Source organism: Tenrec ecaudatus, chromosome 5 (assembly GCF_050624435.1).
Source record: "Tenrec ecaudatus isolate mTenEca1 chromosome 5, mTenEca1.hap1, whole genome shotgun sequence".
NCBI lineage: Eukaryota > Metazoa > Chordata > Mammalia > Afrosoricida > Tenrecidae > Tenrec > Tenrec ecaudatus.
The window spans coordinates 13556402-13628490 of NC_134534.1; the positions used below are offsets into that span (position 1 = coordinate 13556402).

A 72089-nucleotide genomic window follows, 5' to 3' on the forward strand; every position below is an offset into this window, starting at 1 on the left:
CCAGGTTAGCTTGCTGAAGACATGTGGCCCAGTCAGCAACCGGATATGTGAGTGAAACGTGGGCTGTTCAGTCCAGATAGGGAATGCCAGGTCATACTTTTTCAGCACCAGGTTGCCATCCATGAAGAAGCTAGCAAGGGCCACAACTGTCTGGTGTGCAAGGGGCCAAGGATAAGGCAAGTTCACACACACTCGTAAGCACACAGCAGCAAAGAGTGAAGTCAACGTTTACTTAAGCCCCGTGTTACTTCAAAAGAGAGGAAGCAGATTCCTGTGAGAGGCAAGAAGGCCATGTGAGGGAACAGACAAAATCGCTTCGCCGTCATCCCCCTTCAGCCAGGTGGAAAAGGCGGATCTTGTTTAGGAAAAGGCTCCTAGTTTTTAAAGAGCACTTCAGAAGGAGAGGAGAATTCCCCGTTTTCTAGTTAGTTGCTAAATTCTTGCTGGAGTCTCTTACATATTTCTTTCTCATTTAGCTCAGGTGACAATTGTGAGTCAGAATGCCTGGAGTCTTATCTTAGGCTGTCAATCTCGGTGAACAAAGACATACAGATCATCTGGCCGCAGCTGAGTGGCAGGAAGGACACCAGGTGAGATTAGCAGATGCAACACCAGGTACAGTCCAGCCCAGGTGCAGTTCTGACCCTTAAAGTCAGAGTGAAAGAGCGTGGCTTCAGTTCACTAGGTGAAGTGGGTTGTTACTCTGTAGTAGGTAACTTGCTGGTCCCTAAGACCACATGAAGACAGGGACGAAGGGGAAGCCAAACAAACAATAATAACAAAACTGGTGCGATGTAGTCAGAATTTCTTTTAGAATAATTAATACCAAATTAATCTCAAGTTGGAGACTAAAGATGTCCTAAATGTCCAACTCTTCTAAGATGCCACTCCGCTTGCTCCATTTCACACCCCACCGCACCCCCCTTGAGCATAAACCCTCCGATCCTGGCTTCTGCAACTCACTGCAGTGTCCCACAGCATCTCACTAAACTTTAAAGAAATGTCTCAAGGTGTGGAGGGTGCTGTTCATTCCAAAATCTGAGGGTCAGGTGCAGGTGTTATTGGTAGGTGGCATTGAGTCAGTTCTGGCCCATAGCGACCCTAGACCGTATACTCAATACAAAAAGAACACTGCCAGGCCCTGTACCATCCCCACGGTTGTCCCTGTGTTTGAGCCCCTTGTTTCAGTCCCTGTGTCAATCCATGTCCTTGAGGGCCTTCCTCTTCCCGGCTGCCCCTCCACTTCCAAGCATGATGTCCTTCTCCAGGAACTGGTCTCTCCTGACAACATGTCTAAACTATGTAAGAGGAATTCTCACCATCCTTATCTCTAAGGAGCGCTCTGGCTGTACTTCTGCCAAGACAGTTTGTTTGTCCTTTGGTCAGTGCATGGCACATTCATTATTCTGCCCTAGCACCAGCACCAGAATTCAAACACTTCGAATTCTTCCAAATTCTATGGCCAACGTACACATGCAGATGAGGTGATGGACAACACCATGGCTTGGGTCAGGTGTACCTTCGTCCTCAAAGTAACCCCTCTGCTGTTCAACACTCTAAAGAGGTCTTGCACAGTAAATAATAGGTCTTTTGATCTCTTGGCTGCTGCTTCTATGAGCATTGATTGTGGATCCAAGCAACGTGCAATCCTTGACAACGGCAATCTTTTCTCCTTATATCATGACCTACTGGTCCAATGGGGATGATTTTGGTCTTCTTTACATTGAGTTGTAATATCATGACCTTAGTAGAGAGTGCGAATCAAGCCACGCCATTTGCTTCCTTGAGGGCATTTTTAAGACCCTATTTTAATACGAAGCATGGACCAAGCTAGACCCTTCTTTCCTTGGGAGCATCTTTTAGTAGAGGGTGTGGCTTAAGACACCAATCCTTTGTTTTCCTTGGATATGTAAGGTTCCACCATGCAGTTCTAACACACGGCATCTCATCTGAATAGACAGACCTCTAATTCCTGCCTGAGCTACAAAGTCACGTGCTGTGACTTTTGGACATTTTTGGCTTCAGGTTCTGAATGCTGCCTTTGGCTCACCTCTTCCTGACTCTCAGATTTTGGACTGAGCATCATCCACCCACCACGTGAGATATTTCTTTAAAGTTTCATGAGTTTCTGTGGGACTTTGCAGTGAACTGGAGAACCCAGGGATACAAAGGATTACACTCAAGGGAGGAGTTGGGGTGGGGGTGGGGGCGGGGCAGGAAATGGAGCAGAGTGGCATCCTAGAAGAGTTGGGTGTTGAACTGCTAACCTTGCAGTTAGCAACCCAATGCATAACCACTATGCCACAAGGGCTCCTCGGCTTTTTATACAGCAAGAGCTAATTCATACAACTCCCATGAGAACAGCCAGTTCTTTCTCATGCCTGTTTCAGAGCTGAAATTCTGAGCATTAGGTTTGTGGAAGGTTATACAGTTTACCATGGGAGCCTTAAATCCATGTTGCGTCTTCTCATAGACCAAGCCTTTATTCGGTTATTTCTGACCAGTGACCGACAATGTAAAAATGTTGCCCTCAGTTTCAATGTATTTGCTGTGACCCTCTTGGCCAGCCCGGGGAGGGGCAGCCTCGCCCTCAGGAACTTGCCTAGGCATGCCCTTTATACAAATATGAGTATTAGTTATACCTGGACCAATGTGATCAGAGGGCCCCGAACCAATCTTGTACTTTCCTTAATGTGCAACAATGTGTGCATCCCAATTGTGGCCCCTTTCCAGTTTCTATTGTTGTACCTGTAACTGGGATTGATTAGCCCCAATCATTATTTTATGATGAGTTTCCTTCGCTTTCCATACTTCACAGTTTAGCCATGTATCTGTGAATCCTTTGAACAATCTGTGTGGCTTCATGCTCATTGCTTTCCTCATCCAGATGACTCATTATTGCCTCTGTCTTGTTTAAGGCTTAATAAAGTGTGCTTGTCGAGATGGGTTAATTAGGGTGCGAGGTAGTACCGATGAAGAACACAGCTTTCCCCCAGATCCTGGATGCTTCCTCCCCCCAACTACCATGATCCGAATTCTACCTTGCAGGGCTGGATAGGACAGAGGCTGTACACTGGTACATATGAGGGCTGGAGGTACAGGGAATCCAGGGTGGATGATACCTTCAGGACCAAGGGTGTGAGGGACCATGCTGGGAGAGTGGAGGGTGAGTGGGTTGGAAAGGGGGAACTGATTACAAGGATCCACATGTGACCTCTTCCCTGGGAGAGGGACAGCAGAGAAGGTGGGAAGGGAGACTCCGGATAGGGCAAGATATGACAAAATAACGAGGTATAAATTACCAAGGGCACATGAGGGAGGGGGGAAAGGGGAGGGAGGGGAAAAAAAAAAGAGGACCTGATGCAAGGGGCTTAAGTGGAGAGCAAATGCCTTGAGAATGATTGGGGCAGGGAATGTATGGATGTGATTTATACAATTGATGTATGTATATGTATGGATGGTGATAAGAGTTGTATGAGTCCCTAATAAAATGTAAAAAAAGAAAAGAGGAGAAAAAAATAATTAGGGCAAAGACTGTACAGATGTGCTTTATACAATTGAAGTATGTATATGTATGAACTGTGATAAGAATTGTATGAGCCCCTAATAAATTGTTAAAATTAAAAAATAATAATAAAAAATAAAGTGTGCTTATCTTCATTTTGTTTACTGTTTAATAAGGATATCTATAAAATATATTTGAATCGGGGTTTCTTTTTCCCCTAAGATCTGCCCAAGCTACTTTTCTGTGGCAGAGTAATTAAGTGTATTCCTAAAATCCAAATAGGATAGCCTCAGACTAATTCTTCCTCTCTTAACTACAAAACCCTGATGGTGTATAGGGAGGCAATGGGCCTAGCTAAATACTCACTCTAAGTATTTCTCTAACACCGTTGAAGCTACATAGAAGAATACAGAAAGCTGGTGAGATGTACGACATCTCTTCCCCTTCTCACTCCCTTCTTGAGTGGAACAGATACGTGAGGCCTAGAGACACAGAAGTCATCTTTCAACTAAAAGTAGGAGGGAAAAAGAATCGTACAAACACCAATCTTGATACTGTTGAGATCCAAGTGACCTTCTAAAGCTAGGAATACGGTTATACAAGAAAAACACAATCTCTTTAAGCCTCTTCCTTAAAATGGGCTGAGTCACAGGCATCCAAATAAACCTGAAGAGAAAGTTCTTGAATGACCACAGTTTGCTCTCACTTGTGGCCAGACTCTTGGCTGTTCGTTTAGGAGTTGTGTGGTTGTGTCTGCACTCTACACGTTAGGGTGTGTGCTTCCCTCTTCTCTCCAGCCCACCTGTAGACACAACCGCGTTTCCTCTTTTACCATAAAGTATATGAGCTAGATGGGTGTTTTTCAAAAGTACTTACCAAAAACTTCCAAGAAAGGAGAAGGGAGGGATAGGAAGTCATTGGCTAGAGGGTAGACAAGTGTCAATTGGGGTGAAGGGGAAGGCAATACACAATAGGAGGGAGTTAGGCCAACCGTGATGGAGGCAGGGCAAGACAGGGGGAGGTCTGCGAGCATGAAAAGCATCAGAGGAAAGCAGGGTTATATGCAGGGTCCTGCACTAGTGGTGATCCATGAGTAGATGCTTGGATAGACTTTCAGAGTGAACCTGTGTGGGAGGGAGAGTGGGAGTAGACCGTGAGTATATCTAGGTTCAAGAGGGGGTATTTGTTCATTTGTATTCGCTGTTGCTGCAAAGATATCCATGAATGTGATAGAGCATACAAAGGCAAAGTTATGAAAACTTCTTAGGCATACCTGAACACCTTGACTGAGTCACTCAGCCTGGAACAGAATCATTAGCCCAAGTGGTAGATATATAATCATTTGTCAATCTGAGAGGATTAAGAGTGAAGGGGTGGAATCTAGCCTGTCAATCAGGTCTTGGCCAATGAGACCTCTGTGTGGGCATGGCGTTCTCCTGAGGATTCTGGGAACTCATGTATTCCTCCTTAGAGGGGGAGGACTCTCGGCTCACTCCCTGAGAGTCACTCAACTGACAAGGCGCAGTGCTACACTGATAGAGCCCATGCCCTGGACGCTGGAGGAGCCACATGGAGACTCTTGCCAGAACTGAGGTGCTTCTACCACCACTGGAGCCACAGGACTTTGCATCCACTGGCTGTGATCTTCCTGCATTTGGCGTCATTGCATGTGTTTCATGAGTCCGAAAGGTATTTTATAGATTGGCATCGGACATATGCCTAATATCAGACTTATGGATTTGATCTGGACTAGGCTGAGATGTTTTCTCAATATTCAATTGCTCTTGTATATAAAGCTCTTTCTTATATACATGAGTGTCTATGAATTTGTTTCTCTAGTCTACCCAGACTAACACAGCCCATATGTCTGATATCAATCAATAATGTTATCTTCAGACTTATGAAACACAGGGTATAATGCTGAATGCAGGAAGATCACAGGCCAGTGAGTTGGAAGTCTTGTGGATCCAGTGGTGTTATAAGCATATCAGCACTGGCAGGGATCTCCACATGGTTCCTCCAGCTCAGGGCACTAGCGTAATTCCATGTGTCTTGTCAGTCGCAATGTCTCCCAGGGAGTCGGCATGTGTCCCACCTCAAGTGAGCTATTTATCTCTTAAGCACCTCCAAATGAGGTCATCAAGCTTACACCTGATTGACAGGCTAAACTCCACCACTTCACTCTTAGTCCTCTCAAATTGACAACCTATTATGTAACTACCACAATGCATTTGCCCAGTTCATAAGGCATTTGACCCTAAAATCTCCAAATATGTCTAGGAACCCCCACTTCCATCTCTTTTCTGTAAGACATTGATTCTTAAAGAATAACCCTCAGATAATCAGGATCAGCCAAATCGGGAAAACCATTACAGATGCAAGTTATTGGGCTGCCCCAAATCTATTGAATTAGAAATGAGAACGCAGCTGTGCACAGACATGGTAACAAGCTCTCCAGAGGATGCCAGGCTGGAAAACCACTGTCCAAGATCATCATTTGCCAGTTTCTGGTGGGCAGAGACAAGTAAGCCTTTGCTTGTCCATGTGAGGTAATAAAGACAAGGCTTTATAGTTAAAGGAAGCCTGGTTCATATTATGACTTTGCTGTATGGGAGAAAGGTGGCACGAAACTTTGTGCTTCTGTAAAGATTTAGACTTGGAAAACCACAAGGGAAGTTCTATCCTATAGGGTTGCTTTGAGTCCAAACCAACTGGAAAGCAGTGAGTTCTATATTAGTCATAATTGCTCCTTGGGGTCTTCCCTGCCTGCCAGTAACATGAGAGAATATCTGATAGGACTTTGAAAGAGATGGAAAAAATTTTCAAAGCATCTGCAAAGTGGCTGGCCCCATGCAGGTGTTAAATATGGTTGCCTGGTTCTCCTCCTAACGTTTCAGTTCTGTTCTGTGGCCGCAGGTCACAGCCATGAACGTCTGGACTATGCGGTCATCAGATGTTCACAAATAAAACAGAAGGTCCCTAAATCCAACTCAAATTTTGTAAGTATCAATATTTTAGATACTTCTTCCACTTTGGCCAGGTGTGAGGGGGAAGAGCCCAGTTTGTGTCGTAACTGAGCTACTGCAGTTGTCAACACTTGTTGATTCCCAGTGGTTGTGGTGGTGTTTCCAGATTTAGATATCCCAGGGGTTGGTGCCCTGGTGATATAGTGCTTATGATCTGGGTTGTTAACTGCAAAGTCAGCAATTGGAAACCACCAGCTGCTCCTAGGGAGAAAAATGAGGCTTTCAACTCCCTTAAGGGGTGTGTCAGTCTGGGTTGACAAGAGAAACAAATCTGCAGGCACTCATATCCGTATAAGAAAGAGTTTATATTCAAGAGCTATTGAATATTAAGAAAACATCCAACCCAGTCCAGAGCAAGTCCATAAGTCTGATATTAGCCCAAATGTCTGATACCAATCTATAAATTCATCTTTACTCACAGAAACACACGCAACAACACCGAATGCAGGAAGAGCACAGGTCAGTGGGTGGAAAGTCTTGTGGATCCAGTGGTGGTGGAAGCATCTCAGTGCTGGCATGGATCTCCATGTGGCTCCTCCAGCTCCAGACCTCTGACTCTGTCAGTGTAGCTCCATGTGAACAGTCAACAGGAATGTCTCCTGGGGAGTGAGTGTGTGTGTCCCACCTTCAGTGAGCTATTTATCTCCTTAGTGCCTCCAAATGAGGTCATGAAACTGCGACCTAGTTGCCGGGCTAAACTCCACCCCTTCACTCTTAATAGTCTCAAGCTGACAACAGATTAGGTAACTACCACAAAGTGTTACAGCCTGGAAAACTCACAGAGGCAGTTCTACCCTGTCCTGTAGCATCACTATGAGTCAGAGCAGACTCGATGGCAGTGAGTTGAGGGTTGGCATCACCCAGTGCAGTAATTTGGCATTTCATGCCCTGGCCTCATGGACTCCTAGTGCCACAGTATTACAGAATCTTAAGTCATGACTGTAATCCATTTGAATCACAGAATAATATATAATAACTACAGTTATTTGATGAATAATAAAAGATCTATTTAGAAAATTTTGAAAGGTAATATTTCTTAGATTCTATGAATATTAACAACAAACTTGTTTTATAAAAAAATCTTTCTACATTGAATTACAACATAATTTAATAACAGCATTACAGTAATTCAGTGGAAATCTTTTTAAATCTTTCTTCTTTTTTCTCATTTAATAATGACTTCATTCTCAAAAAAAAAGTTATTGATGGAAGTACACAAATTCTAATGACCACAACATCGTAGCTGCCATTGAGTTGACACAAGTGCAAAACCAAAAAACCAAACTCACCATCATCGAGTCGATGCCAAATCACAGTGATCCTATAGGACAAGGTAGAACCACCCCTGTGAGTTTCTGAGATGGTTAACTTTTTCTGGGAGTAGGAAGCCCTGTCTTTCTCCTGCAGAGTGGCTGGTGGTTTTAAGTGGCTGGTGGCTTAGGACTGTAGACCTTGTGGATCGGAGCCCAACATGCAACCACTATGGCCAAGAGGGCTCCATGCACAAATGCAAGGTGACGTCAAATCCAATCGCCACGGAGAGCAAATCACTTATCATGTGGGGCTGGCTTCTCGTCAGGCTTCCAGTTGAATTGCCTCCGGAAGACCCTTCTGTGGATGTCTGAAGTCCATGTCCCCTTGTGCCCTTTTGAGAACTCACGGTTGACTCTGCTTAAATCTGAAAGCCCAGTCTTTCTGGCTAGGTACTTCTCACTCTCACCAGTAAATAGACTTTTAGGATCTCAACCCAGTTCTAGCCCCTGCCCCGCCTCACCATCCATGTCACTGAGAGGGAAACCTTTGTGACTTGGGCACAGGTTGAGGGAAACCTCAGAGGAGCATGGGTCACAATGTGTCCTGGGATTGGGACTTCAGTAAGTACCTTGGGAAAAGGGGGATTGTGTTTCCAATGGTCTTGGGTTTGAATCCTGGATCCTCAACACAGCAGTTGTGTTCTAGCTAACGTTATTTTGAAAGCCACGCTGTCAGTGCCGATAGAGTGGGGATAAGAACACTTGCATCGTAGAATATTTACAATTATTAAGACCACCTAGTAATATATATTCTAGGGCAATTTTCCAGATTTTATGTTGCTTTTCTATATCTCTCTAAGAGACTCCCACCTGGGGTTCTAGTTTTCTATCTTATCTCTGCAGACCACACACAGCACACCTTGTTCTTGTTAGATGCCATCAAGTTACTTCTGACCCCAAAAGACCCCTGGTGTCCCTTTGCACAATAGAATGAAATGCTGCACGGTCCTGTGCCACTTCTTAATTGCTCATCTGCCTAAGCTCATTGTCACAGGCCCCATGTCGATCCATCGCATGGAGGGTCTCCCTCTGTCTGCCCCTCCACTTCATCAAGCATAACGTCCAAGGATTACACATGTCAAAAGTCTGCAAGGCAAAGTCTTTCCTTCCTTGCCTCTAAGGAGCACTCTGGCTGTACTTCTTCCGAAAGGGACTGGTTTGTCCTCTTGGCAGTCCATGGCACTTTCCATATTCTTCTCCAGCACCACAATCTAAATGCATCCATCCTTATTCGGTCTTCTTTATTCAATGGCCAACTTTGACAGGCATGTGAGACCATGGAAAACGCCATGGTTTGGGTCAGGCACACCTTAGTCTTCAAATACCTTTGCTTTTCAAAATTCTAAAGAGGACTTGTGTAGCAGAGTTACCCAATGCAAAGCTTGCATATTTACCCACAATCCAGACAAAGAATGTCAGGACGTTGACCTTGTCCCCAGAGGCTAAAGGTGTGGTGGAGGAGGCAGGCACAAAGGACCTCCAATAGCCCAGTGACCTCTTTCTTCCAGGGAGGTGTGGGATGGACTGTGGGTAAACTGTTGATAATATAAAGGGAACAGCCAAGTCTAGGACAAGTGGGACTGTGGGGCCAAGTTCAAGTGTTACCTGGGATGAGAATGTACCATCCTTTGCATATTTCCTTGATTGGAATCAGAGACCACTTCAGCTTCCCTCCAGGATTTTCCAACGATTGCTACAACACTATAGATTGAAACAGAATAGATGTTTTTAAATCATGGCGCTACCCAAGAATACTCAAAGTGCCACAGACTTCCAAAAGAACAAACAAATGTTGTCTTGGAAGAAGTACAGTCAGAATGTTCCTTAGAAGCAAGGATGGAGAGACATCATCTCAGGTACTTTGGACATGTTCCCAGGGGAGCCCATTTCCTAGAAGGACGCCGTGCTTGACAAAGCAGAGGGGCAGCAAAAGAAGAAGATTCACCTCAAGATGGATTGACACTGGGGCTGCAACAATGAGCTCCACCCTGAGATCAATGGTGATGATGACCCAGCAGTGGGTGGGGTTTTGTTCTGTTGCACACAGAGTCGATATGAGTTGGAGCCAACTGGGCAACACAGGAAAGCAACAACATAGCTGGTCCTTTAACCATTTCTGTTTCTGAGCTTCCAGATGCTTGGAACATAACCCCAGCCCCACACCCCCAACTCAGGCTTGTCTCTCCACCTTGAATACTCGGACCCCAGAGTGGCCCAGAGGCAAGTTCTCCCTGATGATGATTTGTCAAGCAAGTGCCTGGGCAGCAGGGCAGGGAATCTTTCCTGGCTTGTGCAGATAGGTGCTTACATCGCAGCATGCTATTTCTTTACTCTTAGCTCAGCACATGAGAACAAATGATGCAGCCCTTGTGATAAAGCCAGCAGCCTTGTGCCTGTTAGGCAGCTACATGTACATCTCTGCCACACTGGCCCTTGACAGTCAGTTCACTATTGTTTGCTTCCCGAATCACCAGTCTTCCTAGCGGACACACCAGCTTTCATTATCAGAGACAACGGGAGAAGTGGAGAGTGACAAGATTTGCTGCTGCCAGCGGAGGAGTGCCACCACCCTGAGTGTGTGTTTCTTTTCTCCCAGCTGCTCAGTGGCAGCTCCGTCTGCCAGAAGCATCCCAAGAACCACGCTGAGATCTTTCCTCAGCACCTGAGATACCAGAGTTGACCATCTCTGAGGGCTTGCTTCTTGTAGACTTGCCCCTTTCAGGGTGGTTAATGAGATTCCGTGATCCTGTGTTGAGCCAGGAGCTTGTTTGTAAAAGTGGGTTTGCAGTGGTGCTGGGCAGGGAAGCATTTTGTTCTGTTACACTTAAGGCCGCCAAGAGTCGTCGTCAACTCAATGGCAGCTAACAAGATCAACAAGCCTCCGTGCCAAATGGGAGGAAAGATACCCGCCATAAAATCAACAGAGATGCTAAGCATCCCAGTAAACAACCTCGTCCTGGGTGCCTGGACCTCTGTGAATACAAGGGCAGCCAAGGTGAAATATGAAACACGCCATGAATGGTCAAACATGCTCTGACACCCTGACACTGTGCACACGGTGCACAAGAGTATAGTCCTCTCCTGTTGGCCCACTGAGTGGTTTCACTCCCAATACTGGGATAGCCCGGAGGTGTGAGGATGGGGACAGTAGGGATCTGAGTGCAGAGAAGTGGCGTGACTTGCCCAAGACCACCCAGGTATTGGCCCAGAGCTAGAGCACCACAAGTAGACCGACTTTAGAGCCCATGTCACGTCTCAGGCATCGCTATGCTGGGGCATCAGCTGAAAACCTCCATAGAATGCAGATTTTGGTTTGGCAGGTTGGAGGTGAGGCCTGAGACCTTACATTTCCAAGAGCCCCAAGGCATGGCCAATGTAGCCCCTGACCGACCATGTTTGGAGAAGCACACCTCAGTCTAAGCCCCGTGCTGCTCACTGTGTCTTCCTAACATCCGCTGTTGCCTGTCCACAGTGAAATAGCTACAGAAACTGGGAGCGGGCCTTAAGGCATTTTGGCAAAGTGGCAGGTTTATTTTATATCTGTTGAATCAAAAGCCAGTTTAAAGATAGGGCGTGTATGTCTTTGCTTCATTCTTCAAATAATGTATATTTACGGTGGTTTGGAGCGGGTTCAAGAAACAAAAAGTTGTAAAGTATAAACACAACAAATAAACCAAAGGAGAGCTGGTCCTTCCCCCAAGGTAATTTGAAAATCTCTCCCCTACACCACTGCAAGGAGCCTTGGTGGTGCAGTGGTGAACAGCCAGCTGTGAACCAAAACCCTGGGGGCTTGAACCCAAGAAAGGGCTCCTCGATCCTGGCCTTCAGTTCTGGGAAAGGTGACACCCTCATAAACTCCATGGGAAAGCTCGATTCTGTCCCAGGGGGTCCCTAGGAGTCCTCAGATGACTTTACGGCACCTAAAACAGCAACGCAGAAGGTCTTCAGTGGTACTTCCTCCAACGTGGGCAGTCAATTCCTTCTTCTGAGTCTGTTCTCAGTCTGGAAGCTGTGTTCAAGCCTGTTCACTTTGGGTGACCCCGCCGGCATTTGAAACACCGGGACCTAGCTGCCAGCATCACATGGAGAAAAGACTGAAGTCATCATAGATTTTGTCTTGCTTAGATCCGCAATCAATGCTCATGGAAGCAGCAGTCAAGAGCTCAAAGGAAGTATTGCCTGGGGCAAATTTGCTGGGCAAGACCTCTTTGAAGTGTTGAAAAGCAGGAAGGTGACTTTGAGGACTAAGGCGTACCTGGCCCAATCCATAGGATTTTCAATTGCCTCAGATGCATGTGAAAGGTGAACATTAAATAAAGAATGGATGGATTTTAATTGTGGTGCTGGCAAAGAATATTGAAAGCACCATGGACTGTCAAAAGGACAAACAAATTTGTCTTGGAAGGAGCACAGTTAGAGTGCTCCTTAAAGGCAAGGAGAACAAGACTTCGTCTCGTGTACTTGGACATGTTATCAAGAGAGACCAGACCCTAGAGGACATCATGCTTGGTAAAGTAGAGGGGCAGCAAAAGAGAGGAAGGCCCTCCACACAACCAGCTGGCACAGTGACTCGAACAATGACCTCAAGCATAAGGATGATGGAGAGGATGGAGCTCGATCCATGCTTCATTCTGTTCTCTATCAGGCCACTATGGGCCCGAACCAGCTCAAATGCACCTATCAACAAAAACAGCAACACACCGTCACAGAACCCTGGCTCCTAACACTTAAGAGTCAATTTGAAGGTTGTATGTTTGTCCTTCACATCTCAACTCCCTTTCCTACAGGTTCCATTTATCTAGGAATGTAGAGTGTTCCTGATCCGTGAGACAAAGACCATTCACAAAACACCTTGAAGTTCATTCAGACCTGGCTATAAATTCTGCTTCATCACTTCCTAACCAAAGAACTTGGGCCAAGTCATCAACGTCTCTGAGGTTCCATTTCCTCATCTGTAGAATAGAGATAAATCCACCCACTGTGTGATAAGAAGGATGAAATGACGCAATGGATGTAAAGTCCGTAGCACAACCCACTGGGACCACCACCAGCATTCAGTAAAGAATGGGTACAAAATGCAAGAAAAGAGCCCATGGCTAACATTCATTGACTCCACGGTCCATGTAGAGACCGAGCTCCTGGCGCTGTACTAAGTAAGCACCGGGCAGCAGGCAAAATGCTGCCCTTCTATAAAAAAAAAAAAAAAAAGAGCCTTAAATTAGCATCCTTCTCAACTCAAGACCAGTCAGAACCCAATCGCTGACAAAACCTGCAGCTTCAGTTAGGTTGCAGCCCTAACTAATACTTACAGGAATGCCCCCAGGCACTGCAAGGTGCCTGATCACCGAGCAAGAAAGCAATTATTTTCATTCTGTTCCAGAAATGTAGGCCGGTGAGTGAACTAACGCAGTTTAGAATGATTTTGCAATACCAAGGGCTGCAACAAGGTAGGTTTTATTTGGCCTTTAGTGAAACAGAAATCTGGTTAACCGTAACTCTCTAAGGCTGACTCCGTGGTACTTAGGACAATGGGAAGAAAAGAGGTTTGACTAGCAATGTGAAATGTTGATCCACTGCCTGTCAACTTGAGCAGTAATTTGTAAATCCCCTAAGACCCCTGTTGCCTTCAAACACTTCAGCAAACAAAAACCAGAAGCCAAACTCCCAGCCCTCATAGCATCACAGATCTGTAAGAGAGGGTAGAAGTGCCCTATGGATTTCTGAGACTGTAACTCTTCATGAGAGTAGAAACCCTCATCTGTCTTCTGGGGTATAGCTGGTGGTTTCAAACTGCTGACCTTTTGGTGAGCAACCCAACTCATAACCACTACTCCATCAGGGAAATGTGCCTGGTAGGAAGGGGACCATTTTTGACCTCAAAAGATGGCCGCCTCCTTTAGACTCAGGTCATCATTGATGGGGATAAAGTGATTGAATACATGACTTTAAAATCCAATGTAATCATCTTAACTGGCAGGTTTTCCAATCTTTAATGTGACTTGGTCCCGCCCATTGTCATAAATCCATTTGTTAAACTACTCTGGCTCCCCCGATTGTTCTGTTTTGTTTTTCCCTCCTTGGGCTCTTCTGTCACCCACTTCTCCCCAAAATCAGCTATTAAAAGTCCTATGGAGCCTGGGGTAGTTACATAATCTGGTGTTAGTTTGAGTATTGAGAGTGTAGGGGTGGAGTCTGGCCTGTCAATCAGGATATAGCTAATGAGGCCTCTTTGTGGGCATGACCTTCTCCAGAGGATTCTGGAAACTCAAGTATTTCCTCTTCGGAGGCAGGAGACACTTGCTACCTCCCTGGGAGACATCCCTGTTGAAAAGACACATGGAGAGAGGTTGATGACAGTTGGTGCCAAAGAGCTGAAGGAACCACGTGGAGACACCTGCCAATGCTGACTAGCTTACAACGCCACTGGATCCACAAGACTTCCCACCCACTGGCCTGTGATCTTCCTACCTTTGGCATCATTGCATGTGTTTCATGAGTCAGACGAGAACTTTATAGATTAGTATCGGACATATGGGCTAATATTGGACTTATGGACTTGATCTGGACTGGCCTGGGATGTTTTCTCAATACTCAATTGCTCTTTTATAAAAACCTCTTTCATATGTGTGTTTATGAATGTATTTCTCTAGTCTACCTGGCTTAACACAGAGCCTTTCTGTTCTGAAACATCCAGGGCCGCCATGAGTCAGAATTGGTACAACCCACCCTGGTTTGGGTTGGCTTTGGCTTTGGCTATTCTTCTGTACAGGTGCTTGGGTGGTACAAACTAGGTGGTACACATGGTTACGTGCTAGATTGATTACTAGAGGAAAGCATGGGGGTTCTAAGCCACTCAGAAATACCTGGGAAGGCAGGTGGGATGACCTGCCTCTGAACGTTCACAGCCTTGATAACCTGACAGGGCATACTTCTACTCTGCAGACATGGGACTAAACACGGTAATGGTCTCAAGGATGACACGGGACTGAGCAGTGTTGCACTCTGTTGTGCATATAGGTTCATTCTGAGCTCGGACTGACTCGATGGCACCCAACAACAGGTATTTGAGATTTGTTGAATAACTCTCCATGCCTTTGCTGTTGTTAATAGCTTTATGATTCGAGAGTCTCTTTTTATCCCCTCCAACTTCCAAGGCCACTAAGTTCTTGTTCTAAAAAACAAAAAAGTAATATACTTGAGGCGAGAGGATACAGGATGTAATGGAGAAAGGTAGAATAGTGCTGTCCAACAGAAATAAAGAGTGACCTAAAAATGCAAACCACAGAGGAGGAGGCTTCAAAGAGATCATGGAAAATGGAAGTAAAAGATAATCTAATTGAGCTATAAGCTTTTGAAGTCCCATCATATGAAACTTTAAATTTTATAATGGCCACATTTTAAAAAGAAGGCAAAGGTGATATTAACTTTAGATTGTATATCACTTAACACAATAGATCAAAAGTATTGTCGTTTCAGCAGGTTGTTAATCAGTCCCATGAAGTAGGCTCTCACAGCTACCTTATAAAATAGGAAAAAGGCATTCCCAGTCGTGTGCCACCCTCACAATTGCTTCCTTTCTGCGGTCCCGGTGCCAATCGACCGCACTGAGGGTCTCCCTCTTCTGGGATGGTGTCCTTTTCCAGGGACTGATTCATAATTACAAGGAGCGTTGTGGCTGTATTTTCTCCAAGACCGTTGGATTGCTTTCCCAGTGGTCCGTGGTATGGGCAGCACTATACCGCAAATGCGTCACTTCTTCTCCAGTCTGACTTATCTTCTGTGTGCATGTGAAGTGGCTGGAAAGATCCTGGCTCAGGTCAGGTGCCCCTTAGTCCTCACAGTGTTACAGTTTCTCTTTAACACGTCAAGAGGTCTTCTGCAGAAGCTTTGCCCAATGTCTGATTTCTTGACTGCTGCTCCCATGAGCATTGCCTGTGGACCCAAGTAAAATGAACCTCTTGACAACTTCAGTCATTACTTATTGGTCCATTTGTGAGGATTTCTTTCCTTTATATTGAGGCATCATCTATGAAGGCTGCGGTGGTCTTTGATGCGCATCAGGAAGCGATTCCAGTTCTCTTGGGTTTCAGCAAGCAAAGTTGTGTCCTCTTGTATATCATATTATTCATGATGTGATAGTTAGGCTTTATGTCAAAGGGTGGGCCAGATTTCTCCCTGTGGTCAGCTCCATGGTGGGACCTTCTGTGAAGCAGCCAAACTGTTTGGGGGAAAACTGGGTAGAACACCACCTTCTTAACCTAGTCACAGTCTTGATACAATTAAGAGGTTTTATTCAGGATATAGCTTACTCTGAGTACAGACTGACAGTATGCGGAAGCTAGCTTACATCTGCTGGATCTGGAGCCAGCATTTGCTTCATTGACCTCCTGTTAAATAGCCCGTCCATCCCAGGAGTCATCAATGATATGCCGACCTTGGATACATCTGCTGGAACTCAGATTCACTCAGCTTGGCGTCCACCAGCATGTGGTCTTCCTGTTTTATCGTTGTGCTTCCTGTCTGTCAACCCCTGCAGCTACAGCAGTCAGGAGAAGCCTTCAGCTAACATTCATCCTACAGACTTGAACTGGACTGGATTTCTCCCGCTTCTACAACTCTGTGGGTCATTTATATATATATATATATACATACACATATATATGTGTATATATATGCATATATATACATATACATACACTGGTTTTGCTCCTCTAGAGAACCCAGCCTAATGCAGTCTTCCTCCAACCCTCATGCCGAGGTCTGCTTCATAGAGTCTAGCTTCTCAGATTATTTTCTCAGCATACAGTGTGCTGTATAAATAATATAATAAAATAGTATGATGAAAGGATGTCATCCCAACACATATCGTTTCTTGTCCCCCTTGTTCCGCTTGAATGACTATGCATAGGTTCCTCAGGCGCACAATAGAGTGTTCCAGAATCCCTGGCAATGTTATGCTTCGTGTGTTACGATCCACACAATGGGATGCCTTTTGCATAATCAATAAAATGCAAATAAACATCTTTCTAGTTTTCTTTGCTTTTAGCCAAGATCCATCTGACATCAGCAATAATATCCCTCATGCACATCCTCTTAGGAACCTGAATTTCTTCAAGTTCCCTGTGATGTACCTCTGCAGCTGTTAAATCATCTTTAATGACATTTTACTTGCATGTGTTAGTCATGCTGTTGTTCAATAATTTTTTCGTTCTATTGGGTCACTTTTCTTTGGAATGGGTACAAATATGAACTTCCTGCAGGTGCTGGCCAGACAACACATGTTTTGGCATAGACAAGTGAGTGCTTCTAATGATTCATCAGTTATTTTGAAACATTTCAATTAGTAATCTCTCAGTTCTTAGAGTTGTATTATTATTACTATCATTACTAATATTTTTGCTAATGCCTGCAAGGCGGTTGGGCTTATTCCTTCAGTACCATATGCTCTAGCCTTCAAGAACCTCTTGACATGGCTGAATGACAACCACTTCTTTATGGTACAGCGATCCTGTGTTTCCTTCTTCTTCTCCGGATGCTTCCTGCATCATTTACAATGTCGCCCATAGGCTCCTTCTATCTTATAACTCAAGACTTGAATGTCTTTCTTCAGTTTTTTTCAGCTTGAGATACGCTGAATATGTTTTTCCCTTTTGATTCTCTAATTCCAGGTCTTTGCACATTTCATTATGATGCTTTATGTTTTTCTTCTTGAACTACCTGGTGAAATTTTCTGTTATTTTACTTCATTTCTTCCTTGTGCTTTAGCGACTTACATCTCAGAGCAAGTTTCAGAGTCCCTTCTGACATCCACTTTGGCTTTTGCCTTCTTGCCTTTTTCATCTTTCTTGCCTTTTTCATGTATGATGTTCTTAATGTCACCCACAACTCCTCTGATCACTGGTCATTAGTGTTTGATGAGTTAAATGTGCCCTTTAGATGGTCTCTACATTCAAGTGGAATATACTTAAGGTCGGGTGGACCATGACTCAAAATAAGAAGAGCTGCAAGCATCAATTAATAATCAGAATGTGAGATGTATGCTATATGAAATCCAGGAAAATTGACAGTCATCAAAAATGAAATGGAATGCATAAAGATAAATATACTAGGCACTAGTAAGCAGAAATGGACTGGTATTGACCCTTTTGAATCAAATAATCATATGGTTTACTATGCTAGGAGTGACCAGGGGAATGCTATTTCATTCATCCTCAAAAAGATCATTTCACGATCTATCTTGAAATACAATAATGTTTGTGATAGGATAATATCTACATACCTACAAGGAAAAACAGTTCATCTTACTGCTATTTAAACTTATGCACCAACCAGTAAAGTCAGTGATTTAACTGAAGAATTCTACCCACTTCTAAAATTTGGAATGTATCAAATATGCAATCAGAATGCATTGATAATTATTGGGGATTGAAATATGAAAGTTGGGAATGAAGAGGAAGGATCAGTGTTTAGAAACTCTGTCCTTGATGAGAGAAAGGAAGCTGGAATTGCATGATAGAATTTTGCAAGGCCAACTTCTTCATTGCAAATACCCTTCTTCAACAACATAAACAGTGACTGTACGTGCGGTCAGCGCTGGGTGGCATAGGGAATCATGCATTTGACAGCTAACTGCAAGGTCACGCATTTAAACCCACCCACCCATCTGCAGGAGAAAGATGGGGCTTTCTGTTCCCGTGAGGATTAGCAGCCTTGGCTACCCACTGGGGCAGTTCTACTCCACTCACTGGGGTCACTTTGAGTCAGAGTTGACTCAATGGCACTAAGTTTGGTTTGGCTTTATACAGGTGTACCTCACTAGGTGGAATACAAAGGAATCAAATTTACCACGTGTGGGAAGAGATGAGGGAGAAGCTCAATATCATCACACAAAACAAGGTCAACGGCTGACTGGCACAGACCATCAATTGCTCATATGCAAGTTTAGGTTGTGGCTAGAGAAAACTATGTCCACAAGAGCCAGAATATGGCCTTGTGACATGCGATCAATATTTTGAAATGAATAAGTTCGTTTCTTTGTTACTAATCCTTAAAACTTGAGTGTACCTTTTGTATTGATTACCCGTACTCAAGAGGGACAAAATTTTGTGGCTCAGTAATGATGCATGGGTCATGACTATCCTATTAGATGAACTTAGCTTTTAACCCCTTCGACGCTGAAATGCCTGGCGGTGTACCTGGCCAAACCACTGGCATCTAGTAGACATTAGAATTAATTTCTCATCTACGTATTAGAGATAATTTGACATTAGGGATCTGGTGAAGGTGAACAGAGGTGACTCAGATGACTCACAAAACCTTTTAGATTTTAGGTACCATCCAGTTGGTGCTGACTAATAGTGACCCTACAGACAACAGACTGAAGTACCATCAGGCCCTGTGCCTTCCTCACAATTTTCCTGTGTTTGAGCCATTCCTGCAGCCACGTGAAAATCCATCTTGTTGAGGGTTTTCATCTTCTTCCTTGCCCCTCAACTTAGCCAAGCTTGATATCCTTTTATTGGACAATTAGCAATTGTAATTCATTGTATGAATTATTAACCAGGAGTCCTTGGGTGGCTAAAACAGTTACTGTGCTACCTGTAAGGTAGGAGGTGCAAGTCCACCCAGAAGTGCCTCAGAAGAAAGATCTGACTGTCTACTTCTTAAAAGCCAACCACTGAAAACCCTGAGGAGAACAGTTCGACTCGGATACCCATTGGGTCGCTATGAGTCAGAATCAACTTGACAACAACTGTGTGCGTGTGTGTGTTCTCGGCACAATGTGCCAAGTCCTGCTGCAGGAGTTGAGGATACAACAGGAATATGTGACGTTGGACTTATCTTTTCCTCCAAAGACACAGTACACAGAAGCACAGTAGTAAGCAGGGTAGACTCTTGGATGGTGATGTGTGTTGAGGAGAGAGAGCAGGGAAGGAACTGAGCCAGGAGTATGAGAGGACATTTGGAACTCTGAACAGGTTTTGCTCACCACAGAACATCACACGGCGTCGAGACTTCCAGGGCCATTGCAGGAAGGTGCCTGGGTGGGGAAAGTGTTCTAGGCAGGAGGAGGGCCAGCAAGTAGCCAGTGTGTCTGCTAGTTGTTAGAGTGGCGATTGGGAGGCAGGTCAAGCAGGGCCTCGGAGGTGACTGGGGACTTTGCAGAGGGGGAGCCTCGGGAGGCATTTGAGCAGAGGAGGGTCTGGCTTGGCTCAGCTACCCAGGGTCTCCTGGAGGCTATCCATAGACTGTGGTGGGCGATGCCCTGGCTGAGTGCTCTGAGCTGACCCTGGATTCCAGACCTAGACCTGATTTGAAGGGAGTCACTGGCACTTGAGAATGAATATGTGCTGAGTCTGAGCACCCACGTGGGGCCTCTGGGTGGTGCAAAGAGTAAAGCACTAGGCTGCTGACTGCTGGATGGGAGGTCAGAGGCCACCCAGAGGGGCCTCAGAAGAAAGGCCTGGCTATGGGTGTGGGGAAAGTTGGCCCTTGAAAACCCTGTGGCACACGCTGGATCTCCAGGCGCTGAACTCATCTCCATGGCAGCCAGTAAACCCCGTCAGCTAGTTGTCAGGTGCCCACCCCCCCAACCAGTCCTGCAAAAAGTGGCCGCATTCCTCAGATGTCCCCTTCCTTCCTGACATGGACACTCTCCATCCCCAGGAAGCCCAAGGGCCACGCAGGGAGATAGGAGCTGTGGGGTTCACTCTGCCCAGACCGCTCTCTGCTTATTGCCAGTCTCATCTCCTGCCTCATGTCTCTCCCTCCTCTTCTCAGGCAGGAAGTGCAAAATAGAATCCGTGGAGTTGGGTTTTAAATGCCCCATTTGGATGGACAGATATGCCAGTCTCTGCATTTGCAGAGCTGTGATTTAAACCGGCCTCTCCCCTGGAACTGCCTGGCAAGATACATCTTTCATGAGGCTCCTGCAGCTGCCCAACTCTAAGCTCAGTCTCCCCAGCACCAGTCAGGCTAGGGGTGCAGCAGCAGCAGCACTGTAGAGGGTCCTCCCAATACTGCAGGACCAGGGAGCCATTGGCTTCTTGCTTCCTTCCATATAGCTCCAGGACAGGGTGAAACATCCATACCCACCCTCTAGCTGCAGGGGCACAGGTGCAGAGCTTATGGTTGGGCTTGATCTCACAGCCCCAGACCCTGGCTCAAGATGAAGACTTTTTATTCCCACCCACAAGACAGCCCTCTCTGGCTCCGCCTGACCCAACGAGATGGACTTCTCTGATGAGCTGGGGGAGATAAACTCCAGCTACTCCCTGCCATCAAGTCGATTCTAACTCACACTGACCCTTAGAACACGGTGGAACTGCCCCTATGGGTTTTGGAGACTGTAACCCTTCATGGGAGTAAAAAGTCTTATCTTTCTCCTGAGGAGCAGCTGGTGGTTTCAAACTGCTGGCCTTGCAGTTAGCAGCCCAACACAAAACCCACTACACCCCCAGGGCTCCATGTGAAGGAGAAAGCAAATGGATCACAGAAACCAGAAGGAAGAGTGTCATACGGAACCTCTGTCCTCTCTCTGTCTGAAGGTCTATGATTAATTTGGCCAAAGGGTGACGCTTCATATAGGTCAAGAGGCAAGACAAGGCAGGGCCAGAGGCAGAGGCAGCAGCTGTAAACCAGCCCCTCTTGGGGTGGAGTCAGGCCCACCCCTCACCTGTGTTAAAGACTCAACCCTTGCCTCTTGTCAGTAGCCCAGGGCAGACAGGAATGAATCAACTGCCCAAAGAAGGCTGATGCCGCATACGGTCACTTCCACTGGTCAGCCCTGTCTGTGTGGCTGCTATTGTCCCAGATGACCTCTTCTGGAAATGGGAGACCCCTGGAGGAAGGAGGTATGAACTGAGCCTCCTGTGGGATTTTCCTCTTCCACTCCCTACCACCAACTCCCCTCAGGAAGGGCGCTGGTTCTGGCAAGGTAATAAGCATGGGAAGGAGGCAGCCGGGTAGGGGGAATCCCTGGCTTTCAGCGCTAAAACTGAGAAGTCTTGCTTGGGTAAAGTGGGTATTATGAATTTCAATGTCTTCCCCCCAAATATGGGTTCGAATCCTAACTCTGATCTGTGTGGGTATAATGGAATCCTAGAAAATGAACATCTCCAACTAATGGACAACTCCAACTTGGCCTTTAAGCAGGACTTCCAGTGGGTTTTGCGAGAGTCTACCCAGCGAAACAGGAACACAGCTGCATGCTTATCATTTGAGTGATGTGTCATGGGAACTGGAATGGAGAAAGTTGAAGTCCTGGGATGGGAAACTCAAAGGAGACTTAGTGAGTCTTTACAGGAGCCTGATGATCGAGACTGGCTTATCCTCAGGACAAAGGAGAGACACGCACATGAAACCAGACCTGGACATGGTTGGCAGGGAGCAGATGGTTGGCTACGAGCAGAGTACCTCCATCTTTGGCCAGGGCAGCGCCATCTTTGAACAGGGCACCACTGTTTTACTGTTCTGTGACTTTGCCCTCACTTGGAACCGACACCTGCGTCATACCAAGTCTTCCCCAGTATCACCCTCACTTGCTGCACTTAAAGCTTTTATTTCACTGAAAAGGCTTCCACATATTTCCTCCACTAACCGAAAGCCTAACTCACATCCTTCTGGTCAATTCTGACTCATGATTGTATAGGGCAGGGTAGAACTGGCCCCCTGTGGATTTCCGAGCCTATAACTCTTTAAGGGAGCAGGAAGCCTCATCCTTCTCCCTTGGAGCAGCTGGGGATTTTGAACTGCTAACCTCAAGGTTAGCAGCCCAGCACATTAACCACTTGGCACCTTTCTTGCACTAAGTGAAAGCTAAATAAGAACTGTGACCACTTGTTCCAATTGACCACTAAGTCTTAAAGTCATAGTTGGGAATTACACTGGCTCATGACCCAGGGACTGCTTGCCACCCTATGTGACGAGTGGCTTCTTAAGCTCACGCAGGCATCACAGTGCAGAGTGTCTTAGAAATCTGCCAAGAGACCCAGAGTGAATCGGGCAGACATGGGGGTGGGGAGACAGATGCCACATGGAGGTCACCAAGGAGCCCAGGGAGGCCGAGTTACAGAGGTTGAGACCAGGAGATTCCCCAGAGCAGATGGAGAGACTTTCCCTGGAGCCAGTGCCTTGAATCCCAGCTCCAGCCTCCTCAACAGTGAGAGGAGCAGTCCTGTTCTTTAAGGAGCCCCTGGTGACATTTCTTTTACTGCAGCACTAGATAACAAAGACCCCAGGACTATTCAGTCCCCCAACACCCTGGAGATACCCTAACCCTCCCTTAATCCTCAGAACTACCCACCAAGGTCTCACTCTGTCATGAAGGCAATGCTGACTCCCAGTGACTCTAGACAGGCTAGAACTGCCTCTGTGGGTTACCGAGACGGCGACTCCTTATGGAAGCAGAAACTCTGTCTTTCTCTTGAGGAATGGCTGGTGTTTTCCAACTGCTGGCCTTGCAGTTAGCAGCCCAATGCGTAACCAAAGGGAGCTGACAGACAGACGAGCTCTCGCCTCAGCCCCAGGAGGACACTTCTCCGAGACCATCTAGCTGGCAAATGGTACTTCAACCCAGGTCACTGGACACGTGTCTAATAGCACACATCTCCTGAAATCACAACAAAACCCCAGCAGGGAGTAACAGGTGCAGGGAAGTCTGGGAGTTTCCCGGTGTGCGGACGGTGTGGACGAACCTGTTTTCTGCACATTCACTCCAGGTGCAGGGTGCCAGGAGCCTGGGGCCCAGCCCGGTGACAGGCACGGGGCCAGGTCGCCTAATCAGATAAGCCTGCCCTCGTGCTCCTATTTTGTACATTCTTGGAATGAACCACTTAAACTGAGCTCTGGGTCATACCTGCCAAGTCAGGGCCGATGCCTTATCAGGTAGAAACGTCAATTCTTAACGATTCCCCACCGGTCTGGGCAGGAATGCTGGGAGGGTGACCTACTGGCCCTAAACATAACTCATTTGTATTGAATGCCTCCTCCACGGAGGTGTGCCGGATGTGACACGGGGTGGGGTGGGGGGGGTCATGGCTGTAGGAGGAAGCTGAAGTGTGGCTGAGAATTCTAATCTAATGAAGGGTGGCTGGTCTTAAGGAAGCCACCTTCACAAGCACTGCTCTTTGCTCAGCAGGCGCTGTCTAGAACCCTCCCCCCCCCCTTTACTGCAACCTGTCTCTGGCCCACCTGTTTCCTCTCTCACCCCTTACACCTTTGCCCTAGTGCCACCAGCGTGTCCGCCTTCAAACTCCACAGGAGACCCCACTCTAAATGCATCTCCTCTCCTGCTGCTCAAATCACAACGGGCTCCTGCCCCCCACTCACCCCCACCTGCATTTTCCCAAATGTCCCCAATTCCTTCCCTCCCTAACCCTTTGTTCTTGGATGTTCCCTGTACCTGGCATGCCAACGCTAGCTGCTAGCTCTCCCTCAGCTCAGGTTCAAAGGAGGAAGTCACTCTGACTCCCTTATCTAAAGTAGGCCATCTCCCCAGCACTTTCTCCACTCCTGTGCCAGTTCCACAAAGCCAGTAGTTATTGATCCTACTCTTGGCAACCCCAATGAATCAGAAGAGTATTGCTCTCCAAACTGTTTTCACCAACTGACATTCAATATCTATCGATGGCCAAGCCTGTCTTCCTAAGCACCTCTGGATGGCCTTGAACCTCCAGTCTTTGGGTTAACAGCAAACCATTATCATGTGTACCACCTGGTGTCCCTAGTGCCAGCTACTCAGTCCCACCACCCTATATTATTTCCTTCAGGGCCTTTATCACTCTGGGGAATTCTTATTCATTTGCATATCACTGGCCTCCTCCCATTAACCCCTAAATGCCTAAGAGTAGGGACTTTGTCTGCTGCCCCCACAAACGCATCTCAGGAGCCTGGTAGAACCAGGCACAAAAATGATTGTTAAACATTTTAGGACTTTTTTGTGTCTAACACCAAGTGCCTAAGAGCGTGCTGGAGAAATATGAAACGTACCGTGCAGTGCTAAAAGGACAAAGGAATCTGTTTTAGAAGACATGCATATGGCCAGGGGGGTCCCTAGAGACAAGGATGGCAAGACTTTGTGTTATCTACTTTGGACATGTGATCAGGAGAGACCAGTCTCTGGGGAAGGACATCGTGGGTGGTAAAGCAGACGGGCAACAGAAAAAAAAAGAAAGAAGGCCCTCAATGAGAAAGATCGACACAGTGTTGCAAAAATTGTTTTGCGGATATTGTGAAGAACCAGCCCTTTGACAACGAACAGAGTGTGGGGCTGGAAGTTAAACAGATCTGTGTGGTCCCATTTACCAGCTGGGAGAAGTCCCTTAACCTCTCTAAGCTCCATTCTGATTTATAAAATAATCAAGTGCTCACTAAATGGAAGTGATTTTTGTTCACTTGAAAGTTGTGTATAAGCCATCTCTGTTAGGCTGAGCCCCCTGGTGGCAGGCATTCCATCAATAATCTTTGCCTCTACTCAGTTTGAAGGTCCCTCGCACCTTCAGGACCTCCTGAACTCCTCCTTCCTGCAGAACACGTCACTTTGTCCTAACGTGTCTATTTAGTCCTCTTTCTTTATAAAACTCAAAACCAAGCGCACTGCAGGATAGACTCCAAGGACCTCATGGGATGAGCCCAAAAGGGCTTCTGAGACTTTCTAAATCTTTGTGGGAGTAGATAGTCTCATCTTTCTCAAGAGAAGTGGCTGGTAGGTTTGACCCACTGACCTTGTGGTTAGCAGCTCAGTGCACAGCCCACTGTATCACCAGGAAACCACACGGACAATGGATATCTCCAAACCCTAGCAATGATGTGTTAAACAAGCAAATGATGAACATGACTTAGCAGATACCTAGTAAATCTTTATGGAATACACTGTTCATCAGACTCTCACAAGGAGGCATTCTAAACACACGGATCAGCCAATACTGCCGAGTGGCATGTGATCAATTGCCAAAGTACATGTGATCAAGTGATCAAAAGGGCTACTGTCGATGCTGTACAGCAGAGGTAGCCAACACAGAAGCTCTCAGGGTCAGCAAGGGGCCCAGCCAAGTAGATGGAGAGGATGAGAAATGGGAAAACCGGAAACTGCTTCTTTGGAAAGGGCTCCAGCTCCTCATTTCCATCCTGGAAGGTGGGCCTGGGGTCCCCGTCTTCAGATTTTCCTGGTCACATTTGGCAGCTCATTTTTTATATGGCATTTCCCATGTTTTAAGACAGTTGGCAACTCATTTAAATTTATTAGACACCAATTTGAAGCCCAGGAAACATGTCTGGAAGCCATTTTGCACACCTGCTCAGGTGACCAGATGGAGGACCAAACCTTAAGCCTACTATAGCATAGCTGATGCTGACTCATAAAAAGATCCTACTCAGCAGAATAGGATGGACCCCATATCTTTAAGGAAATATTCTGATGGTGGGTTCGAACCACTGACCTTGGTTAGTAGCACAGTGATGAATCATGACAACACCTTAGACCGGCAATGATGGAAGATGGCTTCATATGAGGAAGACTGTCTGAAAGTATTGTCTCAGCTGCTCACTTACCAATGCATTAAAAACAAATGAGTCTTGAATTTGGGCTAAAGATCCCCCTACAGCATGCAGTAGTGAGAACAGCATGCACTGACTGCCCGACGAGGAGGTATTAACGGGTGAATCGGAATTGACTCCATGACAGTGAGAAGTGCCAGCTCCCTCTGGGACATCACGGCTGCTCAGCTCAAGCAGCACTGTTGAGACATGACTGTCACCTGGCCAGAATCCTTCTCTTGGTGAACACTGAGACAAGCAGGAGGCATTTCACCTCTCATTAGACCTCTGTGCCAGAGTGACTGACAGTAGGCCATCTTACTGATTCTCCCACCCAGGAAACCCTCCCACCACCACGTAGGACAGAAGTGGCCAGCAATCTGGCAGCCCGAGCTGATCCATTATTACTTGACTTTGGTTCTATAGTAGCTTACTGCCAAGGTGTGCAGTTCGAAACCACTAGCCCCATCCGTGGAAAAAGGCCAGGGCATTCCACTCCTGTAAAGAGGCAGAGAGAGCAGTTCTTCCCTGTCCTATATATAGGGCTGCTATGAGCAGGAATCCATTCGGTGGCAGCGAGTTTGGTGTTTGGAAGCCTGGCTCTTCTCGGTCAAACAGGGACCTGCATGAGCTGGCATGGGTAGAGACAGCACCAGGTACCCCCAGAAGATGTGTTATTATGAGAGGATTTTGGGGGTGTGTGTGTGTGATGGATTCATCTGATCACATGTGCCTAAGACTAGCCTGAGCAACTTTAATTGAATCTTGACGGCAGGTGTGCCGAAAGTTCTTTTTCGGTGTAACCTACCCTGTGATCTTAGACTTGCTGAAAGACTACCTTCCATCAAAGCTCTGCCGATATTGATTGTGCAGGCTCAAAAGTACATAAGTAGATTGATTTTATTTTTTCTTCCTCAAACAAAAAAGGTTCACTGTGGCCTTAGTATATTTGTTTCCGCTGGTTGGAAACACATTGAATAAATAATAGCCTTACCTGGAAAATACACACAGACAACCTTCGTCAAATGCAAGTGGTGGAAAACAGGGTAGAGGCTTCTTGAACTGCGCTCTCAATTCCTCCACCCAGAATGTGGGGTGTTTCTAGATAATGCCTAAACTTTGCCTGTAAAGGGGCTTGCCACCCTGAGCCCTGCTGTTGAAAACAAACAAACACACACACACACACACACACACACACACACTATAGCCTACATTTAGGGGGGAAGAAAACAAAGCAGCAAATGGGAAAGCCTCTGCACATGCTGGGGGTGAACAGGCAGCACTCGCCCATGGTCACTTCCTTAAGCCAGCAGGAAGGAAACATATTCATCTGGGGCCTCTAGTTTGTTTGTAATTTAGGGGCAATTAGGCAATCCCGACATCCCCCACCTCCAAAGGGGGGAAAAACGGAAAATAAGAAAGAGCCTTGACTGTTTTTCTTCCACGGAAAGAGTGGCTAACGTTTTTGGAAACAAGGGAGGTTGTGAAATCCATTTTGTGTGAACTTCCAGGGACCTGTGACCACACAACAGTGATCTTGGGCGGCAGCCAGGAACGAAGTCATCATTCTGTTCTGGTCGTCCTCTTCCTACGCCGAAGTTTCACAGTACTCATCTAGGAACACCTCTAAGCTGAAGTTCTCGAACTGGCTCTGAAAACAGACCTTTTCCGTGAACCTTGGAAAAAAAGAAACAAGCAACCGTCCCCAGGTGAGTTCCTCCCTCCCGAGGTACTTGGGGAAAGAGAGATGAGCCAAAGATGAACAGTCAACTCTTAGTCACTCCCTGAGTTCTCTGCTGCCAGGCGGCGTTTGTCTTCCAACTTCTTAAAGCCGCAGCTCGGAAAGACACAGCCCGAGCAAAGCGGGAGCCTGGGCACGCACACACAACGCAGGAGTGCCGCTAGCCCCGCGGCCAGCCGGTGGATCCCTTACCAGCCGGATTTAAACGGAATCCGACGGGGATTGTGGCCGGGGCGGAGCTTCACGGCCTGGGTGGGCGGGGCTGGGGCGGGGGATCCCGGCGGCTCGGCACCGGGTAGCAAAGACCTGGGCTCTGGGAGCGAGCGCCGGTCCCTTTAAATGCCAGAGGCAGCGCTCCCGCCCGGGGAGCCGGGAGCCGGATCTACAATCCCGTCGCTCCCGCTCCGGCGCTTGTTGCTCGCCGGGCCGAACGCGAGCTGCCACCGCTGGGCCCCGAGCCTTCCTCCATCTGCTCCTCCTCCTTCTCTTTTCGCCCCACCTCCCTTGAGAGCTGGGAGCAGGGAGCCGCAGCCCCAGCTGGAGGGAGGCGGCGCGGTGCCAACAGTCATTGCCCCCATCTTCAAGTCTTGGGGCGCTACGCAGCCGCGGGGGGGGGGGGGTGGAGGAAGATATGCATCGTTACCCCCAGCCCAGCCTCGCTGCCGCCCTCGCCGGGAGAGGAGGGACTGAGGCGCCCACACCTGCAAACTCGCCCTAGAAGTCTCTGGGGTGCCGCGGGGGCCCCTCCCCGTTCCCGACGGCCTCCACCTCTGCGGGTGAGTTTGCGCGGGTAACCGGAGCCACCGGGCGGGGGAGGGGCGGCCGAGCGGCGCCGCAGGTGAGCCAGGTAGGGTGGCTCACCTGGCCCTGCCGCGCGACGGGGACCCGCGACCGTCCCCACGGGAAAGGAGGCCTGGGGAGGGTGAAAGGGGCCGGCTGGGCCCCCGGGGCGGGAGAGGGAATGAGCAAAGGTGGGTGCTGGAGTAAACTTTCGCCCCTTGCTCCCCCATCTGCCCTGGCTGGGCAGGTGGGGCGCGGGCGGAAGCAGCTGGAGCTGCTGATGCAACGGCCCTTTGGCCGGGCGAGGGGAAGGGCTGAGGGCGGGGGAGACCTGCGGTTGCCCGGCGGCGTCTTGTGACCGTGACCCGACAGGTGGAAGAACACGGGGAGACTCGGTCCACTCGAGGCAATCCCCTCCCATGGCTCCAGGTGCTGACTGCCAACCGTGCCCCCTCCTCTGAAAAAGGAATCGCCCTCCTCCGCGAGGGGCTTCCGCAGCCTAGCTTCCTGGCCTTTCCTCTCCCAACAGGTGGCCCGAGCCCCTGTCCGGGAACCCGTGCCAATGACCCGAGTGGTGGTTTCGCTTTCTCCCTTCGTGGCGGCGTGAACTGGCGTCAGCAACGTGATGGGCAACCAGGTGGAGAAGCTCACCCACCTGAGTTACAAGGAAGTTCCCACGGCCGACCCGACCGGCGTAGACCGCGACGACGGCCCCCGCATCGGGGTCTCCTACATCTTCTCCAACGACGATGAGGACGTGGAGCCGCAGCCGCCGCCCCAGCTCCCGGATGGCAGCTGCTTGCCCGAGGGCGGGGACGGGCAGCCGCCGCCCCCGCCGCAGCCCTACGACCCGCGGCTGCACGAGGTAGAGTGCTCCGTATTCTACCGCGACGAGTGCATCTACCAGAAGAGCTTTGCGCCGGGGTCGGCGGCGCTGAGCACCTACACGCCCGAGAACCTGCTCAACAAGTGCAAGCCGGGCGACCTGGTGGAGTTCGTGTCGCAGGCGCAGTACCCGCACTGGGCCGTGTACGTGGGCAACTTCCAGGTGGTGCACCTGCACCGGCTGGAGGTGAGCAACAGCTTCCTGACGGACGCGAGCCAGGGCCGGCGCGGCCGCGTGGTCAACGAGCTGTACCGCTACAAGCCGCTGAGCCCCAGCGCCGTGGTGCGCAACGCGCTGGCGCACGTGGGCGCCAAGGAGCGCGAGCTGAGCTGGCGCAACTCGGAGAGCTTCGCCGCCTGGTGCCGCTACGGGAAGCGCGAGTTCAAGATCGGTGGCGAGCTGCGCATAGGCAAGCAGCCCTACCGGCTGCAGATCCAGCTCTCGGCGCAGCGCAGCCACACGCTGGAATTCCAGAGCCTGGAGGACCTCATCATGGAGAAGCGGCGCAACGACCAGATCGGGCGCGCGGCCGTGCTGCAGGAGCTTGCCACGCACCTGCACCCAGCTGAACCCGAGGAGGGCGACCGCGACGGGGCGCGGACTACGCCGTCCCCCGGGGGCCCCCCAGCGCTGGCCCCCGAGGCGGTGGAGCACTGACGGGCAGGGGGGCGCCCGGTGGGCTGCGGAAAGAAACTGCAGCGGACAGGGACCCTTCTCCCCCTCCCTCGGCGTGCCAGTTGGGCTCGTGGGCATTCCGGAAATGGAGATGGGGCGGATGGTGCCGCCGCCGCCCCAGCCTGCGGAGGCTTGAGCTTGCCGCCTTGGACTGGGGAGGAGGAGGGCAGCAGAGGGAGCAGGTAGGCGCAACTTTGACTGGGGGCATTACCCTTCCTCCGTCGCAGCCTGCCTTCCTTTCCTGCGAGGCAAACTGTGGACTTGCCAGGTACTTAATGCTCCTTGGACCTGGGTCCAAAATCCACCCCTTCGGTCCTGGAAAAAAGTTCTCTGAACCGCTGCCTGCCCCGGGCTTCCTGGGTGCCTGGGACAAAAGCTGTAGCTGATTTGGGGGTAATGGGGGCAGCCTGCCAGGAGAGCTGCTTATCTGCCTCCTCCCCCGACATGCTGTGTGCTCAGGATCTGAAAGGTTGGGAGATTTATGGGATTCCTGGGTTACAGTCTGGAGGAGCCATGGCAGGGTCTGGGAACAGCCGACCCAAGCCAAGCTGCCAACCCCCATGAAATTTAACAAATAGTTGGGTTAACTTGGGCTACAAACAAAGACTTTTCTGCCCTGCCCCACCCCCACCCCCTTTTCCTTTTCAGTTGCTGGCTCTGAGCTGCCTCTCCTGCTCCACTCCGCCCCTTTCCAGGTTACAAGTAAATTATTGTCGCAGGCTGGCCAGGGGAAAGATTCAATTAAAGGTTCGGTAGGCTGCCTTTGTCTCTCGCCTGCTGTTGTAGGCACTTTATTGCTGTGTTATTTGTTATCAAAGGCGGGACTATCCCTGAGTCACCGATCTCATTAAACCTGCTCTGTTGTGCTCTTCTGCCCGTCACAGATGGGGTTGTCTCCTGCCGCCCCATAAAGTATCCACTGCTGAAGCAGCCATGCAGAGCTGCCCAGGCAGGAACCCGTTAATCTCTCACCCTCACCACCACCCCTACCCCCCGCCCCCGACACCCCTTTCCTGTATATAGAAGCAAAGTCTTTATAAAGCTTAGGGCTTTGTTGAGGATCCTCTGGTTCCTCCACCTCGCCCCTCGCTACCCTGCCCCCCAATTCCACTTTATTTTTGCTGGTGGTGAAATCCTAGGCTGGAGGAGGCTTTAGTCAGATGGTCGAATTACCAGTTTTGCCGGCCACCCCTCGTGCCGTTTAATTCAAAATGCAAAGTCTTGTGATCATGCAGCCGCTTCCATGTCCACAGGAGCAAACACTCTTGGAAGGGTTTTCCCACTAAGGGGGCGGGGTGGGGGTGGCCCAGAACATCAGCCACAAATCAACACTCTCTGGGGGGTGGGGAGGGTGTTCTGGTAGGCTGAGCTGATCCCAGGAACTCCTGTGTGCTTTAGGATTGTGAGGCTTTCAATGGAGACACATCTAACAGGCTGTGCCCCCTCCCTCCATTCTGTTTGGGTGAGCCCTTCCCTGATGTCTGCTCCATCCCAGAATGCTCGCTCCCCTGCCACACGTTGCCATTGGAGCCAAACTTGGAGTAAATGGCCTGTGAGTCAGGCTTTTGTTGCTTCCCTTCCCCCCTCCTGGAGGTCATTCTGTGACCTAATTCGAAAGGCTAGACTAGCCTTAGGCTTGAGCATTCACACCAGAGGGTCCTATAGGCCCCCTGCCTGAACATCCCAGAGGTAAGACTTGAAGGACTTTCTTGTTAGCCTTTTTCCCCCTTCTGTTTTCCAAAACTGGAAGTTAGGCCATGGTAAAAAACAACAGCAACAACAAACAGGCCTTCATAACAACTTAAAATCAAAATCTTTTCAGTTCCCGTTCTCAAAGCTGTCACCCAACAGGTCTAATGGCATTCATGGTGTGAGATCAGCCTTCCTTCGAGTCCATGTCTGGGGCTTTTGAGGGAAGTAAATCGCTGGTTGGAAGTCTAGTCTCTTTGATCTATGTGGGAGTCCTGTACTTGGTTCTTTGGCAGCTTTGTGGTTATGAGTGGGCTAGGAAAAGTTCCTGGGAAAAGCCCACCAATCTTCTCCCCTGTTGGCGTGAATTTTAGGAACCCCTTTGTATTCTCTGTAAGGCCAAGAAATATGTGGGCAAAGACATTTAGAAGAACTTAGAATACTGTGAACAGTCCTTGGGTAGTGCAGATGGTTACCCGGTGGGTGCCTCAGAAGAAAGGCCTGGTGGTCTCCTTCTAAACACTCAGCTGTTGAACACTGTAGAGCGCACAGTTCTCCACTCGGGAGGTCACCATAGGTGAGAGGGAGAGCCTGTGTCCGGTCATGCTGAGGTGTGCCAGCGAGTCAAATTTTGGCTCAGAGTGTCCCCATATGACTGAGTAAAACTGCCCCCAGAGGAGCTTTCCTGGACTGTGATCTTGACAGGCAGATTGCCAGGTCTTTTCTTCCTCTGAGCTGTTGATGGGTTCCACCGGCCAACTTTTCAGCCAGCAGCCTGGTGCTTAACCTCCAAGCACATTCCTCCACCAGGGAGGGCACTTTACACTGAGGGGGAAACCACAGCTGCTCGCTCTATGTGACCGGCTCTTCCTGAGCCTTGCAAGCCAAAAATCAGCACTGGTCGGAAGTCGGCACTAGCAATAGCACTGAATGCTGACGCAGAGGTCTTTGATACCGGAGCTGGAGAAAGGAATTGCAATAACATACAGACACTCCAGATGAGGCCTCTGTGTGCCACTGAGCTTTGCTCGCAGGGTACCAGAGGGGCGAGATACTGGGCACGGGAGCAGGAACAGCCTCTCAAAGGAAGTCTTCCTAGGGTCAGCATGCCCCAAGGCAAGAACAAGAGGGTCCAAGAAAGGGAGAGGGGGAGGGTGCCTCCTCCAGATGGCAATGTTGTGGGTCAGTGGCTTCTTTGAGTGCCCCAGTAGTGGCTACAGCTGGCACTTAAAAAAAAAGTCTTAACAATTTTTATTTCTCCTTAGGAGTAATGCTGTAGAGCTATTTTGAACTGTGAATTACTGATGCTCTTTGAAGGCAAGGCGAGTCGATGCTACTTATTGCAGGGGCTCTGGCCGGGTACGCAGGAAGCCCCCGGTACTTATGCTGAGGGGACTCAGACAAATTCTATTTTCTTACCTGAGCAACTATTTTATTGAGATTGCTTCTATACACGGCACCAGGAGCCCCCAACTTCAGCCACATGAGACATTTTTGTACCACAAGTATGTAGACTTTTTGTAGGGCTTGAATTCCACATTATCAATTAAAATGACTTTGTACCACTGAATATGCCTAGGAGCAGAAAGAACGTGACGGTGGACCTTGAAAAAATGATTAGTTTTTAAGCGACCCCTTCCATGGTGAAAATCGCCCAAGACCTCGGTGCTTCTAGCCCTGATTGTACCACCAAGCAAACACCCACAGTCCTACATGGAAACCTATTTTTGGAAGCAAAACTTTAATTTTATATGACACAGAGGCTATGGAGAGTTAAGAAAAATATATGGACTACTGGTTTTCTATTTTTTTGGTAAACAATGGAATTCACTGTGTCAGATACTCTTGATGTATGTGTTCATCTCATCATTTAAAAAAAATAATTGGAATGAAACCAAGTGTGATAGCGATCGAATGGAATCCTTTGGGAAGCTGCATATTTTGTTTATGGATTTCTTTACAGACAAAACAATCAGGGTAATGATCAACTCGACTGGTTCATTCAACGGCACACTCTCGTTTTCTTGGTAACACTTGTGACGATGAAGAATTTCATTGCCTCACGGGATAAATGCCACTGGCATTTTATTTCCCCGTGAGTTGTGTCCTTATTTCTGTTGTTGAAGGTCTCATGTCCAATCAACGTTCCATTCTCACTGCACTTCTTGAGAAGGAAGTGCTGATTGAAAACTGTATCATTTCCTTCAAAATGAAGGGCTCTGCTTAGTTAAATAAAAGATTGATGATATCTTTTCAACTATTTCCTCTTCACTGTTTGCCTTATTAAAAATAAAGCCTGCTGGGTGTCTTTCGTTCTTTCTTTTGAATCCTGAGGGTTTCCAATAAACCATAGGGTACAGGCTAACTATAATCTGATCCACTTGAATATGTACATTTATTGTGCCCCCCCTTTTTAGGGGGGTCCAAATTTATGCACATATGGGTTATATATGATCTTGTCATGACTCGCTAAGCATGCTGAAGAATTCATTTCATGGCCCAAATTCCTTCATTTTCTGTGTGAGAATTAATCACCATTGCTTCCAGGCTATTGATGTTCATAAAAAATGGTGCATACACACACATTTCCAATACACATTGGATTTTTAAAAATTTTTTTCTCCTTTCCAGAACCAGAAAAATGACTGGATTCACACACTTGGAAAGCTACGTGAGAGTTTGGACATTCGAATGAGTAACCTACATGCCCTCTTGGGCTGTCACAGAGTCCCAGGCCAAGTAGGGACAATCTCCGAATGGTCATGTGACACTGTTGACATGGGGAGTTTGGGGCACTGATCTTCTAAGACACAGATGTGGCACCTGGGACTGGAGCATGGGAGACACCTACTCTTGTCAGCCAGTGCTTCAAGCCACTATGGTCCTGTGCAGTTTGAAAGGCTGGGCTTTGTCCGCAGGCTCCAGAATTCTGAGTGGGAAGAAACATGAAAGGTACCCAGGTGGCTATGAGGCTATTTGCCCTCAGAGTGGGTCTCCCTACACACAGGAGGGTGGGGGTAGGGGAGACAAGCTGAGGAATGTGCTTTGGTCTTCGGTGAACAGCAGAGACCTCTGTTCCAATCCCCACAAAGTGGACTCAGCCTGCTTAATGTAGGCCAATGACATGTTTGAAAGCGTTTAAAAGACCTGAGTGTACAGCCAGAGAATATGTACAGAAAGACAGTTATTTCCTCGTGCTGAGTTTCCTAGGGAAACTGCTGCTTATTAAACACACGACAGCAATTGTATCTGCAGAGCAGATACAAAAAATGGTTAGTGCCTGCACTTGGAACCTGCCCGAGGATAATGAAAAATTTATAAAGGGCGAGATGATGCCGAGGGAGCCCTGGCAGTGCTGTGGTTTGGGTGTTGGGCTGCTAGCCTACAAAGGGGTGTAGTTCAAAACCATCAGCCACCCCATAGGGAACAGAGGCCATCGTCTACTGTCAAGATCTACAGCCTTAGAAACCCACAGGGGCAGTTCTACTCCATCCTATAGGGTCACTGTGAATCACAATGGGCTGACAGTTTGGATTCCAGTTGTGGCAGGCGCCTTGAAGACTATGCACAGGGTTTAGGCAGATAAGGCTTCCCAGAGGAAGCAGCATGTATGCAGAGGCGATTTCTATTGTCCTCCCAATCAGGTGCCCTGGTGCTGTCGTGGTTATAGGTTGGGCTGCCAACTGCAAGGTCAGCAGTTCGAAACCACTAGTGGCTTTGAGAGAGAAAGACGGGTCTTTCTACTTCCATAAAGAACCGCAGTCTCAGAAACTTGCAGGGGCAGGTCCACCCTGTTTTTTAGGGCCACTATGAGTCCACCTCAAGTCCATGGCAGGGAGTTTGGCTGAGCATTGCGAGAGGCGGGAGAGAAAGCCAGGTACTGTGGAGGGGCAAGGATTAGCTTGGGGGAGACCACGACCCAGAAGCATGAAAGCTCAATCCAAAACACCCAAACCATTTGCTGCTGAGTCCACTCTGACTTGTAGCAACCCTGTAGAACCAGGTAGACCTACCCCTCACCATCTCCAAGACTGTAGTCTTGACAGAAGCCGACTGCCAGGCCATCCTTCAGAATGCCTGCTGAGTTCCAACTGAACTGTTTAAGTAGCCATTGTGCTCCCAGGTCTCCAAATTGCCTTCTATTCATGCTGGTGGCAACATGTTATCTAATTCATGTGTCTTTAATCACACACACACACACACACACACACACACACACACACACACACCACCTCCACCACCCCGCCCCCCAAACCAGTTGTTGCCCCCTCTAGTGACTCATGTTAGAGTACAAGGCCTCACTCTCTAGGGTCTCCAGTGATGTGTGACCTGTGGGAAGCAGATCACCAAGACTATCATCCAAGGCAGGTGAATTTGAACTTCCAACCTAATGGTTAGTACCCAAGGATTCAACTGCTGGCACCAGCCCAGGACTCTGGTGCTTAAAATAAGACAACTTGGGGCAGACCCTCAAGAACAGTTCCAAGGAGTAAATGAATCTTGGGGTTCAGGCTCGCTAAGTGAAACGCCCCTGCATAACTTCCAGCCAGGACCTAACACCGTGGTAATGGCTTTGGGAGGGAGAGGGGGTGGGGGTTGTGAGGATTTGGACAGGAAGATGGAATGAGAGACTGCCTCTTCCCCGCTGGCAGAAGCGCAGTTGTATTGATTTCTTACCTTCCCTGCCAGGAGAGGAGGTGGAGCATTCATGTGGGCCTTCACCTGAAGCAAGTGAGCTGAGCCAGGGCATGGGGCAGGCTGGTGGGAGCGGTGATAAAATAGAGTCCAAGGGTTTATAGGCCACCTGCCCACCCTGGGCCAGCCATGGTTGGCATACAGGCTTGTCGAGCTTGGCCATACATGATTCAAAAAATGAACTGGGGGTACAACTTCGAAAAGGAGATTGCACCCCGGGAACATGATCAGCAGCGTCACTGATGTGTGCAGGTACTATTGAGTGGGCGTGGGGTTTGCTGTGTAGATTCTCGATGACAGAGTGAACAGTTGAAAAGGTGAAATGAGGAGCTTTGGGCTACTTGCTTTGGACACTTGTGCGGTGTCATTAGTGCCCCAGACCTGCCAGCTCGTAGTCCATCTTTTCAGCCACCTAACTTTGTTTTGAACTGCCGACCTTGTGGACCGCAACCCAGCACACAACCAGTACAGCAAAGAGATCTAAATTAAACCGTTGGTTGTTTCATGGCTGCTGCCGTGTTCGAAATGTCTCTTGAGCCATAACCTTTAGGAGATACACTGTTTGCCTCGTTGACACAGTTTATTGTGCTTGAAGACGAATTCAACAAACATTTACTAAGGCCTTCAAAGGTCCCAGGTGCTGGGCAGCCGAGGGAGTGAAAAGGGATGTAGTGGTGATTAGAGGGAGGCGAGATTGGCTTGCCTGTGATGTCCTGTTTTCATTAGCATAACAGCCTGTCTACAGAGATATCAACAGTGTCTTCATAGTTGAGACAGGTTTAGAGAATGGGCACCGTCCATGGTCACACAGCTAGTGAAGGGCAGCTCCTGGCCTGGTTCAAGGCTGGTGGTCCCTTAGCCCCAAGCTGTGGTTCCACCATTCAAAGATCTCATCTCGGACCCTTCCTATTCTTTGACCACCACTCTTGGCTTCTCTAGAGCCCCAAGCCAGCTGCTGTTGGGCCAGTCCAGAATCATCATGGCCCATGTGTGACGTGGTAGAGCTTTGTTCCATCAAGTTTGTTTGTGTGTGTTTAAATTGTTTACTGTGGATTGGATAAATGTTTGCAGAGTAAATCAGCTTTGCAGGCAACAATCCATACGCATATGTTTCATCTGATCTATGGGCATCCCCACCATCTCACGTCCCTTATCACACTTCCTCCCTGTGTTTCCAGTCTCGTTCTTCCGTGTCCCCTAACCCTTCCGAACATTATTCTTGCATAAATGCTTCCCAACGAGGATTTTTGGTCCCTTTAAAGTCTTACCGGTTGTTTAGCTAAAAATGGAGCTGCGGTGGTGAGTTCATTTCCAGACCTGAAGGATGACCAAGGACCACGGTCTTGGGGCCCATAGGGCTTTGGGTGACTGATTTTTCAGAAGTGGGTTTCCAGGTCTTTCTTAAGCAGTTCCTCTGGATGGCTTGGAACTGCTAGCCTTCTTGGCCGCTTGAATCACCCAGGGAATCACCCTTGGCCTAGCGTCAGGAGACTACACAGAACCTCCTTCTGTTCCAGTATTTGTCATCCAGCATTCTGGGCTCGCATTGAAAGTAAATATTTAGAAAATGATGATGGCCACGTATGTCCAAATGTGCTTGATACAACTGATGTATGGAGTGTCATAAGAACTAGAAGAGCCCTCAATAAAAATGATCTTATAAATAAACATAATAAAAAAGCCTGGTGGCTCAGTGGTCCAGTGCTTGGCTCCTTTCCTGCAGGAGAAAGGTCAGGCTATCTGGTAGAGTACAGACAATAACGTAGAAAATCCTGGGGTTGGGGGTGGGGTGGGGCAGTTCTACTCAGTCACATGGACTCCCCCTAAGCTGATACCTACTCCCAGGGACCTCCCAGCAACATGATCTGTGGATCAGGCGCCTGCATTTCCCTATTGCTTCAGCAATCCCCCAGGGATCTGGGGGGCAAAAAGAGGTAGAATGAGGCACCCCAGCCCCAAGGGGCTTCACATCCTAGTGAATACCACTAAGCCGTTTAAACATGAAGGCCCATCCTTCCAATATTACCCCAGCCTGCCCGAGGCTGATCACTGACAGACCCTCCTCACACTGTCCCTCCTTGTCTCTCCCTGTCTTGTCTTTCCTCCCCATCAGGCAGAGCTGCTTCTAGTGGGCCTGCTTTTAGTCATGGCTTCACCCCTAGCTCCATTGACGTGTGTGTGTGTGTATGTGTGTGTGTGTGTGTGTGTGTGTGTGTGTGTGTGTGTGTGTGTGTGTGACTTCTGGCAGGTTGGTCACCTCCCAAAGGAATTAGGCCCATCAAACATGTTTGTCAGTTGGTTTGCATAAGAGAATGCAGGTCACATGTACAGCAAGGCCTGAAACACTCCAGGTATGACATGGTGGCCATATTCATTTCCCAGCTCTCAATCTGCTGTGAATATGACAGGTGACCTTCAGTGAATCTTCCACTCCCACACTAGGCTCCCTTTTTCTACATCTCGGTGTGGACCACTGGTACCTTCTCGCACCCAAGTCCAACAGCAGTGTGGGACCTGACTCCAAGGGAAACTTTACCCTGTGAAATGGTCCAACAATGTGCTCCTTGTTCTACCTTTGTTTTAATTAATGTTGGCTCGTTAGCCTTCACCCTAAACCCAATCCACATATACATTTAGCATCGATGATAATATCAATAAGATTCTATTTCAGGAGCTCTTTTGCTGTGGGAAATAGGGACTCTGTCTATGGTTTTCCCTCCTCTCCCTTTCCTTTTCCCCAGACTGAGAGCGGAACAATTGTCAGTTGGTCATATCAGGCCTTAAGAGACATTTCTGAGCAGGGCCACTGTGCTTAAGTCCCCTGCCAAATGCTGTCCCTGCCTGGACCTCTGTCCTTCTTCTGTGCTGTGTGCTACCCACTGGATCTTGAAATGGGCTAGCTCGTGGCCTCTGCCCACCCACATTTCAGTGAAGAAACAGACAAATGGATAATAAACAGCAATACCTTGTGATAAAGCATGATGATAGAAGACGGACAAGTCTAGGTGTGTTCGTCTGGGTTGACTAGAGAAGCAAATCCAGTGACACCCCTGTATAAGAGAGAGCTTTATATCCAAGAGCAATTGGATAGTGAGAAAACAGCCCAGCCCAGTCCATTTCAAGTCCATAAGTCTGATATTAGCCCATATGTCCAATATTAGTCTGCAAGTTCCTCTTTAGACTCATGCAGCACATGCACTGATGCCAAGTGCTGGAAGATCATAGGCCGGTGGGTGAAAAGTCTTGTGGATACAGTGGCAGTGGAAGCATCTCAGCCATCTCAACACTGGCGTGGGTCTCCATGGGGCACCTCCAGCTCTTGGAGCGTGCCTCCTCACTAGGAAGGTGAAGCAGATAGAAAGTGTGGTCCTCCTCCAGGGATAAAGAGGGGAAATTCCCAGAATCCCCATTAGAAGGTCACACCCACCAGGAGGCATCATCAAGCTAAACTCCACCCCTTCACGCTATTTATCAAGTTGACATGAAATTATGTAACTACCACAATAGGTATATTGCAACACTGAGCAGGGCTATTAACCTCATGTGGGAGGAAGGAGAGGGAGTTGAGCAGGCAAGAGGAGGTTTTATCAGAGAAAGATTATGACATGATTCATTAAACCCTTAGTTTTGCAGCCGATCACACATCTCTTTTTGCATGTGCTGGAATTATGGCCCATATGCAAAACCCTTGGCCCGACTCCCCTTAGGCTGAGCTGGTAGGTGCAGTCTAGGCCTGAGATGGATTTCAAATCATATTTTAACTGAATCCTCTTTACCATCTAATGCAGCAGTTCTCAAACTATGGGTTGTGACCCTTTCGGGGTCGAACAGCCCTTTCACAGGGGTCACCTAAGACCATCAGAAAAGACATATTTCCAATGGTCTTAGGAACCGAGACTCCACTCCTCTATCCATCTCCAGACGGGTCCGCTCACATATAGACACATCCACATACAAGTAACCAGCAAGAAGACTGTTACCCATGCTACACCATGCTTCAAGACAAAATCTCATGCATTTCTAATTAGAAGTAAATATTTCACAATATATACTTTTATTATTTTTGTGATTAATCACTATGCTTTAATTATGTTCAATTTGTAACAATGCAAATACATCGTGCATACCAGATATTTATATGACAAGTCATAACCGTAGCAGAATTATAGTTATGAAGTAGCAACGAAAATAATTTGTGGTTGGGGGTCACGACAACATGAGGAACTGTATTCATGGGTTGAGAACCACTGATGGAATGCTTGCATATCATGTGATTGATAGTCTCACTCAGTGTTTCATTGGCTTGATCATTTAGTGGCCGTAATCGCACTTCTGTTAAGACTTGAAGAACTTATGGCACATGCAGAAATATTAACCAAATATTTGCAAACTGCTGTCCATGATATGACCAGTGGGTATCAAGTGACCGGCACGGCAATAGCAATGACGAGAGACGCATTACTGCAAGCTAGAATAGCCCTATGACCTTTCATTCTCGCAACAGTTCCTAGGGGTGCCTGGTGTTAATGAAATCTAGACTGCATCTATATTCCTGATGATATTGCTAATATCACGCTCTATAGCATAGGCAATTTACTGTATCTTACCTTAATGATCCTGTTTCTTCCTTAACTGATACTATAAATCATTAGTTTTCCTCTTGGGGTGGATGGTGGGAAAATAACTACTTCATTTTGGAATATTTATATTTTAATACGTAACATCACTTTGGAATCTTTAAATGACATTATTTTGCTTTAGTTCTATGAGTGTAGTGCACTTGATTCATGAAATGCTGTACTTCAAAGCCAATTGTCCCTTGGTATAAAATCATGCCAGTTTCATAGGCTTTCACCAATGATTAGGCTGCTTAAACATTTCCTCTTTTTTTTTTTTTTCCTCTTTGAGCATTTTACATCTCGATCACTCTCACTCTTTCCTGACTGAGAAATGTTCCTGGAATGTGGCCTTTTCAGCCAAGTGGGTTCAATAAAACCTACTCACCCTGAAGATAAGGCCTATTCGTTTGGCGAGGGGAAGTTAAAAAATACTGTTGTTTGGTTTTTGTTTTGTTTTTTCGTTTTTTTTTAGCCAAAGTTCCTCAGGAGAACACAACAAAACAAAAGAACACTCCATTGTGGATGGCCATTGCCTCATAATGGAGACTGGCTTCAAAGTTGGGAAGATACAGGTGGAAGGGTTCCAACACAGAGGGGATCATCTCCCAACAGGAGCAGCAGGAACAACATGGAAGCAAAACGTCCTGACGTAAATCATTTCTTCTTGGAGGGGAAATGTGTATAACTGAATTGTCTGCTGTCCTGGGCCAAGGAAGTGAAACTAGCTCTCCTCCAAGCCTTCACATTTCAAAGGACTTGGAAGCTGGAAAGGAATCAATCATTAACTTCCTACTGTTTCTTTGTTCTCTGCACATAAAAGCCCCATTCAATAGAGACAATGGACTGATAGGTATTGTTTCTCAATAAAATTCCTTTTCTCTCACAAAGTAGGAGATCCTCTTTTTTGACAATGAGTTTCTGGCCGCCCTGCTGAATGTCTTAGGCTGCTGTTCCATCTATGGGTTTGTTTTTATTAAAGTTCTTTTAATTTTTACTTTTACATTTCAAAAGCAATAGCAATTAAAACACCTAAGTGTATAAACTAAAAGTAAAGTACTTCATCCTCCCTGCTCTCCCATCCTGCTCCACCAACATCCAAGGGTTACTCTCTTAAATTTCTTGTGCATCCCTTCTGGCCTTTTTATCTTAAAACATTCCGAATATTTACCTGACAGTACATAAATATATGTGTGTGTGTATGTGTGTGTGTATGTATATATATAATTTCCATTACTATATTTGTACAGCGATTCCATTACCAGATTTGTACATGCTAGCATAGAACTGTTACTTTCCCCCACTTGACACATCAATACATTAAGGGCTTTCTTTTATATTAGCCCATACAGTGCCCAGGACACTTTTAAAAATAGATGTGTAATATCCTATAGTAAATCTATAGGATATACTAAATATCTTATAGCAAAAACTGTCTTTCCTATCATCTTTCATGGATGTCCAATGAAACAAAGAGTTCAAACCAGTGTTTTTTTGGTTTGACCTCCTGCTAAAATTTGCATCTACCCCCTAATGGGGAATCAGAATCTACAATTGAATGAGATCCCTGTTGTGGTGGTTGTTCAGTGCCCTCCAGTTGGTTCTGACTCACAGCCACTCTGGCTTCAACAGGAGGAGCACTGCCCTGTCCTGCCCCATCCTCCCATGGTTCTTTGCTCCGGCCCATTGCTGCAGCCATGGGAGAACCCATCGCATCAAGGGTCTTTCTCTTGTTCCCTGAGGACTTTGTTAAAAAAAAAAAAACAGGTTTAGATTCAGTATATTTGTGGAGGGAATGCAATTTTTCAGTAAGGTCCAACTGGACTAAATCATTTTGGAGCTATGATTAAACTATCTCCAATTTCCTCTAATTATAGAGGATGCCGTGGATGCCTTCCTGCTCCTGACATGTATATGAATATTTATGAAACAGACAATCATTGAAGGGAGCTTTTGAGATTAAAGTTATGCACAATTGAAATGTTGATAGGAACTAATATGGAACTCAACGCCAAATTCCTTCCACTGAGTTGATTCTGACTCACAATGACTTTCTAGGACAGTGTAAACCTTTCCCTGTGGGTTTCCCACCGGTTCCCTGGTCGTATAGTGCTTACTCAGTGGTTTGCAAACCACTAGGTCAGCAGTTGGAAACCACCAGAGGCTCTGCTGAAGCAAGACGAGGCTTTCTACTCCTATGAAGAGTAAAAGAGTCTCAGAAACTCCAGGCAATTCTTCCCGGGGGCTGTGTTCACTTTATGAGGGCAGAAAGCCTTAGAGGGGCTAGTGGATTGGAACTGCTGACCTCGAGGTTAGCAGACTGATTTGTAACCCATGATGCTACCAAGACTTCCATGTGCTAATTTACAGTAATGCTAGTAACATTCCCAGTGTTTGCAAATCTATCCCCACTCCATAGCTTTAAATATATTTAGAAGCTGGAATCAACTCCATGGGAGTAGGTTTGGTTTTCATTTTCACTCTTCCTACATATTATACACACACACATATGCATGTGCGTTTGTTTAATGTTAGGTTCTGTGGGAATTATAAAGTGACTGGCAATGCAATGGTTAAAGAAGAGGCTTGTGTGCCACTGAATAGGTTAATGGTTCAAATCCACCAGCCACACCATTGGAGAAAAAAATGTTAAACCCAAACCCACGCATATTAAGCGTCCTGGGGCAGATTCATTTTGTCCTTTTAAAAAAACTCATTTTATTGGAGGCTCGTACAACTCTTATCACCATCCATACATACATCCATTATCTCAATCACATTTGTACATATGTTGCCATCATCGTTTTCTTTCTTTTCTGTTGTTGTTTGCTTTGTTTTTTAATCATTTTATTGGGAGCTCATACAACTCTTATCCTGCCATCATTGTTGTCAAAGCTTTTTCTTTCTCCTTGAGCCCTTGGTATCAGCTCCTAATTTTTCCCCCTCCCTCACTTATGAACCCTTTATAACTTGTAAATTATAATTTTTCATGTCTTGCACTGTCTGATGTCTCCCTTTACCCCCTTATCCCCCTGGGAGGGGGTTATAGGTAGGTCATTGTGATCTGTTTCCCCTTTCCGTGCCCCCTGCCCCCCGACCTTCCCCTTCCTCTCGTGATATGGCTACTCTCAATATTGGTCCCGAGGCATTTATCTGTCCTGGACTCCCTGTGTTTCCAGCCCTTATCTGTACCCACAGACATGCTCTGGTCTAGCCGGATTCAGTCGGTCCTTTGTGGTCACTAGGAGTTAGAGCCATTGGGATGGCCTACAGGAGCAATCTTTTGGGTGTTTTGTTTTTACATCTAAACAATGTTCATCCACGCCTTCCAGAATGCCACTCAGAAGTTTCTCCCATTGCACACATTCAACTTCCAATTTGTGTGGCAGTGGGTCAGCCCAGGAAAGTCTAGCACAGCGGTTCTCAACCTGTGGGTCGCGACCCCTTTGGGGGTCGAACAACCCTTTCACAAGGGTCGCCCAATTCATCACAGTAGCAAAATTAGTTATGAAGTAGCAACAAAAATAATATTATGGTTGGGGTCACCACAACATGAGGAACTGTATTAAAGGGTCACCGCATGAGGAAGGTTGAGAACCACTGCTCTAGAGAGTCTACTCTATTGGCCAAACCATAGAGTAGAAACGTGCTGATGGAGGAATGATCTCTTTCTCGAAAATGTAAACTAATAGCATGCCACTTCCTGTTTTAGGCTTCCGAGGCTCCCCCTCGTGCCAACTGAAACGCCCCCTCCCTAGAACCACCAGCTTGTTAGAGTGCTCTGGCGTCTGGTCTGTTAATGTCTCTTTCACTTATCACCCCCTTGCTGGGAGCATTTCAGCCTCAGTCAGTGTCTGTGTTTATTTTCCTAAGCACACCAAGGTCTTTAGTGCCTTGAGAGCTATTTTTCAGACTTTCTGACTATTGACCTGTGATAAGAAATGCACTGTGCCTCTTGTTCCAGTGTGTGTGTGTGTATGTGTGTATGTGTGTGTGTGTGTAAAAAACTGATGTAACCGAAACAAACCTTTTACCACCCAGTCCCTGCCTGTACTGTGATGAATTTTGACATCATCTATTCTAATTGACTCCACTCAGTTTCCTTTAGGGGAAATAAATCGGGTTAAGAACACCCAAACCCAACCCATTGTCATTGAGTCAATTCCCACTTCTAGTGACCCCATAGGTCAGAATAGAAACAGCCCATCGAGTTTCCAAGACCATAACCTTTAGGGACCTGGAGTTTACCAAGCAGTGATTAAGTCCTGAAGTGTGCTACCTTCCTTCCCCCAGCACGACATTGCCCCCTACTCTCCTCTCTTTCCATCTCTGAATAAACAGGATGTCCCCTTGGGCTGCTAACCTCAGGTCAGCAGTTTGAGTCACCAGCCGCTGCTCAGGAGAAAGATGAGGCTTTCTGCTCCCATTTAGATTTATAGTCTCAGAAACCCACAGGAGCAATTCTACTCTGTCCTACAGGGTATTGTGAGTCAGAATTGACTTGATGGCAGTTAGTTTTGCTATCTTAATTGTACCCCATCCTGTTACTTTATTACAATACCTCATTTATTTCCTTTATGATTTCCCCAAATTATGATTGTCTAATCACTTGCTTTTTCATTCCCTTATTGTATATCTCTGGCTCTACTCAAATATGTGTCATAAGACCAAGAGCCTTGCCTGCTTTGAACTCCGCTGTGTGCCCAGGGCTTACCGCAGTACCGCGGACACGGTAAGTGCTTGACAGACACTTATGACTCAATGCAGGGATGAGCTTTCTTGTGCCTCTGTTATGTCTAGCACAGTCCATCTGCCCACCTGGTTTATTCTGCATGGGTCTTGGGAGACCAGAGCCCAGATAAAGGGAGCCCTGCCACAGATCTCCAAGTCCCCTAAGAATTAGGTTGAGAAATAGCAGGGGTCTCAGACCCCAGGAGACAGAAGTCTCCCCAGAATATAGGCTCAGAATAGGTTAGAGAGAGCACTAATAGGTATCGAATTCCCTCCATCTACCCTCTTAGAAACAGGGGACTCAGACTGTGAGTTCATTTGTTTAAAGGATGTCACTTTGACGGTAGTTCTTATCCAATGAAGTATTGCATTAGAGCCTAGAACCAAAGGCACCCCTGCCAGACCTCTGACTTTATCATAAGGATTAAAATAGTCCAATGTCAGCCTGAGTACCCCAGAGTCACATTCTGACCACCCAACCTCCAAGGTGAAGTCATAGGAGACAAGGAGGGGCAATAGCCCTGAACCATCTCCCTGGTAATGCAGAAAGGTTGGAAGGAGCAGGCTGCCTCTGGGAAAGACAGACAGATAGATGGAGCTGGGACACACATACAGAATAAGGTAGGGAGACTTAGGGAGTCCTCCCCCAGACCAACACAGTTTTAAGAACTGAAATTTAGACCTGCTAACCCTGAAACCATGGAATGCTAACCAAAACGGCGGTGGTCTGCACCCATTGGGCCATTCTATGGGAGCAAGACCCAATGGTCTACTCTTATAAAGATTGAAACCCATTGTCCTTGAGCCAGTTCCAGCACATGCCAACCCTATAGGACCGAGGCGAACTGCTCCATAGAGTTTCCAAGGCTGTAATCTTTATGGAAGCAGACTGCTGCATCTTTCTCCCGCAGAGCGGGCTGGAAGGTTTGAAATATGGATCCTTTGGTTAGCTTCCAAGAGTGTAACTACTTCACCCTTGGGGTTCCTCCATCAAATTTACAGCTTAGGAAGCCTGATTGGGACAGTTTTACTCTGTTAACTGGAGTCACTGCGAGTCCAACAAAAGACTAGGCAGCCCCCAGCAGTCACAATGACAACACGTACAATCAGCCTGCTACCATCTCAGGCCTGGGGCTTTGAAGATGAAGAACCCACTAAGGTGTTGTCTTCTTGGACTGTCTGGGTCTTCAAAGGACACGCGAAAACCAACATCTCTGTTTAAATTAGTACTGAAGAATGTTTTAGCGAGGAAAATAAACATATATTAAAATCCAATTCTACTCTCAGATTTGAGCCGGGGAGTTTGCTCACATTAGTTCACGTGTGAAATAATCCTAATTTTAAGGCAAACACTGAGACTTGGAGATGCTTTGTGACCCACCCTAAAGTCAGGAGGCTGGAAAAGGGGAGGTTGGACCTGGAATCCAGAACTTCTCATCCCAAATTCTTCAGAGACAACCTTTGCACTTGGCCACACCTGCATCTTGTTTCTCATAGGGGATCTTACCCAATCTAGTCCAACTCATAGGGGCAACATGCGACGGGGTAGACCTACTCCATAGAATTTTTGAGGATGTTCTTTGGATGGGACACACTGTCAGCTCTTCCTCCCCAGGAGCCTCTGGGTGGTTCAGATTCCTCAGTTAGCAGCTCGGCTGTTCAGCCATTGACGTGTTGTTACTGTGTGCTAGTGTGTAGTCTCTGACTCATACTAACCCCTTAAAGCATGGCACAGCTTCACTGGTTTTCCCATGCAAGCATCTCCAGTGGTGGAGATGCTTCGTACCTCTTTGAACTCACGACCTTCTGGTTAGCAATCGAGCACTTAACCAATGAGACACCAGAGCTCCGTCCTGCATGTTCAAAACACTCACCCCACTGCCATCAAGTCAATTTTGACTCTTGCAGAAGGGATTCGTCTCTAGAGAGTTGAGTATGCAATCTGTGTTTCTTGAGTGCCCGCTTTGTGTCAGGCAGCATTTTAAGCCTTGGGATCTGAGCTGTCAGAGGGCTGGGGCAAGCTCCAGTGCTCACAAGAGCTATTTATTCTCAGGGGGGTGACAGTCATAAAACGAATCAACCATAAAGTATCAGATAGACTCCACCCAGAAAATGTAACAGTAATTTAAAATGGAGTCCCCAGATAGTCTTCAGATTGGGAGGCTTCTTTGAGGAAGCCACATTTAAGGCGAGATTTGAAAGAGAGAAAAGAGGCCACCAGACAAAGTTCTGGGGGACAGAACATGAGGAGAGGGGCTAGTGTCCTCAGGCAGTGTCCTCCAGAACTCAAAGGAAAACCAGTGTTGGGGAGGAAGTCCAAAGAGGAGATGAGGGTGCACAAGGACCAACAGATGTTGAGCAGTGTACAGTCGGATAGACTAATTACTTCCTGCGAAGTCTTCTCACTATTTGAGTTGTTGTTAAGTGCCGTTGGGTCAGTTCCTACTCAGTGACCCTACGGACAACAGAATGAAACACTGCCTGGCCCTGTGCCATCTACACAATTGTTGGTATCTTTGAGTCCAGTGATACAGCCACTGTGTCCGTCCATCTTGTTGAGCGCTTTCCTCTTTTGTCTCCGACCCTTTATTTTACCGAGCAGGATGTCCTTCTCCAGGGACTAGTCTCTCCCGATACTATGTCCAAAGTATGTGAGACAAAGTCTTACCCTCCTTGCCTCTAAGGAGAATTCTAGCCAAACTTCTTCCAAGTCAAATCTGCAAGTGCTCTTGCCCATAGTACGTTCACTGTTCTCCACCAGCAGCATAGTTCCAATGCATAGATTCCGCATCAGTCTTCCTTAGTCGATGTCTGACTTTCACACGAATAGGAGGGGATTGAAGATGCCGTGGCTGGGGTCAGGCTCAGCTTAGTGTTCAAAGTAACATCTGCTTTCCAACGCTTTACAGAGGCTCGTGCAGCAGGTTGACCCAGATGTGTGAGGTGCTGTATTTAAACAGAGGTTAGATGGCTCTTTCCTTGTTACAGAGTCCTAAGTAGGAGCTCTAGCTAGACTCATGTTTTTTTACACTGCAAGTCACTGCAGGTCATAAGTCTTTATGGGTCAGCAGGGACTGGTCCCTGAAGAAGGACACCCTACTCGGTAGAGGAAGACCCATGTGACTGGACCTGTGTCCCAGCCCTACTCGCTCCTAAAATGCATATGTTCTAACTTCTAACCCCCATATTTGTGGAAGAAATCTAATTTGGGAATAGAAGCCTTCTTTGTTATACTAATTAGGTCATATCATTTTAGAGCGTGTTTTAAGATCATCACTTTCTCATGTAAATCAAGTGGATTAGGCACAGGGTAGCATGCAGAGGTGGGGAAGTAAGATGCCATGTCACAGGAAGAGTGACCAAGAACTGAAGCTGCAAAGACCTTCCTCCTAGCACTACTGAGAGAGAGCCTTCCCTGGAGCTCAAAGCCCAAACCAGCCTCACTGCCTGGAGTCCATGCTAACTCATAGGACCCCCGGGGTTCTGAGCCTGTAACGCTCGGGGAGTAGAAAGCTCAGTCTTTCTCTGATGGACCTCTTGGGGGTTTCAAACTGCCAGCCAAGCAGATTGCAGCCCCGCCCATAACCACTACACTAGCAGGGTTCCTGGAGCTGTCACACCCTAATTCAAACTTCTAGCTCCTAGACTGTGAGAAAACAAGTTCTGGTTGTTAAAGCCACCTCCTTGCGGCATTCCTGTTACAGCATCCTTAGGTACCTAGGATAATGCCCAGCAAGACGGGTTGACGCGGTGGCCTCAACAACAGGCTCTAACCTCATGAAGATGGCATGGGACTGGGGACTGTGGGGAAATGGGAATACGAATGAACGTAATGAGCTCCTTTTGTTGTATGTAAAGTCACCATCCGTTGGTGTTGACTCAGTGAAACCTAACAACATTTCAAATTTTAATCAAATAGAAGAAAAATAAACATGCCGAGTGCATCAGAATTACCTTTAGTGAGGATCACACTGGATGGGATTTTTGTTATGTTTACACTTTCTCCCACATAATAAGAGTAAGTGTTATAGGTATCTGCCAACCTACACACATGCATTTATAGATATGCAAACACACCTGTAGGTATGCATATGGTCGAGTTTGTGCATCCTATACAAGCACCTATGGCGGCCAGGGTCAGGGCCAGGATGTGAATATCTTCTTGGGGTTGAGGTTAGAGACATAAGGAGCTGCTGCACTAAAAGGTAAGCACCAGGAGAGTAAGGACTTCCACCTGTTTGGGCTTTGTTTTGTTTTTGTCTAAATCCCCAGTACAATCAATGCATCTTTTCTCATTACTGGGAGCAACTCAGGGCTTTATCATATAGTTCTTTGGGTTTCTTGCCAAAGAGTTTGAGATGTACTCTTTTGAGTGAGCTGGGGAGCCGTTGAGAGGGGTGAATCAAAGAGTATGACATAATCTGATTATTGACTTTAAAAAGCTTACTCTAGCCCTGTGTGGGGAGTGTGTGTGTGTGTGTGTGAGAGAGAGAGAGAGAGAGAGAGAGAGAGAGAGAGAGAGAGAGAGAGAGAGAGAGAAAGAGAGAGAGAGAGAAGAAGAAGGAGGAGGAGGAGGAGGAGGAGGAGGGGAAAATGAGTGGCTGTGGAAGGACTTTAAGAATTAATTGTTCTTTGTTTTATTATTGTTGAGAATATACAAAACGTACCATGCACCAGTTCAACCATTTCTACACGTCCAATTCAGGGATTTTGAGGGGGTCCTTCTAGAGGGGCACTCATTCTCCCCCTTCTTTTCCAAGTCATTCTTTCCCATTCCCATAAACTTCCTGCCCCCTAAGGTTTTTATTGAATCCTTCCAGTTGCTGCTGTTACTTTGATCTTTGGGGATTTTTTTTTGGTGTCTTAGGAATAGATGATGATAACTTGGAGTAAGAGAATGACAAGGAAAGGAAGTAGAGTAATTTGAGACACATTCCTTAGGCAGACCTGCTGATGGATTGTGGTGGGAGAGGCCGGGGGTATTCACAATGAAGGGAATTAAAGAATCAAGAACGAGGTTCAATTAAGAAAGTAAGCGATGAAGAAGAAGTTAGCTTAGTGGAGAGTAGGCTAGTGCTGGGGGTATGCGGGATGTCCCAAGAATCAAAGGAATGTGTGTTCTCAACAACTGCTCACAATTGTTTTGTGTCTGCAGCAGAGCCCTGACACATTAGAGAGAGGAATTATGTTTCAAGGTAGACCTCATGCGTGCGCAGTTGTGAGCTTGTTGGTGAAATCATATTAAAGAGTCAGGAGTAATTTGAAAGTAATAAGTAGTAATAAAGACAGTGTGCTCACGCAACTCTGGGATGTGATTAGAGTCAAGAAGGTGTCCAGGCCACCGTGGTCATCTCCAGCAGTATTAACAACCCATTTGTAATCCGAGGCATTTCCAAACCAGGCTTTACAGCTATGCCTTTTGATCTTTGTCCCCTCCCCTGAAGGTATAATTACACCCTTCCTTTAATGGAAATTGAGCTTCAACAAAGGGGAGATTAGATGTCTGTGCAGTTTGCCAGAATCCATGCTCATAACGTGGCAACTGGCAGTTGATTTAATTCTCAGCATCACCTGGGTGTGGCGGTCACAGTGGTCCCTCTTTTACAGATGAAGGGATGGCGTGCTAGAACTCAGCTGGGCTGCTAAATGGACCATTCGATCCATCTACAGTTCTCTGACATCTGGACAGGTGCTCTTTCTCCTGCCAGAGCTGCAAGCTCCTCTCCCGCCAGCAGCTCCTCTCCTTGGATCTGCTGTGGTGCTGAAAGCCTGGCATGGTGGAGCATGAGGCTGAGATTCTCATCTGAAAGATGAATATATGAGGCCAAGAAATGGAACAACCCAACTGAGCAGGGTGAAGAGAGATCAAGCGGAAGATAGGAGCCTGTTGGCCAAGAGGGTTGTTTATTTTTTAATTTGGATTTCATTTCCAACTTGCATGAAACAGAAGATGCGAAGCACCTCTGCCTCTCCTTTATGCAGCTCCTCTGCGTACGACGGCTGCATTCCCTTTGCCAAGTGCAAGCAGGATAAAAGCGTTTAGTACATCACTCCTGTCCAAGCACTCGGCATGCAAGGCAGTCTTTCTGTCCCTCACTTGAACATCCTCTGACCCAGCACTCCCATTCAGCCTTTCCTACCCATGGTATCAACTTCAGCTTTGCATCGTGGCCCAGGATTTCCTGGTCTCTCATCTGTGGCAGAGTGTCACTGCCCCCGGTGTGCTTGAATTCAGAATCCCTCCCTACCACTAATGGTCTACTGAAGCTTTTTGAAGGTTCAGATTTCTCTGATAGAGGAACTTTCCTAACCCAGTGTGAAGATGACATGAGAAAGAGGGTCGTTGCAGTGCTAAGCACATAGTAACCCCCACTAGAAACGTAGACTTGTGTTGCAGAGAACACCTACTCAGCCTTAGTCATGTTTGTTTGCAGATGTACCAGTGTATGCAGGGCAGTGTTCTGTTTGCTATGAGTTGGAATCAGCTTGATGGACACCTAACAAAAAGAAAATAAACCAGTTGTTAAAATATAAATATGCCCCTGTGATAGGTAGGTTTGTTGTGCCAACATGGCCAATGAACACATGTGAGATTAGTTGAAGGGCAGAGAGATAAATGGCTTGGCGAGCCTCCCCTCTTTCTCTCTTGCTCATTGATTGTCTGACGAGTGTGCAACTGCCTTGCTTATTCTGTGCCTCCATTTGCAAGCTACATTACCTGTGGGACGCCTACCCATGGATTGTGTTGCTGTAACTTGAGGTTCCTTTAAGACCTGCTTCACCACACCATTGGAAGGCACATCTCTTGAGCTGAGGATGTCAGGCCCTGTCATCTGGCTGACTGTTGGTGACCTGTTTGCGGTTTGCTGCCTGTGGCCGGACAGCCTGAACTGCTCCACGGAGGACTGCCCACAGCCCGCAAGACTTGAAGGACTGCCGGTGTACTAGCTGTCTCATTGTTATGAGTTGCACTGAGCCATTTGTACTGCTTTATAGAATAATTAACTGTTTATTATGTTATCTATCTCTATATATAAATATATACAAAATTATTAGTATCCTGGTTTTGTTTCTCTAGAGAACCCTGTCTAGCACAGCCCCCAGTGTTCTTAGCTGCTGGGGAGTTGGCCCCGCCGTCTGATAGTTGCCTGTTTGAGCCTGTAGTTGGGGCTATTGTTCCAGCTCATTTCGTTAAAGGATGTCCTTTGTTTCTTTGACCCAAGGATCCATGGTGGCAGAGTGGGTTATGCATTGGACTGCTAATGCAAGGTGAGCAGTTCTAACCCACCAGCCACTCTTCTGGAGAAAAATAAAGTTGTACACGCTCACAATGTTCTATAGTCCTGGAAACCCAAAGAGCAGTTCTGCTAGAGGGTCCTTATGAGCTGGAATTGACTAAGTGGTAGTGAGATTGTTTTGCTTTTTGGGGGAAAGTGTTCTATTTTACCAAACACAGTATTCCTCTTCTGGAGATTGGTCTTTCCTGATGACGTGTTTAAAGGATGCAAACTGAGGCGTTGCCATCCGACCTTACTTCCAAAGAGCATTCTGACGGCATTTCTTCTGAGACGCATTTGTTCTTTCTTTGGCAGTTCAGGCAGGGTATGTTCAGTATGCTTCACCAATAGCATGAGTCAAATACTTCACTCTTTTTGTGTCTTTCATTTTCTCTATCTATGTCTCACATAGGAAGACATTGAGATCCTGGCTTGGATCAGATGCACAAAGTCATGCCAGCTGGGATAGAGCTGTCACCCCATAGCCTGCCCACTTTCTTAGCCACCTGGTCTTTCCCCTAAGCCTCCTGTGGCTGTCCCCACAAACCAGCAGACACATGCCCAGCAGGGCCAGAGTCTCTGGCAGCCTAGTACAGCTCTCAGTAGAGAATTTGGATTGGTTGTTCAATGATGAAGAATGCTAATATCATGGTTGAATATTAGCTCTGTCCCTATAGATACCATCACCTCCATTTACAAATGAGGAAGGGTGTCGAAAGAAGGAATCGGGTAACTTTGCCCAGTTATAATGACTTGAGACTGGTCAATTTTCAAGACCACTTCCAGTGTCCCTGCTACCAAGTCAGAGTCCTTTGTTTCCAAATCCCCTCCAGTCACCTGGGACCTTCGCAGAGCGGGAGAGGTGGAGACTGTAGAATGACTCATCAGCTCCTCTACCAATCCAGCCCTTGGAAAGTGCCTCTGTAGGGAACGTTGCCCTGACTTCTTGTCCTGGGCAAGTAGTCAAGTTCAGCGGGTCAATTTTAGGTCAGAGACCAAACTCAAGTTGTTAATGATTCACAGAGTTGATAGTTTCACTCTTCCCTGGCAAAGTTAAACTCATTGAGACATGCCAGAACTACAGTGCTGGTAAAACACACTGTTTTGGGAGAAGAACTCTTTGAAATAGTATATAAAGGGTGGTCCAGGAAAAGGGAAACCAGGCAGCAGGTAAAGGAACTTGGCCTGGGGCTGCAGAGAAGCCCTTGTTACTGTATCAGTCATCTTGGTTTCTCCCTTTGGAGAAGGAGAACGATAACGAGCCATTAAAGGGTCACTTTGAGCCAGATACAGTGGGTGATCAGACCTGAGCTCAATGCCTGGCACCAGAGTTGCGAGTCCCAATACTGACTGACCTGGACATGCAGGACACTGAGCACACCAGGGTCTCTGAGCAGTAGCAACTCAGCAGCCCAGCAGGCGAGGCGTTAACCCTTAGCTTGCAGAATCCCAGGAGCAATGGGTAAGTATTTCAGCTGCTGTGTCCTTTGTCCTGGTTGAGAGTGTTCCTGACAAGCAGCTAGAAGAGGCTCAACCACCATAAGGACTGGTCTTCATGAAAAACAAAAAGGACAAACAAAAAGGACAAGACAGAGTTCAACAGACAGTGTAAAATATGAAAATTTTAAAAATGATAAATTACCAAGGTTTGAAAGGGTGGGAGGGTGGGGGCAGAAGGGGGAAAAGAGGAGCTGATACCAAGAGCTCCAGTAGAAAGAAAATGTTTTGGAAATGATGATGGCATCATACATATGTAGATATGCTTGATACTATTGATGTATGGGTTGTTATAATAGCTGTAAAAGCACCCAATAAAATGACTTATTAAAAGAAAATAATTTAAAAAGGGAGACAGAGTCCATAATTTGGGAGCTCTTTCATTCCCAGGGAGGCCCTGGGCACTGCAAATGAATGATGGGCTTGGCTGCTTGCCAAGAGGTGGGAGGTTTGAGCCCACGTAGAGATGCCTTAGAAGAAAGATGCTGTGATCCACCCCCAAAGTCAAGTCACGTAAACATGGTCCTACCGTGATCCACACAGGGTCACGGTGAGTCGGGGTTAACATTGACACTGGTTATGGTGCGGTTTTTCATTTTCAATAGTACGTGGCAGTGAGGAGGGAAAGCAGAAGCTCCTCATCCCCCCACTCTCTATCCGGGATCCCCCGAGATCAACATGACAAACTCGCCCCTTCCTTCTGTGCAACCACCCACCCATGGGTTCAGCCAGCTATGCATTTGTCCATCTTCCTTCTTCTCTCCCTTTAGTCCTTTTACTCTTCTTTCCTCCACCCTCCCTTCCCTTCGTTTATCATCGCTTCCTCCTTTCTTTTTAATTTTTAGCAATTTAAAAATAGTTTTACTGGCATAAAAGTCACATATCATACTTAATCATTCAAACATATCAAGAAAAGTTGTATAATTATCACCACAATTTCAGAACAGTTTCTTCTCTTATGGTGGTTAGTCTCTTCTTTCTTTTAACTTAGCCCCTCCCACCTTCCTTCCCTTCCCTTCTAACCTACTAATGGCTAATATTTTCCAGGTGCTTTCAAAGTAGCTGATAATATTTTAGACATCTCCTATGGTTCTGGTGGTGTAGTGGGTGATGTGTTGGGTGGCTAACCCCAGATCGGTGGTTCAAAACCAGCAGATGCTCTAAGGGAGAAAGATGAGACTTTCTGATCCCATAAACATTCACAGCCTCAGAAACCCGCAGCAGACGCTCTACACTGCCCCATATTGTAGCTATGTGGTGACTATAGAGCCGGAATCAACTCCATAGCAGTACGTTTGGTTTTTTGAGTTCATGGACTACATTATTAATCCTTGCAACAATGCTCTGAAATCGAGATTGCTTTCATTTCCATCTTCTAAAGGGAGAAGCTGAGGTCTAGCGTGGTTAAGTCATTTGCACACAGCAAGTATGTAAGTCACACAGTAAGCGTGAAGTCACAAAGCAAGTGGCAGAGACGGCATAAGAACCCAGGAAGGCAACATTTATGTGCCTTACTTTGTTTCATGTTGGCATAGCATCTCTTCATATCAATTTATCATAATTTATTTGAAGTTGTCCAGATCTAAAAATCATGCTTGCCTGGAGCATATCACTTGTATTTGATGTCTACATTGTGGCAGGCACCATGGAATAAGGTAGTGCTGTCTTTTTCATTTAACCCTTACAACTACTCCATGAAGTTGGGGATTATCCATTATGAAAATAAGAGTATTGAGACTCAAATGTGTTAAGTGACTTGCTCAAGGTCTGAGGGTCAGCAAGTAGGAGTGGGTGGAATTGAACTCAGGTGGTCTGGATCCAGAGCCTATATCCTCACGCTCTCTATGTAGCACACGTAGCCCTGTGTGAAAGGCCTCCCAGGAAATTCTCCTGTCTATAGGAATCTTCATCTAATACCTCGACTCTGGTTCTTGTTTGTTCATCTTCTCAATCTCAATTCCCTTACCTGTAAAACAGGAGTAATAATAGCTACCTTTCAAAAGTATTATAAAAATTTATAACAAAAATAATAAGGTGTCCAGAATAATTCCTAACATTAAAGGGTCATTATGTGACAGATTTCGTTTTAAGACATTCACTATATTATCTCACTGATTCATTGATTCATTCATCTTGGTCACGTGAGGATACTGAGGCCCAGAGAGTTGCCATAATTTACCCAAGTCCACATAGAGATTGGGGATCTATATACTCTTTTGCTTCTTGGCTAGACTAATATGGGGAAGAGTAAATTCATTCACTGATTCACTTATTTGGAATTTAGTTGGGTCTGCTTCTTCTGGTTACTTAAGGTGAAAGGTTAGGTTATTGGGATATTTTTCGTTTTCGCTTTTCAAATAACTCTTTACAGCTATTAGTTTCCCTCAAAATACTATTTTAGCTGCATCCTATTAGCTTGATTGGTGTGTATTCACTTTAGTTTATCTCAAAATATTTTCTAATTCTCTTATGTTTTTAAACCCACTGGTTATTTAGGAATGTGGTCTGATTTTCCACATACAAGGAAACTTCAAAAAGTTTGTGGCAAAATTAAATGAAAAGGTAATGGGACTTTCCCACAAGCTTATTGAAATCTCTCATTTGTATTATTAGATTGAAATGTGTCCCCCCAGAAGATAATTTTCAGGGTGTTCGGGTACGTGAAAAAGGAGGGATTGGGCCCTGCTTGCATCATTCTGGGCCATCTGCATCTGCAGTTGCACTGACTTCTACATTCTCAAGGTTGTGCTGTAAAAGCCCCGTGTGGCCATATTACCGCACAGTTGTGTTTTCAGGTTTTTGATTAGTCTCTCTTTAGCGACAACTGATAACACTGCCTTAGGTAACAGTGTTGTTATATGTTTGCTGCTGGTTTTAATGGACAAAAGCCCTGTGGACCTCTTTTCAGAAAGTGAGCCCTGAGTCCACAACAAATAAAGACAACCCCCTCCCAAACCCACTGCCAGCAGGTCGATTCTGACTCATATTGAGCCGACAGAACAGGCGAGAACTGCCCCTACGGGCTTCCACGAGTGCCACTCGACAACTCTCCCACAGATCCTGCCGATGGTTTCCATCTGCTGACCTCAGCACTCAGTCATCCCTCTAGCACCAGGGTTCCTCAAAGACAAGCCTGAGAATGGATTAGTTTGCTAGTGAACCACCACTCCAGCTCAATAATGACAGTTCTCTGGAGAGGGAACCCTGGGAGCTCCAAATCCATTCGACTCCTTCCAGTGGCTGCTCGCTGGTTGGGTTTTTTGTTTATTTGTTTGCTTTTAAATTGTTCTGGGTTTGTTTACTTATAGTTGTTGTAGTGTAGATGCTGATCACTTTCAACGCCACCACCGAGCTAGGAGGAGGGGGCTTGAGATGTCATGGAAAATGGCCAAGGTTCAGGCTCTTTCTCTGGACTAGATGCTCCTTACAGAGCCATGGTGGTTATGGGTCGGACTGACATCCACAGCTCAGCAGTTAGAAACGCCCAGCCACTGCTCGGGGGAGAAACACAGGGGCTTCTCCCGTAGACAGTCAGACTTGGAAACTCGCAGGAGCAGCCCTATCCTGTCCTACAGGGAAGCTATGGATCAGTATTGACTCGATGGCCATGACGTTTTTGGTTTGGTTTTGAGATACTCCGTTGTCAGAAGCTTTTGGTTAATTTTCAGAGCTATGAAAATGCTGGTTTGCGCCCTTTTGTCAATGTTCCCGATGCTCTCATGAAAAATGAATATTGGAAGGTTCTTCACCCACCATTCCTGGATAACTTACTCACTTCCGTGGAGTCGAGGCTGACTCACAGCAACGCTCCAAGACAGGGTAGAACTGCCCCCGAGAGTTCCCGAGACTGTAACGCTTGACAAGAGTGGAAAGTGCTGTCTTTCTTCTGAGGACAGCTGGTGGTATCTACCCTTGGATCGTCACAGCCCAACCCATAACCACTACTCCCCCAGGGCTTCCCCATGCCAGAAGAGACAATAGTACTTTAGCTTCCTACAGCTATATCACAAACTACCACAATGTCTTGTTTCTGCTGGTAGGTGTCCTTGTGTTGGGCCCCACCTCCAGTGACCCTCTGTATCACAGAAGGAGAGGCCACCCGTCCTACCCCATCCTCACAATCTGTGCTCTGCTCGAGCCCAATGTTACAGCCATTTGTCCATCTAAGTGTTAAGGGCTTTCCTTTGGTTTTCCGCTGAGCCTCTACTCTACCAAGCATGATGGCCTTGTCGGGGGACTAGGCTGTCCTGATGACATGCCCAAAGCACGTGACACCAAGTCTCACCAGCGTTACTTCTAAGGAGCATCCTGACTGTTCTTCTTCAAGACAGCTTTGTTTGGTCCTCTGGCAGTCCACAGGGACTTCAAAAGTCTTCACCTGTTCTTCTCTGGGCTTCCTTCTTCCCTGCCCAGCTTTCTCTTCCATACTAGGCAACTGAGAATACCAAACTTAGGGCCCATTTAATGCCTTACAGTTTTGTTGGTCTGATGTCAGGATGCACTGTGACTGGGGTCTCTGCTGAGGTTTTCTAGGGTCACAATGAGTCAGAGTTGCCTCAAAGACAGTGAGTTTGGGTTGGTATTTTTGCTCAGGGATTTCCAAGGCTGGAATTCAGAGGCTGACTAGGCTGTACGCTTAACTGGAGTGCTGGATCTCTTTCCAAAGGCATGCGTTTGTGCAGGAAGATTTCAATTCCAATGGTTGTCAGATGGATGTTGGCTGGGAACTTGCTCTTGACCCAACAGCTCCCTCAGGTCCTAGGCAGCAGAGCACTACCTCCAGCGGACATCTTTACAGATGGCCAGAGACGCCATTCTGTTCAGATGTTCAGCTACGTAGTATAACCTCATCACCAGGCAACTATGTGAAAAAATTCTGCTCGTCTTCAAGAAGAGGGCCTTCTACAGGGCATACACACTGGGGGATGGGAACCTTGAGAGCCTTCTTAACACTATGCCCGCCATTGACTTAATTGTGGGTTTTCTAGCACACAACTATAAGCGATAGTCTTTCCAGCTCTGTGGCATTTGCACAGCCTGGTTTACGTAGCAGGAGCCTGTTGGAGTAGTGGTTATGCATTGGGCCGCACAACCTGATGCTATTTCAAAGGTCAGCAATTTGAAATGACCAGCTGCTCTGCAGGAGAAAGACAAGGCTTTCTACTCCCATAAAGAGTCACAGTCTTGGAAACCCACAGGGACAGCCCTCCCCTCCCCTATAGGACTAGAGTAGACTGGACGGCAGTTTATTTGGGATTTACACCGTCCTAGCACATCAGTTAATCTAACAGATAATCTCACCAATGCTTTTTGAGCTAGATGGGCAGTTTTCCTAACCCCATCTTACAGATGCAACCCCCAGTCTCCGGGATGGCACAGGACTTGCCCCTGGTTACACTGCTGATGGGAGGCCCAGGGTTTCCTCTGTCTCTTGGGGGGACACGCTGTGCCCTGCCCCATACCTACCTGTGTAAGGCAGGTCCTGCCTGAGTTTTGTTTGTCACAAGGCACCAGGACCTCGGACCGAGCTTCCTGTTTAAGGACTTTGTCTCTGGAACGGTCTCTCCTGGGCTTCTGCATCTCCTGCCCGTGTGTTCGAGGGGAGTCCTTGGAGCATGGCAAATAGCGTTAACTAGGAGTTGTGATAAAATGGAGTTTTCGGGGGTGAATTGCAATTGAAATAAGTGAAAAATCCCATTTACTTTCAGCCATGTGTTGTTAGTGCTCCCTCCGGCCCAGCTCACAGGGAGCAGGCCGTCATCTCTCCTGCAGAAGGTAAATGGAATTTTACTTTTGTCTCCGAAGAGCTTTGGAAACAGCCTTCCCCAGGCTGGCAAAACACCATCCGAAAGACCAGCGGCGGGTCAAGGGCAGGTAGTCAGCCATGGACCAAACTCACTCTTGCTCTCATGGAATGGGTTTGCAGGAGGAAGAAGAAATGAACCATTTAAGACCAGCCTCCCCAGCTTCTGGAGCTCTGGTGACTTTGTGGTTATGCTAGAAGTCGGCAGTTTCAGATCACCAGACGCTCTCCAGGAGGCAGGTGGGGCTTTCTACGCCTGTAAAGAGTTTCTGTCTGGGATACACCTAGGGCTGGTTCTACCCTCTCCCATAGGGTCCCTTTAAGTCAGCGTGAACTCGGTGGCAGAATTTTGGTTTGTTTTGTTTATTTGTTTGTTTCTGGCTCCCCACCTCCCTACGCCTGCCTCCTGGATCAGCGCGTCCTATCATCTCATCGACAGTGGGTTTTCACACTTACACCTCTGGGCTCTTTGTGTGGCTCTCTGTGGAAATGCAACTCGAAGCTCTCATCAATCATTCCATCCTTCAGCTATGTACCGATTTCCTTCGTCAGCTCTGTGCCCTGTGCACGGATCCCTGTGACTATGAGAAGGTGGCTCTCTCTCACAGCTGCCACCTTCTCCCAGGGAGAATTGCCCCGCAGGCTTAAGGAAGCAGATGGCCACCCCTGGCTCTCATGGATTGACTGGTGGCTTTGAAGTGCCGACTCTTCAGTGAGAGGGTGAACGCCTTAAGGGCTGTGCCATCAGAACTCCTTTATCAGGGCGGCACCTCCATCCAGGTTCCCGCCCCAGGCTCTGGTGTGAGGGCATCGAGCTAAGACTGACCTCAAAGCATGAAGCCATACCAGGGCTGGTCAGAGCACGGTTCTTTTAGGGAGGGAGGGAGGGAGGGAGGGAGGGAGGGAGGGAGGGAGAGAGAGAGAGAGAGAGAGAGAGAGAGAGAGAGAGAGAGAAGGAACCCTGGTTGAGTCATGTTTATGAGTTGGGCTCTGTGTTAGTCTGGGTTGACAGAGAAACAAATTCGTAGACACGCATATGTGTATAAGAAAGAGCTTTATGTATAAGAGCAGTTGAATATTGAGAAAACATCCCAGTCCAGTCCAGATCAAGTCTAAACATCCAATATTATCCCATGCCAATCTATAAATTCCTCTTCAGAATCCTGCAACACATGCAATGATGCTGAATTCAGGAAGATGACAGGCCAGTGGGTGGGACAGTCTTGTGGATCCAGTGGTGATGGAAGCATCCCAGCACTGGCAGGGGTCTCCACGTGGCTCCCCCAGCTCAGGACACTAGCGTAGCTCCATGTGTCTTGTCAGTTGCAATGTCTCCCAGGGAGTGGGTCTGTGTCCTGCCTCCAGTGAACTATTTATCTCCTTAGTGCCTCCAAATGAGGTCATCAAGCTGAGACCTGATTAACAGGCTAAATTCCACCTCTTTGCTCTTAATCCTCTCCAATTGACAACAGATTATATAATTACCATAGCCTTCTAATCCAAGGTCAGCAGTCTGAAACTACCAGCTGCTCCATGGAAGAAAGATGAGGCTTTCTATTGTCAAGAGTTACCGTCCCTCCCCCCGCTGCTGTCTATGAGTATTGCTGGAACATTTGACCTATCATCCCACCCCCATTGTGTTCATAAATAGTGCCCAGTCACTTAAGAGTTTAATCTGTACAAGTCAACAATTCATGTGTTGCAGATCATAGCTGGCCACTCTGGTATGATTTCCTTTTCTCAAGTGTTTTAAATTCTATACCTTTTGCTGCCCTAATGATGCTCTCAGTGTGTAGTGGTACACTGGGCTGGTAACTGCAAGTTCTACCCTGTCCAAAGGGTTGCTATGAGTCAGCATTGACTGCATGGCAGTGGAAGTGATGACCCAGGGGGGGATGATTGATAATGTTCTAACATAAATGAGAATGATGTCTCTAAGGTTAACCAGCGACATCTATCAACCATAGGGGCAAACATGGATTTTGAGCTTGCACTTAATTCTACCCCCAATCTAAGAATAACTAATTCTTATGACATGCCCTGTTGGGTGCTCAACCTCATGAAGAGATCACGGAAGATATGGGTGCTCTAGCAAAGTGTGTTAAAGAAATAAGAGGACGCCCAGCCATCAGGAATAAAAGTGACTGGGGTCTTAAATGCTTCTTTTCAAACAAGCAGCCATCATAAGAGAAACATCAACTAAGTCCACATTGGAAGAGACATAAACGGCCTCTGTGATCCAAGGACTGTAAATAATATAATCCATTCCAAAGAAGGGAATGATAGCAGAGCTTAAATTGTGAGCTCTTGGTTTGCAGAAGGCTATGGATGATCGTGCAAGCCCCAGATCCATCTGTTGGGCCCCACATGAATGAAGCCTCTGGTGAATGCCCTGTGAAACCCTGTTATCAGACAGAGAGTATTGTAAAGACAATTAAGGCCCATGTAGTTAGGTCAAAATGTAGTATCTTATCATTTGATCTCCCCGTTGACCCTGTTTCAGTTTAAAACTTTCTTTTCTCTTTTTGAAGTGAAGAGGAAATGCATGTGTGTTAGCCTCTGGTGAATTCCCCCTCATCATGGACCAGGGGTATGAATCACCCCGCTAACACGCAGAAGGCATCGGAGAGTGGATGTTAAAGATGCAGTTAGGTTAAAATTTAGCACCCTATCATTAATTGAGCCATTTAAATTTTCTGCTTTTTTTTCAATTGAGGTTTTTATCTGTTTTACATTGTTATTTTAGTTAGTGTTCCTAGAGATAGTAACTGATTACTGGTTCCTTGGGAGTATGGCAGGAGCGGTTGGGGGAAATGGGGAGTGAGTAATGGTGAGTACAAGAATGAAGAAAATGGTCTAAAACGGATTGCGGTGAGGGTTATCCATTTCCCATTGATGTGCTTGAACTACTGAATTGCACGATATATGAATTATATGCCAATAGAACTGTTGAAAAGTAAAAGAGTTACAGTCGCGAAAACTCACAGGATCAGCTCTATCTTCCTATTGGGTTCCTGTGAGTCAGGATAGACTCAGTGGCAGTAGTGTGAGTGAGTGAGTGTGAGTGTGTGTGTGATCAGTTTCGTATTCAGCAAGGTAACCATGATAATGCTGATGGGGATGAAAAGGCTGTACCTTTACTCTGTTCTTAGATTTCTCTATTACCTCATGGTTTGAAGGAGTTTATTTCCAGATCCTTCTAAGCAACAAATGGGTCTCTGTTTCATAGGCAGGAAAAGAACCCAGGGAAAAGCTGCTCAGGGGGAAAGGTGATGTCTGATAGGAAGTGAGCACACCCGGGCAGGCTCCCTCCCCTCCACCTGTCCCAGCCCACACCCCCACACTCTCAGAGGCCACAAACGCTCACTGCAGGGGCTCTCCAAGCCTCCCGCTGCCTCCAGGGTGACATTGGAGGTTGGTCATGAGCTTGATGCTTGAGCAATTCACAACTGGATTGGTTGTGATTCTGTATCTTTTCCCCCTCCCTCTCTACCTTCTTCCCTGCATTCCTTTATCTATTCTTCCTCCCGCCTTACCTCCCTGTCACCCACCCACCCACTCTCTGTTTCACTCTTTCTAACTTTTGGCCAGTTAGTGGAGTCGGCCTGTGAAAGCTAACATGATCTTGCCTTCCTTCTCTCCATGGCTCATAGCCTGCTATCTACCGCGTGCCATTTCTCCAAATCCTGCATGAACCAAACCATGTCACAGCACAGCACAGCACAGCACACACACACACTACACCAAACCATGTCACAGTACAGCACAGCACAGCACACCACACACACTACACCAAACCATGTCACAGTACAGCACAGCACAGCACACACACACTACACCAAACCATCTCACAGCACAGCACAGCACAGCACAGCACAGCACACCACACACTACACCAAACCATGTCACAGTACAGCACAGCACAGCACACACACACACTACACCAAACCATCTCACAGCACAGCACAGCACAGCACACCATACACTACACCAAACCATGTCACAGTACAGCACAGCACAGCACACCACACACACTACACCAAACCAAACCACAAGGCAATTGCGTGGAGTGGCTTACGACTCCGGGTGTGACACATGTGCCAGAGAGAACTGTGCTCCGTGGGGTCCACTGACTAATCGCAAGGCCTTTCTGCCAAAGGGCCACTGAGTGACCTTTCCTTCACTTAATTGCCAAGCACGAGAAGATTTGAGCCTCTTAGGACTCCATACTGAGTGTATAAAATCAAGTAAGATGGCATTTAATAGACCGGAGGGCCGAGAAGAGTCCACATGTGCCTGCCATGATCCCACCCCTCCCACCTCCACTCTGGCCCCAGTCTCTCTCCCTCAGCCCCACCTCCGGTTTGACAAGGCAGGTTCAGGGCTTTATTATGCTCCCAGGATACATTCTTCTTCCCCATGCAGCCTAGGTACGAGGTCAGAGGAAGGCATGAAGTCATGAATGCAGGCGTAGAGCACACAGCGGGTTTCCTTCAGAGAGTTAACTGAAGGCAGCTGAACGTATTTTCGTAAAGTGATCCAGGTGACAAAGGGACTTGGCCCAAGTGCATTCTGAGGATCCTTATTAATGTAACTCATGACAACACACCCCAAGCTCGTTGCCACGGAGTCTGTTTCAGATCATGATGGCATTCAGAGAACTGTGCTCCAGGCTCTCTTAGGATTTCTTTCTTTCTTTAAAATCATTTTATTGGGGGCTCGTACAATTCTTTTCACAATCCATACATCTGTCCACTGTGTCAAGAACATACGTACATTTGTTGCCATCATCCTTCTCAAAGCATTTGCCTTCTACTTGAGTCCTTAATATCTGCTGCTCATTTTCTCCCTCCCTCCCAACTCCCTCTACCTCATGAACCCTTCATCATTCATAAATTATTATCATTTTGTCATATATTACATTGTCCGACGTCTCCCTCCGCCTTCTTCTCTGTTGTTCATCCCCCAGGGAGGAGGCCATATGTAGATACTTATACTCAGTTTCCCCTTTCTACCCCACATTCCCTCCACCTTCCAGGCATCGCCACTCTCACCACTGGTCCTGAAAGAGTCATCTGTCCTGGATTCCCTGTGTTTCCAGTTGCTATCTGTACCCATGTACATATTCTGGTCTAGCCAGGTTTGTAACGTAGAATTGGGATCATGATAGTTTGGAGGGAGGAAGCATTTAAGAACTAGAGGAAAATTATATGTTTCATCATTGCTGCCCTGCACCCTGACTGGCTCATCGCCTCCCCAAGACTCTTGGGATTTCAAAGGCAGCCTCTCAGAAGTAGATCGGCATATCTTTCTTCCAAGGCACCTCTCAGTGGACTTGAACCCTCAAGCTTTCAGTTAGCAGCCAAGTGTGTGCTCTGTTGCTCCCATCTGGGGTCTCCTACAGTGCCTTCAAGATGGGTTTAAAGCAGCTTCACCAGAAGGGCTCTGTGCTAGTGAGATTTTATGTGGACTGATGGTACCTGTGTGGAGGTGGCAGAGTAGTCCATAAAGTAGATACTTCTTCCCAGCAGGGGCACATGACCCTACCTATGCTCCGGGCCACCTGGTAAGGCTGACTCAAACGCCAGGCTGCTGGGCTGCTGAGTCACCACTGTTAGGCCTGATCCAGGAGTGGGGTACATGCGGGGAAGCTAGCTACAGGGTCAGCAGTTCAAGACCATTAGCCACTGCATGAGGAAAAGCCAAGGCTTTCTATTCCTGTGAAGATTTAGTCTCAGAAACCCACAGAGGCAGTTCTACCTATTCTATAGGGTCAGTATGAGTTGGCATCAACGCAATGGCAGTGAGCTTGAACTACGTATGTTGTAGATGAGCTCAAACATGAGGGCATCTACAAAACACCTACACTCTTCAAAGGTGTCCTGGTCATGAGAAACCAGGAATGACCAGGATTCTGTTATGAAGGAGACCTGGTGAGAAATGCAGCATGGGATCCTGACACAGAGCAAAGGCGTTTCTGGGAAGCTAGTGAGATGCCACTGGCCTCTGGTGTTCAGTTAAGAGTAAAGCCACAGTGTTGGGTTCTTCCTTGTGCTAAGCATACGACAGTGAGGTCAACAAGAGAGAAAATCGTGTGTGTGTGTGTGTGAGAGAGAGAGAGAGAGAGAGAGAGAGAGAGAGAGAGAGAGAGAGAGAGAGATGGGAACTCCCTGTACAATTTTCTGTCAGCCTAAACAGATGCCCAAACCAACAAAAACACTTTATTAAAACAGAACTGGCTTTGTTTTCTTTCTTCTCCACTGAGATCCCTATACAACATGACAGACTTTTGTCATGGGCAGCAAACTTAAAAAAGAAAGCCCTAAAATGAAATCTCAGCGATGTGAGACAATTGGTCACAGTGGATTATTGGCTCAAATTTCAAATTCCACACAGGCCAGCTACTCTTCTCTGGGTGCCCTATTGGCGTGCCCTCAGTGTAGACTACAGTTTCCCCAGAGCCAACTCGCTTCAATGCAACTTCTGTGTCAACAATTGAGATCATCCCAAGCAGTTTTCAAAGGTGTGCAGCCCTCAGAGAAGTTGTCTGTGTGTAATGGACACTTCTTGTCTCAGCTTCCCAGTGGCTTCTCTTAGTTTTCTCTTGGCTTGGAAAGGGCACAGACCAGAGAGAGACACGTGCTAATTTCTCATGGTTTCTCTTCTCTAATGCACCACTTTGATGACCTACTGACCATGAAGCCTTTACCACCCCACTTGAAGCCTTCACAGATCATAAAACTGCACATCTTTTTACATCTATTATAGTCCTAAATTCTGCCAAACACGCTAGATTTTCCTAATGTTCCTTAGCCAGCGACAAAAAGTGAGTTGCAAAGAGAAATTAGCAAGGGAGGTTCACATTGTCAAAATGAGCCAACCAACCAAGGAACCCATTACCATCAAGTTGATGCCAACTCATCGTGACCTATGGGACAGAGCAGTGCTGCTCCATTGGGTTCCTGAGGATGTAAATCTTTACTCGAGTAGAAAGAATCATCTTTCTTCCAAGGGGTGACCGGTGGATGTGAACTGCTCTATTGATCGGTAGCCTAACATGCAATCCACTAAGCAAACAAGGCTCCTGCTCAGTGAAAGGCAAGGTTGAAAACTGAGGAGATTTCAATGGACCCTCCTCTTTTGGGGTAGATCTGCCCATTTCGTGTAAGATTTATAGACTTCCAGATCTCTGACTTGGACCTAGTGTCTGTAGTCAGGGGCTGAGGGGAACCTTGGGTCTTTCAGGGCTGAAACTGGGACCGATCCAAGCACTCTTATATGGTTCCAAGCCTAGTTGGAAAAGACCGTGACACCTTAGGGATTGTCTTCTCAGAACCATCAAACAAACAAAGAACCCAAACAACCCACCAAGTCAATCTGGACTCATTCACGCCCCCCCCACGCCCCCCACCTGTGCTTCAACGTGGAACTGGACTGCAGTCCATGATCAAGTAATCCACCAAGTTTAGCTTGCGATTTAAACTCATACCTTGGGGTTCTAGCTCTCTTACCTCTCTGCTTTGACCTGAATGTCTAAAATACTGCTTCCCTAAATACAGCCTTTCCTAAGGTTGACTGGGTATAGTTGACCAGATCATTCAATGTAAGCTTCTTGCATTTAAAATAGAAGGTGATCCCTAAAGAATCACCGATTGCCTTATTTCTCCACTCTAACAGTAATCCGCTCTTTCTTCCGACAACGAGCAGGAACTCTGTGGGCCCTCCACCATGCAGGCCCTTACTGAAAAGACACACACTGTCTTCTCTTAGGAAATAGTAGCAGCGCAGCACAGAGGTGGAAGACACACATCCTGGGACTATACTTTCTATATTAATATCAGCTTTGCCACCTGCCCACTGTAGGATCTCCAGCAAGTTAATTAACCCCTGTGAACTCCCCATGTATAAAATGGGCTTCATAGTTAATGGTGACACCTGGCTCGCAAGATTGCTGTGAATCTTAAATGGATACAGGTGGAGTCTAGACTTGTCTGGAACCTACTAGACATGTTTTAAGTGTTTACTTCATTATGTTATATAGCAAGAGTAGATACTTTAGAAGGAGACAGACTTTATTTCTGTGCTGAATCTCAGCTTTGTCATCCTCAAAGTAGGGTAAATGACCAGAACTTACATATTTAATAAAATAATTGAGGTATTTAGTACATGGCACAGAACACAGTAGAAATTCACTAGAGATAAGCGACAATAAATTTTCGTTCATTCATTGTTCCCTTAAGTAACTGCCAGGTTAGGGGATTCATACATCATATTTAGAAGGATCCCTGGTGGTGCCCTGTGTGAGCTCTCAGGGGCTAACCAAAAGGCTTTTAGTTCAAACCCAATTGAAGCACTGCAGGAGAAAGACGTGACAGTCAACATTCATCAAGAATACAGTCTTGGAAACTCACTGGGGAAGTTCTCTCCATTCTACAGGGTCTCTAAGCGTGGGAAGCTAGTAAACTACAATGGATTTTTTACAACGCTGGCAATGAACTGTTGTTGTTGTTAGGTGCCATTGAGTTGTTCCAACTCCTAGCAATCCTCGCAAAACCGAACACAACACTTCCTGTTGCTGAGTCACCCCACAATTGTTCTTATGTGGAGGTTATCGGTGCAGCCACTGCACCCATCCATCTTCTCGGAGATCTTCCACTCTTTCTTGGACCCGCCGCTTTACCAAGGATGCTGTCCTTTTCCTGGGAGAAAGGCCGGGTTGTGCTCACACATCTTTCTCAGTGCCGCCAGGACGTCACCCACTTTTGTGTCTACGCTATGGGCGGAAAAAGCAGAAGAATAGCAAGGCTGGGAAGGGGTTTAGATTTATTCTAAGATGAAATTCTGCACCAAAAATCATTCCATCGTTTTTGGAAGCCTGATGTGACAGAAGCACCCTAGGGTGGTCCCTGATGCGTCTCTCTTTTCTTTCAAAGGTAGATGGAACCTGTGACTTGTAGGTAGTCATTTTCCATAGTTCCCCAACCCCGCCCCCCAGCTCCGACAATGGCAAAGGTACACTTGTTCGGTGCTGGTTGGTAAATGTTGCCTTGCTGAGACCCAATGGGATAGTCCCGGGGATTTACTTGGCTGTCAATATTAGGGGAGCATATGAATATGTCTTTCTTCTACAGAGCCACTGAACGAGTTCAAACCACCAAGCTTTTGATTCGAAGCTAAGCACTTCCTCATCAGAGCTACCAAGTCTCCTGCCAGACAAGGCCCCAATTCCTGCTTAGCCAACTGTTTCTGATCTGAGAGCATCTCCCTATGTGACCAGAGAGACACAGGCCCGTAGAGTGTGGGCAAGAGCCTGGAAGATGAGCAGGTCATTTCCATCATTCGACAGAGGGAGAAACCAGGACCCCGAGGATTCACCCAGCCTCTCCGTGCAAAGTTCTGTGCTTTTCCACCACGCTGCCCTGGGCCTTCCTATTGCCATTCTACCTGCTCACAGATGTTCGAGGAAGGCAAACGCATGCTAATGCTGGAATATTAAAATTTAATAATGTAATTTTAGCTTAAAACAAAACTGAATTAAAAAGGTACATCTGCTGCAAAAAAAAATTAACTCATGCATATTGGAGGCCCAATACCCACGGTTCTACATAATTTGTCCCAGTGGGTTTATTCCTACAAGTAAGCTGAACTAAGGCAGGCCTAGCAGGGAGGTGCGGGGCACTGCGGAGCCTTTCTTCAGCACGCTGTGTCTAATATCTCTCCCACCTCATCTGCGTTTTGTCCGATAGCCCTAAAGTTTCTGGCTGTCTCCCAGGTCCCCTGCGTGTCCACTGGCTGGTCATCCACACAGATAGCGTGTGAGCAGTATGCTGGCGCTCTGCTCCTTCCTTAACTCATTCACTGCCATGTGGCAATACTAACTTGTGAGGCCCCAAACGACAGGGTAGTAACCGCTCCCATGTGTTTTTGCAAGACTGTAACTTTAAGGGACTAGAAAGACAAGTCTTCTCCAGAGGAGGGGTTTCAAGCTACCTGCAGGTCACAGGCCAGGGAGAAGCCGTGTCACCAGGGCTCCTTCCTTAGAGGCCTCCACTCCACTCACCCCTGCATGCCGCCTCCACCGCAGCCCCAGCCCGATAATCATCTGTGGGAACTTGGGCAGGTCACTGCACCTTGCTGAGCCTCTGCTTCTGTGTGGGACTCCTCTTGCCTGCCTGGCCAGAGCTGCCACAGCAAATGCAGAAATGTTTGTGACAAGCCCCAGTACAACAACGGAGACTTCAAAGGTCCTCACTATGTCACTTCCATCAAGTAGATGCTGCCTCATAGCAAGCCTCTAGGACAGGGTCGGATTGCCCCTGCGAGTTTCCGAGACTGTAACTGTTTACAGGAGTAGAAAGCCCTGACTTTCTCCCGCTACTCCGACTCATAGTCCTGCTCTTGTCCACCCGGGATCCTTGCCCACAGATAACTATTCCAATCATTACCACACACAGCACACACATGTGTTTTTGGAGACTTTTCTTCATATATGAAAACAAAGAACACCAATCTGTAAAACAAACATAGAGGAGCGGTGGCGGGCAGGATGGTTCTACTCAGGCCCTTCTCACTGCTCACAGTCCTGCTGTATCCTCGGAGAACCACCAGGCACGACTCCCGACATTGTTTCTTACAGGGCAGGGTCACTGCAGGAGTAGCTGTACTTGATAATTATAATAATATTATTAATAATAATAAGTTGTTTTTCTTATCAAGGGAATCCATGTGCTATTATTTTATAACATATCATATACACATCATACATATGTGAAAAAGAAAATCATGAAGCTGTAGTTTTCTTTCTTTTATTTTTTGGTAAAAGTTTGTTTTGAGTCAAAAGTGGAAGGATATAGTAAGCAGCATTTGATCACATTTTTGCCTGCCCATATTAACAGAACACTTTAAACATCTTTCTACCTTGATATTCTTCTTCTCTGTGTTGTTCTTCATGCCAGTATAGATTTTTTAAAATAACCTTTGATTATTGTTGATATTTAACATATAATATAGAATTATTCTATTTTTATTCAAAACCCATGCTTGCACAAGCATCTAAAACTGTGGTTCATCTCTCTGCTCTTTCCCCCCGATGGGATTATTAGTAGACACCAACTAAATAGCTGGGCCTGGCGGGGAGAAAAGGACAAATCTTTCATAGTGATCGTTGCTAGTGTGAAAGGCTGTGAGGTAGGGATTTGAAAACATAGCTAAAGAGATTGAATTTTTCCATGGCTCTAAACCCAGAGGGGCAGGTTTGGCCTGTTCTACATGGTTACTATGAGGCAGAATCAGCGTACTGGGCAGGGATGCCTCCAGGGTAC

General features: G+C 47.0%; 1 protein-coding gene across 1 annotated transcript; it reads left to right on the top strand.

The window, feature by feature from the left end:
• Positions 1-28485: 28485 nt before the first annotated feature.
• LRATD2 (LRAT domain containing 2) lies at positions 28486-34300 on the top strand. Its single transcript, XM_075549272.1, has 2 exons — positions 28486-28895; positions 29429-34300. The coding sequence occupies exon 2, from the start codon at positions 29525-29527 to the stop codon at positions 30440-30442; it is 918 nt and encodes a 305-aa protein (XP_075405387.1). The 5' UTR covers positions 28486-28895; positions 29429-29524; the 3' UTR covers positions 30443-34300.
• The last annotated feature ends 37789 nt before the right edge of the window (positions 34301-72089 follow it).

Bases quoted from the DNA above. Each gene is read 5' to 3' on its own strand.
- LRATD2 (XM_075549272.1), top strand. From the start codon at position 29,525: ATGGGCAACCAGGTGGAGAAGCTCACCCACCTGAGTTACAAGGAAGTT.